Below are 72,089 nucleotides of genomic sequence, written 5' to 3'. Positions count from 1 at the left end.
TACTCGTATTTTTTTAAACTTGATGGTTAACTTTATTTTATTATTATTAATTAATTAATTAAATGACTATTCGTTTTTTAATTATTTCTAATAGGTTTTGTATAAAAATAATGGATAATTTTATTTTCATAGAATTTTAACAAATAAAGAAGAAAATAATGAAATCGGATGTGTAATTCTTTTTAGTTCGATTGACGATCACTTGGAATCTGTTGTTTCATTCTGCATTGATACATTCTATGTTAAATTCCTTAATTCTTTTATTGATTAATTTTGAATTCTTCCATTATTTTTATGAAAACATTTATCATACGTTTATTTAATTATAAATTATAGATCGAGTGATAATTTCTCTGGTGATGATAGCTAATCAATTTAGTTATCCATTATATTTTAGTAATTTTGGACCGGATATCGTTCTAAATCCAATAAATTTGTGATCTTTTTTCGAATTGAAACTCAATTTGACCTTCCATTCATTAATTACGGTCACTAGTTCGTTCAAATAGAAATATTCAACAGTAAGGGACTACATCCAGGTTTTGCAGTTCATAGAGATACTTTCAACATGAGAAATCTCATTTTTATTCGAGTACGATTCAAGGAAAATATGTAAAACTTTTCTTTTATATTCCTCCGTTCATTCTTTCAAAAGTTTTTGTTAATCGGAAACAGTAATACATATATATATATATATATATATATATATATATATATATATATATATATATATATATATATATATAGAGAGAGAGAGAGAGAGAGAGAAAGAGAGAGCCTAATGTTCAAAAAAACCTTGGCTTACCACTGTAAATGATTTAAAAAATTTTTTTTCATTGAATTTACTGGAAACTCCAAACATGTAACTTGTACGGTTTCCATTAAACATAATATACCTTTAAAGGAATGTATCGTTGGGAAAATACTTCTTCAGTTAATTTTTTTCTCTGAAAATTATTATTTTAGTAATTAATTTAATTTTTATTCAAAATAATTTATTATATCGTACCTAAGGAGGTACGATATAATAAATTATTCTGGGTATTAAATAAGGTATTAAATAAGTAAGGTGGATAGCGATGCATAAGTTTAAAGAAAAAACCTACTTACAGTTATAATGATAAATTCTATCGTTTTTACTGTCATTCCTTCTAAATTATTATTTTTTTCTTTAAGTTTTTAAATAGCTGTTTTCTTATCGTTTACTTTATTAAAAATTATTTCCCTTGGTTATATTCTTGTTGTATCTCTACATTTATTTTATGAGTTTATTATTATATTTTATTGTGTAGAAAGAAGAGATAAAACTTGTCCTTATCGAGTTACTGAAGTTTGAACGCTTCTTAATTATTACCGTATGAAAAGGGTATATTTATTTACTTTTTAAGTTAACAATTGAATGTTCAAAGGTATATAATATTCTTTAAATATTTATTACTTATTGAAGAATCTTTATAATTACAATTTGTTTATATTTATTTATCATAATATATGTCATTTATTTTAACGATTTATCATTTATTTTTCCTTAGTTTTGATAAAATATTAATATGCTTCCATTTATGAGAAGAAGATCCTTCCATTATGGAGGTAGAAGAATTTTGTTATTTGGGAAGTAGAATTACTAAAGATGGACGAAGCAGGAGCGATATAAAATGCCGAATAGCACAAGCGAAACGAGCCTTCAGTAAGAAATATAATTTGTTTACATCAAAAATTAATTTAAAGGTATTGCGGCAAATAGATGAAGATGGAAGCATTTGGAAAAATATAGTTAAAAGAAGAGATAGACTTATAGGCCACATACTAAGGCATCCTGGAATAGTCGCTTTAATATTGGAAGGACAGGTAGAAGGAAAAAATTGTGTAGGCAAGCCATGTTTGGAATATGTAAAACAAATTGTTAGGGATGTAGGATGTAGAGGGTATACTGAAATGAAACGACTAGCACTAGATAGGGAATCTTGGAGAGCTGCATCAAACCAGTCAAATGACTGAAGACAAAAAAAAAAATCCATTTATGAAATCAGAAGTTTTGTAAATACTTTTTTCATTAACAATTTATCCAGAAATAGTTTTGTTGAAAAAAAAAATTGGGCTTTATTCTTACGTTGCGTCTTTATATTCGGCTTTATTTTTACGTTAATCGTTAAAAATTTTTATGTTGCGTAATTAAATAAAATAGTTTTACATACCTTAGAAACACACAATAAAGTTTGATGGAAGTTGCATTGTGAAGATTACAAGCAGAATTGCAGTTGGCAAAATGGTTTTCGGCTAGGTTAAAATCTGCTTACAACAAAAAGTATACCTATTGATCTGAGAAACAGATTTTAAAGTTGTTTTGTTTGGATTGTGGTATTGTTTCCTGCAGAATAATGAATAATAAACAAAAGAGAGTTTCGATACCTGGAAAATTTAAAAATTTGGCTCTTGACAAATACAGTGCGTTCGGAAAGTCGTTGTGCAGTATGCTTAAGCAATATGTTGTACATTCTGTTCTTTCGGCGTTAGGTTGGTTGCCGTGGATCGGTTATAAGAGCAAGATATCTGACTTGCTACCGCGAGTAAAGCTGTAAGAAGAAAAGAAATTAAATTTCTCCGCTTCAAAGTAATGTGTTTCAAGAACTGAAACCTATAGATCGTGCCAAAAGACTAGATTACTGCTAATGGTTTAAACGTTTTATCGGCCAAAATACCTTATGTAACCTCGACATTATGTTTTTTACAGATGAAGCTTAGTTTCATCTGGGAGGGTATATTAATTCACAAAATACACGACCGTGATCGACAACTAACCGACCTGTGGTCGTGAATTACACGAACAGTCTTTATACGAAACAAAAATTGGATTTTAGGTCAGTATCAGTAGAACCCGCATTATGGTTCCGTTATTTTTTGAAAATACAGTTAATAATGATCTTATTGTGCTGTTTTAACAAACTTCATTATTCAGTTAATGAGTGGAAAACAATAACGGTTGGTTTCAACAAGATGGCGCCACAGCGCATACAGATAATAGGTCAGTGACTTTTTTACGAAAAATCTTTGGTGAATGAATCATTTCGAGGGGTTTTTTGGCTCCACGATCACCCGATATAACTCCCCAAGATTACGTTCAATGGGGGGAAAATGAAATAAGCAGTGTATCGCAACAGACCACTCGCGATTGACGAAATAAAAACCGCAATAACGACATGCGTACGGTGCAATACATCCGTACAATACATCCGTTCAATACATCAGCTGGCTAAAGTGTTTGAAAACAAATTAAAACGCGAACAGTTTTGTATTGATTTTGAAGGCGTTCATTTTCAACACGTTTTGTTCCAGTTATTGTAATATCCGTTTCTATAAATAATGAAATAAAAATAGAAAGGAATAATTAAGAAAGCTTCGTTATTACACTTTCATAATTACAGTGCACAGCAACTTTTCGAACGCTCTGTATAAATGAGAGTAGAAGTACGATTAAGACAATACAAAGAAGAAAAGCTAATTTGATAGGCTACATCCTAAAAATTACTGTATTGAAAAAGTAATAATTGAAGGAAAAATTGCGGGTATGAGAGGAAGAGGAAGAAGGAGAATAGTAGGAATGTTGGATGATTCGAAAGGGAGACAAGTATACTATAATTTAAAAGGAAAAGCTAAGGACAGATCATCGTGGAGAATGCTGTTTCTTGATGTCTGTCAATAGACAATTCCACTAAAGAAGAAGAATTATATTGTAATTTTTAAATCTTATTGGGATTCTGTTTGGTACGTATTGCAGAGGATTAAACATTAATGTTTTTATTATGGGTTAAAAAATATATTAGAAATTTTTAATTCTGAATTGGATTTCCTAAAAATAAAATTTTTGTTTGTGTATAATGGGAATTACGGATGTTATTTTATTAAATAACGCAGTAATTGTAATTAAATGTGGTAAGATACTACCGTTGTAATATCAACTCTGGAATCTTATTATATACTATATGTATATGTATATACTATATGTACTATATATAGTATTATATATGTACTAATTTTAAAATAAGGAAAACACTTTCTACGAGGTAATACGTACTTGTTAGTTAATATATTAAACCGATATCTTATCTGGGATATTTTTATAATTCCAGTCATTATAATTCCGGAATTGATTATATACGTATGTTGCAGGATTATAAAAAAAAAAATGTAATTTGACATTGGATGACTAATCGATAAAGATTTTTAAAAAAATTATTGTTTAAGTTTCGATTACGATATCAAAACGATATTTCTAATAGTATATCATTAAAAATTAATTTTTTTATCATTTATATAAATATTACGTATGATAGTATACATAAAAGTATCTTGTATGCTTCACCAGTGTTACGTAGGCTTTTTATAGAACAGTTGAAAACATCAGACCTATCTTCTCGCTTAAATTAATTTATTCTTAAGAAAAGAAGAGAACTTAAAAGAAGGTGGGAAGAAATTTTAAAGAAAGGAATTAAAATCCCAATTTCCGTGGCGGAGTGATAGCATCTTGACCTTTCATCCGGGGGGTACCCGGATTCGAATCTCTATACGGTTTGGAATTTTTATTCGCTAAAAAATTCCATTCCTTTATTCCTTCATACAAGTTTCCGTGAATAAAATTTAATTCACCGTCACCAAAAAAAAAATTGTAGTGGCGTAATTATTTGAAATAGAAATATATTCATATAAAGCGATGTAAAAGTATTTTGAGTTGTATTGGTGTCTTTCATTTAAATCTGTATTCGTTTAATTAAAAATTCGTTTAAAAAAAGTACAACAATTTAATACAATAGGATCTTTTTTTCTTGTTTAATACTCTTCTAAGCACTTCATTAAACGTTCAATTTAACTGACACGAATGTATTGGTAGTACCTTAAGGGATGATGATGATTATTGTAATGATGGTAAGCTGTACTAAACCTGTAAAGCAGTTATCAATCGCATTATTTTTTGATTGCATATTCGAGTTTCTATGTGTGTGTGTATTAGTATTGTTCAGAAGTTGAAAGTGCACCACTCTGAAGTCGTTTAGTGATACTTGATTTTTAGGTCAGATTAGTAATTTTTTTCCTTTATCTTCTTTTTTATCGATTTTGCTATTTTCGTTTAGTGTAACATGTTAATATAATTACTTCCTTTAAAAGAGAAAGAATACACACGCACATATATCATTATATATTTTATTGACATACGACCTTATTGGCTGTTAAATAGTTATAATATTTTTTAATTAGAAAAGCAACACAAAAATCCTTCAAATGTGTTTATATAATTTGTAATAAAATTATTTTAAACCTTTTGAATAAATTTATAGAATTTTTTTATGATGTTTGAATTTATTATTTTTAATTCAGAACAAAGTTTAGTATAATGATGTCAGCTATATTTGTAATATATATTTTTTTTAAATCTGAAAGTTTGACAAGGCTGACTTTCAAACCTTGTTGATATTTATTAAAAATTAACCCTTTCCGATCACGGGAAGGTTATAATAAAAAAAAAAAAAAATCTTCTTGAGAAGTTTAAGATTAAAATAAATTATTTTTTTTTTTGGGAAAAAAATGTTCGAGGTTTCTTCAAAAAAATTTTGGATTTTATAAATATTGCATTATAGCCGACTTGTAACACTGCTCGGTTAATAGTATCGTTGTCCAGTTGCTGCACTATCCTATTATGGTTACTCATTAAGCTATTTTTTTTTTTTTTTTACGGCCGTATCAACATGAAATTTTACGTAAAACATTAACAACGTTTACGGTGACTCATCACATGAAACAAATACTGTAAACCGATCCCTTTGTTATGAAAGATTTAAATGATTCGATTACCATTGTTTCTCGACAGTTGTTGATTTCCATTCAGAGAAAAGTTCGGAAATTATTGAATAGATCTCCTGCATTATTATCATCAATGATTCATTGGAAGACTAAGTTAGAAGTGCGGCTGTGAGGTTTACATATAAAGAATGGAATTTGAAGTGAAAAACTTCAACTTCCAACTATCAGTTAGAATAGAAATGATTACTTAAAAGTTGTTCGATAGAAAAATTTGAGTTATAAAATCATTCAGACGTTGCCGATCTCACTGGAGGATCGGTTGCGTCTCAGCCTTTCACTGGTGATTGTGGCTTCAAGTCCCGGTCAGTTATATCACACGCTATAAAAAATTAAGTTATCAAAAATCATCAATCAGTAGTTCTTACTGGGTGCCAGCCAGAATAAACGTAATATATAGAGAAGTTAACTGCTTTTGGGATCTCTCTTCTTTAAGCTAATTTAGTCAGTTAACATATTTATTCATTATTCCCGGAGAACAGATTGTGTAATTATATTAAAAAAATTTGAGACCTTAATATTAAACAAATATTATGCGCTTAATGTTAAATTGTGGTTAAGTGGATTGCCTTTTAGTGTATTTATAAGCCAGTAGCGTGGCGTTCAACCAAGTCCTTCGAGATGCCGCTACGATCTTATTGCCGCTACGATAAAATGTTAAAATCAAAGCAACATGTAATAATGACCAGCAGCATTACAACGGAGAAGATTGAACCGTTTACGATAATTGAAATATTAATTCATAGAAATCGTCTGAAAATGGAAATGAAAATTTGTAAGTGGATGGTGAATAACGAGGTTTTACGTATACAAATAAGTAGACTGTGGTTAACAAAAGCCCGATTATAACTACGTTCTGAAGAAAGGATAACAGGAGGATGAGCGCTGGATACAACGAAAATCTTCATTTGTGTAATAAAGCAGAGGGAATCTTTAAAAAAAAGATGTTATCTAAAATCAATATATGCAAAAACATTACCGTTACATTCTAACATATATCAATAAACAAGTTTGAAATTTACATTGAATTTCAAAAACTTATCGTATTGTGCGATTCATTCTCAGCAATGTAAAAGTCAAGAGTCGCCTTCCAGTTGATTTAGTTCCCAATAATAAAAAAAGATATCCAAAAAAGAGACTGAAAAGGAATTCAAATTCCCTTTCGGTTTCTTTCTATTATGGAAATGAAGGGGAAAAATAACTGATCTTGTAGCAAAAAAGAAAAACTAATATATGCTGTTCAATAAAAGGAAACGTACTATAGAAGTTGTTTTGACTAGTCTATTGTACGTTTCTCGTTTTAGAAAATGAAAGTAATTGTTTTAGAACATTTCTCGTCTTATAATTAGAAAGTAAATGGGATCATATGCCTGAATTATACCTCCTGATCAACTTAGCAGCTTTTCGAATTTTTGTGATTGTATAGAATAAAAAAATCTTATGTAAGAGTTGAACTTTGTTTTAAACGGGACCATCTAGAAATGATAATGGGAAACGTGAAACGTAAAACGTATCAAACTGTTTGGAACTCCAGTAATGCAGTTTTTATAGAATATCATATTTACGTATCCTATTTTGTTTTTTCCTATTTGTTTTTTCATACGAGAATTCTTTCCCTCAATGTATTATTTATTTTCTTATAAATGCCGAACTCTTTATCCTTACTATGTTAACACGGGTAAATTCTTGCAACGAGCACTATATGATTTGTCTCGTTAAATTAAAGAATCTGCATTGTTTATCCATTCTTTACTTTGATTTTCATTTACCAGCATATATTAATTCATGATAAACCATTTTTAACATCTTCATGTTGTAAGAACTGTGCAAAGACATAAAAGTGTAACTGTAAAATCATGTAGAGAGAATTTTAGAAAATAAATGCAGTAAATTAACGTGGAATTTTTTTAATATTTTAAGCTTTAAAAAAATATTATTTTTCGGTAGTAAATTTTTTATGAAAAAAAAACTGGAATTATAATTATCATATATAATTATATACATATTAACTTTATTAAATTAGGAGGTACTGTAATTCAGTAATTCTTGAAGGTTTTGATGTTGACTTCACGAGTTATTAAATTTTTTTATTAACCTTTTGTTCATTTTAATTAATATTCTTCTTTCCTCCCTTTTCTTTCTCAATCTCTCTTTAATGTAAACGTAAAGATTATTAATTTACAACACTTAAAATGCTGTTCGTACGTAAACTGTACTTTAAACAATATGTAAAATCTTTTATTAATATCTGCTCGTTGTACTATGAAGAAAATTATTTTAATTTAAAATTTAATTAAAATTTGTTGTGTGTATTTCTGATTCGCATATTCCCCGCTATTATTGAACGTGATAGAGGATGTGTTGTTCTGGATTTAGGAACTTATCTACCGTACTGATACGACCTCATCTAGACTTACAGCTGTTATTTGATTATTTATATATATATAGAGAGAGAGAGAGAGAGAGAGAGAGAGACAATTAAGAAGAACAGTTACATTCGTATCAAACACTCTATACAAAATTGTAATTTTTTTCCCCTAAAACATCTTTTTTTCTTGTCATGTTAAGCTGTGTAGACTTGTCGTGGTACTTACGTATTAACGGCACCGCAGCTACAGCTTTATTTAAAAACAAAGTAGTCAATCGGATTTCGGTGGAAAATGAACAGCCTCTTTGTTAATTATAATAAATGATTATTTATATTTATTTATTTTATAAATATAATTTAACCAAACTTATCCTACGCTCGCTAACCTTGACTAATTAACACCGTAATTTTTTGAGTATTTATTTAATAAATTCAGTAATTATTGCAATTATTTATTATTTAAATAATCAAAACACTCCTATTAATTAGTCAAGGTTAGCGAGCGTAGGTTAAGTTTGGTTAAATTATATTTATAAAATAAATAAATATAAATAACCATTTATTAAAATTAATAAAGCGACTGTTTTGAATTATGTTAAACTCTATATCGGCCCATTTTCCACCGAAATCCGAGTGACTACTTTGTTTTTAAATAAAGCTGTAGCTGCGGCGGCGTTAATACGTAAGTATCCTTGTCATAGACAGATCTCTCATGGCCCTAGACCATGTACACATCTAAAGTTCATTATTATAAACTAGAGCAGGAGTAATATTTACAGTAAATGTATGATATCTAAAAAAAATGGAAAGAAAATATAAATACAGGAATACAAGTAGATAACTATCCTTTAAATCCCCTTACTTTATGCTGATGACAAGTTATTAATTGCAGACAGTAAGACTGAGCTAAAGAAGAGCTTGTATAAGTTGCGAAATCTATGTAAGGACTTTCGGGCGATAATATCACCATGTAATTTGGTTAACTGGCATTTCTCCCACCACCACCCCATTCGGTCGCCCTAGAGCATAGACCAAATGTTCCGTGCCAAGAACGGCTACTGTGCCTCATAACGGTTTAGCGACCCAAATCCTAAAAGCTCCTAATGAGCTACCTAACGTGCGTGAGCGAATCAAGCAGGGCGCCATACAGCACCCGCTGAAGTGTCCCAATCGCTCACTTGTCAACATAAAACTAGATCGGGGAGGCGCACCCCTTGTAACAATTTAAAACTATAAGAGTCTATAAAATAAAAGACAGCAATTTTGGCTGCCACGCTTCGGTCGCTGTATGCCAGCTAGTACCTGTCCACCATTTAACAGCGCTTGGAGCTGATTTGGCTGATGGCCAGCCCTATTGTCAAGGTTGGTTTCAAGCAACAAAGCTATTAGGAGTCCGAATGCGATTACATTAAGAATCCCTTAAATTTACCGATGACGGTTGAACATAGCAACCTCATCGAGGAACTCCCACACGGTCCGACAGTGCGGCTCTCGCCACACTGCCTCGCCGCTTGTGAGCGGCCAGGTTTCCCCCTGACCTCTAAGTTCCAGGGTGGCACGGTCTCTGGCCCCCCCAAGGGCCGGGCAGTCGTACATCATATGTACATTAGACTGGACCTCCCCGCAGACACACAACTCATCAGCCACCAGGCGAAACCGAAACAGATATTGGTTTAGATTCACATGGTTGGTGAGCACCTGGGCACCCGACGCCCTTAAGAAAGAACTCGAGGCATACCATCCCCCCAAATCCTGTATAAAATTATACAAGGATCTACCCTTAGTCGTGGTGTGCCATTCAAGCTGCCATGCCTCCATCGCGAGGCTTTGTAGCCTTTTCCGCAGACGGGAGATGGGCAACTGGACGAAATTTAGCTCCGGTGCATTGTGATCACCTTTCCGATCCGGTTCTGGCCCGGCTCGAAACCGCATCCCAAATGCCTTGGCCTCCCGACCTCTACGCAACTTCCACATGACTGCCCGAATTTTCACCACTAAATCGATTGGGAGAGCCTTTCCCAATACAGTAGTAGCCTCATAGGAGGTTGTTTTAAATACACCAGTGCATACAATCATGGCTCTGCGCTGGGCACTCCTTAAATTTTGAAGTAGTGCTCTATTCCTTTCCAACCTATGCGCCCAAACCGGCGCCGCGTATGCGATCATACTCTCGAAGACGCCTCGGTACACCAAGTACATTTGGCGGCCCGACAGCCCGTAGTCTTTCCGAGCAATCCTTCTAAGCTTGTGCATCACAGAGACAGCGTCCGCCGCAACTTGCTTAATATGGTTACTAAACAGCAACTTATCATCAAACAAAACACCTAGGTACTTATGAACCCTTACTCGGCTGATTACACAGCCTTTATATTTAATGTGGGGGTTTCGACTGCATGATAATTTGTCTGCGCCCTTTAGAAGCATAAACTTCGTTTTGGGCACAGAAATTTTTAAATTTTGAATGTCCATCCAGCCCTCGGCGGTTGACAAAGCCGCCTGCGCTCTGCTTTCTAGCTGTGGTCGTGAATCTCCACGAACTAAAAGGAGACAGTCATCGGCGAAAGCCTGGGCCGTGACTCCTTCTGGGAAAGTCAATCCCAGAAATCCGTCAAACACCAGGTTCCACAGCAGGGGACCGAGTACGGAACCCTGCGGGCTTCCCCTGGTGACGGATTTTTCCACAACTAGGTGCGCATCTTTAAACAGAGCCGTTCGGTTAGACAAATAGTCTCTTACCACGGCCTGTGTGGCTTCGGGAACATTGCGGCGTTCCAAAGCATAGAGGACAGAACTCCAACACAAGGAAGGAAATGCTGCCTCTATATCAATAAAAATAGCCAAAACATATTTGCAGTCGGCGCTTTCCACCTCGGCAAGAGCATTTAGGATGCAATCCTCGGTGCCAACCCCTTTCATGAAGCCGTATTGGCCTCGATTTAGAATACGGCTCATATCGATGCTTTCCTCGAGCCGTTCCACAACCAGCCTTTCCAGCAACTTGCCGAAAACCGGCAAGAGGCTGATGGGTCGATAACTGCCGACCTCACCAGGATCCTTTCCAGGTTTCAGGATCACCCTTACCAAAGCCACCTTTCAGCAACCCGGAAAGCAGCCCCAGCTTAGGCATCCCGTGAACAGCCTGCCGAGAGGCTCCCTTATGACAGGCAATAAGTGATGGAAAATATCCGGGTCAAGTTGGTCAATCCCCGGTGCCTTCTTTAATGCCATTCGAGAAACCACTCGGTCTATATCATCGGGTTCCGCGGTCCGAACGCCAGGGAATGGTGTTTCACCCGCCCTGACGCCGATTTCCGCTTCACCCTCCGGAGCATCTGGAAACAAAGTATCCAGGAACGCCCGGTAGGTCGCCACGGATGTTAAAGTGTGGTCACGACCACCTAACCCGCATCGAACACTGGACAACACGTGCAATGGCTTTGGCTTGTAACAAGACTTTGCGAGCTGCCAGGGATCGCGTTGCAATTCCCGCATGGAGTCCTTCCAAAACTTGAGTTTGGCTTCCTTGATGGCGTGAACATATTTATTACGGGCACGCCGGAAGGTCCGCAGACGCTCAGCGCGCACGTCGTTGACAGTGATCCCCGTTAGGGGGCAACGCTGGTATCTTGCCCGAGCGGACCTCACTCTTGCGCGCAGCACGCTAAGGTCAGAGGACCACCATTTCTTGCCGGGCCTCCGTCTGCCTTCCACAGACGACCCCCCGGAAAATGAGGTCATGACGGCTCCAGGCACGCTCAGATCAGCGGACTGGCTGCTTGTGACGGGTCCGTCCATTGGCCAAGGCCGCCGTAGGACCTCGTCGCAGCCAGTCTTGATGGCCCGGCCGATTAGCTCCGCCATCAATTCCACCTCCTCCCTGGACTCCATGCTCCACTGCAATCCCTGCAATGCAGCATCGCGTACCCGCCTCAGCCTGCGCTGATCCAGGCCCCTTAGGTTGTAGCGACCTGGATTTGGTGCCCTTAGACCGCCTCCGTAAGCAATATCATAGGTTATAAGCCTATGATCGCTCACACTGGCCTCGGGCCAGACAGTCCAACTACCTACCCTCCGAAGCAAGTCACCCGTCACCAAAGTGACGTCTATATAACTCTCTCCCAGTTCGCTGGAGAAAGTTGGTGGCTGCTCCGCATCATTAATGAGGTAGAGGTTCCTGGCTTCTGCGAACTGTTCGAGACCAGCGCCTCTGGGGTCTGTGAGTGGAGAACCCCAGGCGGTAGACTTGGCGTTAGCATCCAGGGCAACCAACACTCTGGTGCCCGGGAGACTGTCCAGAATCCCGCCCAACTTCGCCAGCAAGTCATCGATACTCCATCCAAGCTGGAAGTATCCCGACACGAGTACGACATCGAGCGTATCCCTCGTGATTCGCACCACGGTGAATCGCTCATCAGACCACTGGGGCATCCAGAACACACCCAGAGCGTCTGAGCCCACCACGATCGCAGAGAGCGGCCGTCCCCCACGAGAATGAATTACTTTCACCCCGTGGAAGCCGACCACCCTATCCGCGACCGCGTACGGCTCCTGGACCAAGAGGACCTCGAGGTCGTACTCCTCAAGGAGCCTCATGGCCTCACTCGTGGCCGCCCGGGAATGGTGCAGATTAATCTGCCCCAGGCGCAGGCGTTCGAGTGGGTGGAGGCCGTCCCCTAGGGTTTCCTGCCGTTCAGGCGTCGCCATAGGCTGTGTTCTTTACAGCTCTAGCCCGTGCCATCTCGTACGCCCTGCACTGCCTACTCCCGACCCGGTGTCCAGCATCAGTGCCTTTCACCTGGGCACAGGCGGCGCACTAAGCCGGCGACGATCTGTGTGGGCAGCTGGCTGCCCTGTGCCCCGAAGCGGCACAGTGGCCACACATCTCCTTCTGCGATCTGCATCGGAGAGAGGTGTGTCCATAGCCCTGACACTTGAAGCAACGGGCTACCTCGACATGGTCGACCACCCTACAGGCAGTCCACCCAAAAAACAGCCTACCACCGGCCACTAAGACCTGCCGGATCTTAGGCGAGGTCTCGAGGACCCAGTGACTACTCCGGGAGTCCTTTCTCCTCAACTGCCGGACAACCTTGGTTTCCCTAAGGAAGTCCTCGACAGCCATATCCAATGATGGATTTTGGCTGTGGATCGCCTTAAGGATTTCGGGCTCCTCCACCCTTGTTGCCCTCGGCATATCGTAGACCAATATCTGCGGTCTACGCTCGGCCAGTAGCTGAGCCTTCAGCCCGTTCTTTGCCAGAACTGTGGCCTCCAGCAGTTGATTAGCCTGCTGCCCATTTACTACCTCCAGGATCACTCCATGATCCCTTGTTTTAGTGACCCGGGAAATTTGGAACCTTTCTTTCCGCGGGTCCAGGATCTTTTTGAGGGTTAGCTCCGTCATTGCTGACGAAGCCCCCTGATGAGGCTTTATCGGGACCACCTTAACAGTGGCCCGCTTAATTTTGCTAGCCGGCGCCTGAGCTGCCGGCGGCGGACCTACCCGCCTAGGCGCAGGCGCGGCCGTTACTGCGGCGAAGGAGATAGGTTTCTTAACCTTCTCCTCCACCCTATTAATGGACTTCTGGAGTTCACCCAGAGCTTGGCCGTTAACCGGCTTAAAGCTCCGGACTCCCTCCACAACCTGATCCACTTTGCCCGACAGTCGAGTGACGACCGAGTCTAGGGCAAGGTTAGCACCCTGGAGGCCCTCGCACTTAATCGCCAGACCCGTCACCAACAAACCACATTCCGCTAGATACGCATCAACGAGCTGCCTCAACTCGAGAGCAACTCGTGACTCCTTTTTCGAGGAAATTTTGGCCCGCTGGCATTAGTAGATGGTGTGCTCAACGGTATCTTCAAGATCGCAATACCTGCATAGTGGAGACGCTCTCCTGCCAAATCGATGCAGGTAGGTTTCAAACTCGCCATGTTCAGAAAGGAGCAGCGCGATATAGAAACCTACCTCATCCAGTCCTCTCTGCACCCATACATCCATTCTCAGAATTAATTTACGTATCCATCCACTAGCAGGTAAGGTATTCCAGGCCTCCTTTCACTCGTCCATAAGTAAGTCCTTAGCCTCGGTCTTAGTCATACCAAGATAAACCCGCCGGAGCATTAATGTACGCAGCCGCACTGGTGGAATCCCGGAGATGACCTCAATAGCATTTCACGAAACCGTGCGGTATGCGGCCGCAATGTTCAACGCAGCACGTCTTTGAAGCGAGTATATTTTATGTACGTTTCTTTTCTTTTCAAGAGCCTGTACCCACGCAAGGACGGCATAAAATACGATTGAAGAAGCCACCGTCAACATTTTACGTCGTCTAGAAGCACGTGGACCTCTATGGTTACGTAAAAGCTTATCGCGATTATCAACTCTCTCAGCACGTGCCAAGGTCTGCTGAAGCTGGACTTTGTAGTTTCGGCTCCTCTCCAACCACACGCCGACATACTTAACGCATCCCGACGTGGGAATACTGGTCCCAGCAACATCAATTTGCATTTCTCGCAGTCTTCTGCTCCCGACCAACGCTACTACGGAGGTTTTATTAGGCGCTAACTGTAGAGCTCAAGCCAACAGCTTATTCGCCGAACCGCATTATTGGCAACCTTCTCAACTTCTGCCTCGGTATGTCCGGCCATTAGGAGGGCCAAATCATCTGCATATGCAACGAGTTCAACGTCCCTATCAAACTCAAGTCTCAAAAGCTCATCAAAAGCGAGATCCCACATGAGCAGGCCGAGAACCGACCCCTGCAAAATGTGTGTTTTTCCGTAATATTTATAGCTTAATAATATTTTTATTAAATTTTATTTCTTTAATTTAATACTTAAAAAACGATCGAGCAAATTAGTTTAATTTCATGAAATAATACTAGATTCATTCATTATAATCGGAAATTAATGAAAAATTATACATATCATGTTAAATGTTTAAAATAAAACAAATAAAAAACTACCTTAAAAAATATCATTACAGACGATTAATACGTCATTATGTTAACACATCTATTGAAAAAGTATATAAATTATTTTAATTACGAAAAAAAGGATGAAAATACTGTATAATTACTAATGGCTGAATTCTCTACGTAAGAACGCCTATAGGGGTTTCACAAAAAGTACTACGTTACATTGTAAAAGGTTTTTTAATGGCATGTATCCACTGTTGTTACTCATAAGACATAAGTTGACGATGAGTTAGTTATTCATGTAACTTGAAAATTTTATAATGTAAGCTTTTTTCAGGCTGTATATTAATTTAATTTATAACGGCGGTATTATTTCGTTTGTTTTTTTTATTGATGATTTCGACTATTTAAAAAAATGTCTCTGTGATTGTATTTGTAGTATTACGTAATCGTAATGATATTTAATATTTTAGATTATTTAATGAACTTCAAATTAATATAATTATGTTTTTAAATATTTCCTCCTAATTATTTTGATAATAACTTTTATTTATCTGTTTTATCAGCTTGTACAGCTATTTTAAACCTAAATTAATGAATTTCAACGCTTTTTATTAGGCTTATAGAAAATGATGTCACCATCCAAAATGTATACTTCGAATCACACTATACTTCATTTATCATTTTCGCTAGCGAGACGAATTGTTTAATATCTACAGTTATTACATGAAAATCTGCGCAGTTGTTCTTGATTTATTAAAATTAAACCGACAAAAGGAATTTAATAAAAAAAAAACCTGAATAATTTTTTTTAGAAGAAATTATATTATTAATTAGCATTTTAAAATTTTATATAATTTAGGAAAAACCGACGATGTATTTTTTTTTTCACGATGTATCAAATAATTATCTTTTTATTTTTGGAAAAAATACTGTCTTGTGATTATGCGATCACCAAAAATATTTTTTAAGAATGTTTTATTAAAAAGATTTAACAAATTTCGACTGACAATGAACCAGCGTTTGGTACTTTACAGAAAGTATCTCTTTTACGTAGAATTTGTGATATAACTTAACTAATATTTTTGTTTATTATGTAAGTTGTAAGATTTTTTTATTATTTCCAGTAACCAAAACATTATTAAAATATATTGTTGTTTTGTACAAGTAATGTTTCAACGTTAACATTGCAGTAATTTTTTTTTTTTTTTTTAAATAAACAAATTTAATTTGAAATAATTAGTAATTATTTGCGAATTCATTGTTGCTTTTTCAATGTAGATCAGAAAGAAATATCTTCATTGAAGAAATCATTCGTATACATTCTTTATTTGATATATACATTTACTCTTTGCTGCTTGCAATTGGACTGGAAAGCATTCGGGAATAGTATGTTATAACAAAATTTAATTTATGAGAATAATTCTTGTACCTAATTGATATGACTTATCGTTCATCGTTCTTTCATCCTTTCACTTCATACCGTCATATATTCGACCGGGTTAAACCTCTGGAGAGCTCTTCCAGTCCCGTTTAAATTAATAATTGAAAGCTTAATTGCTTTATGCTAATTCCAAGAGTCGGGTTTCATGACTCATGACATACTCCGGGCTTGAGGGTTAACATCATGAATACTATTTGTCTCTCTCTCTCTCCCTCTCCTTTTTGTCCTTCTCTATCTCTCGCAGTATATGTGCCTCGCTTGGGAGCCTCTCCCCTTTCGTGCCATTTGTCCCGCTTTAATGCTGGATGCGTGTGTTTCTAGCCCATTACTCAGCAGCTTAATCCATCCTAATTTATTGTCCATAATAGTTCGGACGATGCTTTTTGATCCTTATTCGGTACCCTAACTTGATAAAGTGGATTGAATAATAATTCTTTCGTGCTGGCTGTCGGGCGGCGACGGTGAAGGAGTGGTATGAGAGTGTTGATAGTAACTGCATTTGATATAATATTGGATGGGCGGAGTACTCGCCTTTATAGTTATATCAATAATAGTATTTGATGGATTAAGATAAATTCTACATTTAATGCACTATCCCTATACTATCCTTTAGTTACTACTATATCCTAATAGATAAATGATGCATCCTTCATTTAAATTAGCAGATTTGTATGCTGCATTTTATATATATTTGCAAAATGATATATCGTCAAACAACCAATGACATTTTCCTACGAAGTTTTAGACCACCCGGGATCCTGTTTTTTTTTTTTAAATTCGTTTTTTTTAAATTTTTTGTTATTTCATATAAAACAATAATATGCATATGCATATATGTTATGTTATGCAAATAAAACAATAAAATAAGAAAAAAGAATATTTTTAGTGGAAAAATTGATTTTTTTTTTGTCAAGTACTACCACCGAAAAATCCGAAATTTTAAGTTTTTCCTAAAGATTATTTGTTTTTTGTTGGCACTGTCTAGTTATTATGAAAGGGCAATTTAGCATTTATATAGCGAAATTTTGTAATCTATCGCTGAGTGAAACGTTTTAGTTATTTAAATTCGAGGTTGAAAAATGAAAATTTCAATTCTACCTGAAGAACGTTGTGTTAGAAGATCGTAAAAATCTTTCAGGAAAGGGTCGACTGACAGATAAACTTATCAGTGAGGTTCAGGGTTACTATGGTGTTGCTAGAAAAAAAATACGCATAGTGTAGAAGACATCGAGCGTGCAATATGGACTATTTATTTTCATAAAATCTCGACAAATGAAATCCCTTCACGTAGGCTTTGTCCAAATAATGAAAATACGTGGTGTAAATATAACCTAGCTAAAATAATTAAACAGAAGTATTAACATAAATCTACTATTTAATTTAGTTTTTATTTATTTTCTTGCTTATTAGTTTTCTTATTTGTATTTTTATGTAACTTTGAACCCATAAAAAATAATAAAACAAATTAACTGTTGTTAACCGATTGATACAGTATTAAAACCAAATTTTTCTTACTGATATTATTCTTCTAAGAAAATGTTTGCATGGTCTCAACCAGAACCCCAATGAATCTTGTAACGTAAAACCTTTTGAGTCACAGTTGACCCCCTTAGCGAATGACGTTTAATAATCAAAATTGTGCTGTATTAATTGTTGCTGAAAAGAAAAAAAAAAATTTTTTTTTATAAAACTCTGGATCTCATTTGATCCCCTTGCTGGAAAGCTACTTCAAATAACATTTTTAATAACAGCCAAAACTTAAGAAGTAAGTAAAGTATCACAAATTATAAAAACAATTTTTTAAATCCTTTGTCCGGTACCATTGGCTCTTTTAAAAAAATTTCTCCTTATGTAGTCCAAATTAATTCTAGAAAACCGTTGGATTATCAAAATTTTCGAATTTAAAACCGTTTGAACTAAAATTAATTTAAAACTGTTTGAAGTATCAAAAAGTTGTAATCTTGAAAATGAATCATTACAAAATTGATATTTTAAGTAAGAGTTCCATCCAGCAGCCTTATTTTTGGGGGCTTAGAAGTTAATTTATCCAAAAAAATGTATGGGTACCGTGATGCCTGCTTGTCCGATCGGGTTGAAAATCAGGCTAAAACTGGGAATATATAAATTCTAAATCTACATAATGGGGATATATATATATATATAAGTGCGGATATATCAGTATCAGATTTTATCTTTTTTTAGCCAGCGGATTTTCCTGGTATGGGATAGAAATTGTTACAAATTATGTTGAATATTCTCTAATTTCTACATCTAATTGCCTTTACTTTGGAATTTTAAATAATTTAATAACTAAGTTATTTTAATTAATAACATTTACTATGACCACTACCCAAAAAGTCAGAAATGAAAAGTGTCAAAAATTTGCACTCTCTTTTTTTAATTACGTCCAAAATTTATTTTCGGCAACGGTCATATATAGAAATTATTGAGTCACTTCCGATGAATTTTTTTTGAGCCGGTCCGAAAATATTAATCAATATACAGGCAAAAACACTTACGTACATACAATCTTCCGGAAATTTCTATAACTATTTTGTGTTTTTTGGACTAAAGTGGTTTTGAAACACTATCGTTTGAAAAAACCCTGATATCCAAAACTTTGGCTGCTATTACAGCAAGAAGTAAAATTAAACTTTTTCAAATAATAACTATATTTTACTACCATTTCTATTTTATATTATTGTATTATCGAATATGAATCGTTTCTTTAAAGTAATTTATTACTTTTCTGGCATAGCATAGCTCTACAGCTATGCTGCAAGAAGGAAAATATGGTAATCGATCAAAAAACGGGGTATGGGTTTTTATAGTTACTAAAAATTATTAATAAAATAATGTTAAAATAAAAATAATTATTATATTAATATTAATTGAATTGAATTATTATATTAATTGAATAATGATATACAAGTTTATCAGATAAAAATAATATGTGCAAAATGTAACGTAATGTGCAAAATTAGTAAAATCATGAGATGATAGGCTGGGTCATGACGTTTCATGAAAAAACAAAAAAATGTGGAGGATAATGTTCGTACGTACACGACGACGTACGTCGTTGTATTTGAAGCGTAATAACGTTTGACTTTATAAACCTATTTTGATGAAATTTTGTTCGAGTCTTGTGTATATAGGTCAATTTGTTGGTAAAATTTTAGGATCAATATCTCCACGGGGTGGGATTGATAGTTCTTTGGGGTCAATTTTCTCAAAATTTTGCAAACATAATCCCACTTTATATTAAACTGAGACTTTAAATCAGTTCAGACATGCGTGCATGCTTATCTTAACATTTAAAAAAAAATTACTTCTAAAATTTCCACCTTCACCAAAAATCTAAATAACTATCTTTTTATTTATTGCACACTTTTTTAATCGAATTTCTTTTATGCCTTCCTTGGCATAGTAGTAATGCAAATGAGTCAAAAAAACGTTGGAACAATATTGTGGATGGGGGAGCCGATTCGAGTTTAAAAATATAGAATTTAAAAAAAAATTTATTAAAGCATTTTTTTTGGTTTATTGTCATATATCATTATTTTTTTACTATATAAGAATATCGAACGCCAGAAAACTATTACAAATTTTTTTGTTGGTTACCTTATTGTACGAAGTAAAAGAAGTATTGTGATCGCGAAAAATTTCGGTTTTCAGATTTCAACGGAAATATCCATTTTGACCATCCCTGAATCAATTTTGACTAGTTTCGGCGTGGCGTCTGTACGTATGTATCTCGCGTAACTCAAAAACCCGGGAGGATTAGCCATAGAATGTTGAAATTTTGGATTTAGGACTGTTGTAACATCTAGTTGTGCACCTCCCCTTTTGATTGTAATCGAGTGGACCAAAAGTGTCTAAAAAATCCCCAAATCCAAAAAACAAATTTGGATTTTTGATTTTTTCGTAACTGCGTAATCAGTCCTCATTGAGCGCTTATCAATGGTATATCATAAGTGGTACTTATTTTCATTGATTCCAGAGTTATAACCATATAAAATTTAATTATTGAAATATTTAAATCGTACAAGGGGAAGTTACATCGCTTCGAAGTAGATTCTATTGCCTTTTTTTTAATCTGAATATACTGATGTATTAATAATTATTAACCTCTGATTATTAAAAAAAAATGTGTATATATAATGTAACAAGCGTACAAAGAAGTCATCTGGTGTCCACATCAGATTTTTTTCTTTTAAAATAATTTTTATGTGAAATCCTATAAATCGATCATTAAAAAAGAAAAAGATTAACAGTCTGTACTACGGTGAGAACAACGTTTGCAGAATGTTAGTACAGCGTCTTCTTTAACCACGCTTCTTTTTCTGCTTAGCCTCCGGAACCACCATAAGGTATTAATTACTTTAGAGGATTATTAAGGATGGTATGTATGAATGTAAAAGAAGTGGAATATTGTACAGGCTCAGGTTGACCATTCCCGAGATGTGTGGTTATTTGAAACCTTACCATCAAAGAGCACAAGTATCTATGAGCTAGTATTCAAATCCGTGTAAAGGTAAGTGCCTTTACTAAGATTTGAACTTTAGTACTCTCGACTTCGAAATCAACTGATTTGCGATGACGAGTTCACCACTAGACCAACCCGGTGGGTTTTCTTTAATCACTGCAAAATCGTTTGACTTATGACTGTATTGATTATTATAAGGAATTTTTTTTCAAATGTCTACAATACCAGACTACTGTAATAGGATCAAAACTTTGCATAATTATTATTTTACTAGAATTAGAATGAAATCATTTAAAATAGAAGTATTTGTATATTTGATTGAAACACTTTGTAAAGACCCCTCTTTAAATGATTTTTTTTTAATTGTAAAAAATAAAAATAATATCCTTTCACTATTTTTAAGCAATTTAGCAATTTAATTTTGTACCAGTTTTGAAGAATATTTGTTTAAGATGAAAAAACAGTGATTATATTAATAAAGGAAACATTTGAAAGCTAATAAGGAAAAAATACAGTAAACAATAATGAATTCGTGTAATTTTATTTTCATAATATTACTCCACGAGCACACATACAAAGTAGATTTATATTTCTTATGTTAGAAGATTGTTATTTTTTTATTCGTTACTTAAATTACCCTTCTGTAAATTATCGGTAGCTGTTAAAATGATCTTACCACGCATGCAATGTACGCACTACTCAGACCGTCGTCGTATAAGTTATTTTCTTTTACCAGCTCTCCGTTTTATTCTTTATAGTCAGTAAAATTACAACATGCAAAGTTTCGTGCCTTATAATTACGACTTTAACTAATATAAATGACATAGTCCCTCTGCTTAACGACTTGGTCATAGAATTGCGTCGCTTACGAATACATATATATACGGTATACAGTCTATAGTTAGTATTTATGTATAAAACTAACTGAATGTTTCGTGTAACCAAAAATTCATTGCCTCGCATCTTGTTTTACAACTTATTACACATATTTTTATTACAGTATTATTATTTTATTTACAAAGATAAATTAATATATCAAGATAAGTTATTACAAAAGTACAGCGTATTCCATTACTTATGAATATTATTTATTTAACCTCTACTGACTAGTACTGTTTTGTAAGGAAAAATGAATTATTTTCTTTTCAAACCCCAGCCGTTAATTAAATTGTTAGTTGTTTTATGTACCGTTAACGCAAACATTTTAATTTTTTTTTTCAATATTAGTTTGTAGGAATGTATATATGTTTGTGTATTTTTTTTGTATTTATTGGGAACGGTTTAATTTAATGAAATTTGGGATGTTATTTATACATTAAGGGAATTAATTCTTTGATATTTTTGAGAAAAAAAGGACGAGGGCTACTATATCTCAAAGGAGTTGGAGTTGATTGTAAAATGTATTAGGATAATTTTTTATCTTCTCAAATTATTGTTGTATAGAAAAAAATTTCATTGTAAATAACATTGGTACTATAGAATGTTTTAAAAGATTACAAAAAAAATCTGATGTGGACACCACATTACTTCCTTATACGCTTATTAAATTATATATATACATTTTTAAAAGTACATAAAATTTTATTTCACTAATAACTTCTGATATTTCTTTATTGTTATTATTGAATTATTATTTAATATAAAAATTATTTTACAATCAGAGGTTAAAACAATATAAACAATATAATAATATGATAAAACAATATATTAAAATAAAAAAAAGGAGATGAAGTCGGATTTGAACCGTTATGCCTTCCCCTTGTAAGAACGAAATATCCATTAATTAAAATATTATTTGGCTATAACTCTGGAATCAATGAAAATAAATACCACTTATGATATATTGTTAAAAAGTTCTCAATGAGAGCTTATTACTGCAGTTAAGAAAAATTCCAAATTTTTTTTTTTTGATTTGGGCATTTTTTGGACACTTTTGGTCCAGTCGATTACAATCAAAAGGGGAGGTACACAACTAGGTGTTACAACAGCGTTAAATAAAACATTTCAACATACTACGGCAAATCATTTATAAGTTATCGGAGATATATACGTACGTACGTACAGACGTCACGCCGAAACTAGTTAAAATGGATTCAAAAATGGATAGGAAAATGGTCAAAATGGATATTTCCGTTGAAATCAGAAAACCGAAATTTTTCGCGATCGCAATACTTCCTTTACTTCGTACAAGGAAGTAAAAAACACTTTCAACCTTAAAAATTTTTATCCTTTAATTTTTGTTTAACTTTTTACTATTTCTTCAATTAATTTTTTTTTCTGAATGAAGAGTTACTTGAGTGGGGATTGTCTTTATAAAAGTTGGTGATAAATGTTTTTCCAGTGAATGGAATTGGGTGTAAAGCCATTTGATTCACTCAAAAGGGTTACACTAATTTGTAACTATAAAAAGCCTGTAGGAACTTCAAACTTCTGTTTGTGATTACAGGGTATGTCAATTATTATCCGCAATTTAGCTATAAATTTTATTGCAATACAAATAGGAAACTTACATGTACATCATTTTTTAACATAGTTCCCTTTCATTTCAACGCACTTGGTCCATCGTTGCACAAGCTTCCTGATGCCCTCATAAAAGAAGATTTTCGATTGATCTGCGAGCCAGGAATGCACCGCTTTCTTTCATCGTTTTGTCCGAGGTAAATCGACGGCCCCTTAATGCCTCTTTGAGTGGACCAAACAAGCGGTAGTCAGAAGGGGCTAAATCAGGACTATACGGAGGATGAGCCAGTACTTCAAAGTCGAGTTTTTTTGGAGCATTTCAGCAGTATGTGGACGGGCATTGTCGTCAACAACAGAACTTTTTTCGACAGCAGTCCTCGGCGTTTGCTTCGAATTGCAGGCTTCAGCTTGACAGTAAGCATCTCACTGTAACGCGCATTGTTTATTGTTTTACCTCTTTCCTCATAATGTTCCAGTACTGACCTTGTGAGTCCCAAAAAACCGTAAGTGTCAGTTTTCCTGCGGACGGTTGGGTCTTGAACCTTTTTTTGCAGGGCGAATTTGGATGTTTCCATTTCATACTCTGCCGTTTACTCTCCGGCTCGTATTGATGGATGCGTGTTTCGTCACCGGTGATGATTCTGTCTAAGAAGACCATAGCGATCCAAATGTTTTTGGCAGATGTCCAAGCGCGTTTATTTATGCGACTGTGTGAGTTGTTTTGGGACCCATCTTGTACAGTCTTTATGAAACCCAAGTCTGTTGTGGATGATTTAGTAGGCAGAACCGTGACTAATTTGCAGACGATGTGCCACTTCATCGATTGTTACTCGTCTGTCTAAGAAAACCATGTCACGTGAACCCTCAATGTTTTCCTCATTTGTGGCGGTAAACGGTCGTCCAGCTCCTTCGTCATGCGTAATACTTGTCCGACCGTTTTTGAAATTTTCAATCCATTCGTAGACACTCCGTTGCGGCAACACACTGTTTCCGTACTGTACCGAAAGTCTTCGATGAATTTCGGCCCCTGGTACACCTTCCGACCACAAAAAACGGATCACTGAACGTTGCTCTTCTTTGGTGCAAACAGAAAGCGGAGCAGCCACGGTTAAGGGCAGGGCAGCGATAATGGAACTAACCTAGCAGCATCAAACCAGCACATACATAACAACAATTAAGCCACGCATGCGTCATCTACGCAACACGACAGTACTACCAACAGAAACAAAAATATAACTAAATTGCGGATAATAATTGACTTACCCTCATACATCAAGCGCTTTCCACATGAACGATTTGTGAATCTTCTTGAACGAGAAGAAACGCGTGCAAATATGTCTGGATGTTTATGGAAACCGTTTCCAATTTCTGCTTATTGTTGTAGTAGCACATAACAGATGTATAGAATTAACCTTTGGAACGCACTGTATTATTTAAAAAGTTTGAAATTGTAGTTTCTTTTTGACACTACAGGTAAAACGATACATTTTATTTTGTATTCTAAAAGAAAAAGGACGTAAGGAAATATTGTTTAGATATTAGTTAATGTTCTTAAAGTTAGGTGTGGTTTTGGTTAGGTATTTATGTTTTTTACAGGTTATGATTGATTTTTCAGGTTTTTGTCAATTTTTAGGTATGTGTAGGTAAATTTTTTGGTTCTGGTTACAATTAAATAACTTTATAATATTTTTTATTATAGTCGGTTTTTATTTTTATTTTTTACAAATTATTTTATTTTAAAAACTCTACAAAATAGAAAAATTTGTGATTGTATTCTAAGTAGTGGAAATAGTTTTGTATGTGTGTGCCAAATTTCGGATGTCTAATTTGATTGCGATTACTTTCAGAGAAACAGACAAACAAAACATTTATTAAGCGCATAAATATTATTTGTCACCGTGGCAGGGTAAGAACGTACAAGATAATTCAGAAACCTTACCGTGATGTTTATTAAATTTTTAATACTGATAAAATGAGATTGTTAGTGCTATGTAAATGTCAGATTTCTTCATTTAGATTTGTAGATGATGAATTATTATTAACTAACAATTACAAAGGAATGAATTTAAACATTTTTTATTCTATTAAAAAATAAAAATAAAAATTATCCGATAATTTTAAATTATAATTCTAACTATATTTTTAGTATAATTAAATACTTTCCCCCTTTGCTAGTTAAAGCTTATACAGGAGAGTCTTTTTAACATTAACAATGATAATCAGTTACAGCTGTTAAAACACTGGCATATTAATAATAGTAATAATTCATAATATATTATACGTTGACAGGATTGACAGAATGGTATACATATTGAATATTATAATCCTGGTCGGAGGTAATGTCATTTAAAATTATGACAATAGGTTAGAAAAAATTACATCGGGGAGTTCAGATGTGTAAAATAGAATTATTATCGTTCAGAAGGCTTTAAGACCTATGATAAAGAATTAAATTTCCTTTATCCCTTGAGGTATTAAATTTGCAAAACGTTTTGAGTAAATATTTCCGGTATAATGATTAATACTGGTAACGGGTCGATATGTAATACGACCGGTTAATACTATGTATAATAAGTTCTCGTCTTAAGTTAGGTATAATATATTCACATAAGTACTTATTAAACTTTAAAATTACGCAAAATCTGACATATAATTATTTCCTTTTTTTGTGATTTAAACTTTAAATTATTTTTTGTTTTTTATTTATTTATTTTTTATTAACAAAATGTAGTTTTTCAGTATTTTTTTAGCATGGTCCCTGATATCTTAAAGTTTGTTTTAGTATTCTTTTTTTAAATTGAATAAATTTTTTTCCAATATTACATTTATTAATTTTGTAATTGATTACCGTAAACAGAATTGTATATTAGATTTTAATTGGATATCTTGCAGAAATTAAATTATTATGTAATAAAAGGTACGTATTACTGTATATAATAAAAGTAAGTGTGCTTATGTATTCTTAACTGAATATTTTGATAAGTTAAGCTTTTCGCTTATTAGCAAAAGAATAATCTTCCGTGGTGATTTAAAATTAAGTTACTGTTTTATACGTAATATTTAGTATTCAATTTTAACCCGTTGAAACATCCACCTGCTTAACTGCTTAAATTTAGTTATAGGTTTTAGTGGAATAAATATTTTAATCGATCTAAAAATTGAAGTAAATTTAATAAGAATTTATTCAGTTGATATCTGTATTGAAAAGATTGTTTACTGTAATCTTTGTTAAATAAACATTTTGGATTTTAATAATTATAAAATATGCTTATATATGTTTACTTTTTTAAATGTAATATTTATAGTATCTGCAAAACTATGGACCGGAGTGATAATATCTCAATTTGTTATTCGGAAGGACCTTGGTTTTCTTTTGTAACATTTTTCGTACGTTACAAAATTTGAATTCCAAATTTTCTACGCACAATACTCGAATTTATGCGGTCAATTGATCATCAAGATTAAACACGTCCGTAACTTATTGATTTCTTTGCAAGTGCAAAGAGTTTTCCGTCACCATTTGCGAGATAACTCGATGAGACTGGCATTCATTCACAGTAACAATTACGTGCTTTTATTTCAGTACTTTACTTGAATATAAGGTATTATATTCAATAATTTTTTAAATAATTCTGCGTCAATCCTTAGAAAATTCTTTTTTGTCGTTTGGCTTGATATTCAACAGATGTTGAATATCAAGCTTTAATCGCCATCTGTCAATGGACAGATGGCGCTGTCCATATTTAATGTATTATTTGAATTTCATGTTTTTATCAACCTTGACTTCTTCAAATGATTTTCAAATCGACTGATTGTCTGATGGCTACGTAAAGTATTTGTATTTAAGAAAAGATTAGGAATTCCGGCTTTATCAGATTTGCACCTAGTCGTTAGGCATCTTGCTCAGTCATCATACAAGAAACAGATGTCTTCAGATCATTCCATTATTAAGACATTTATATCACTAGATAACACCATAGATAAACTGGTCCTACAAAAAAAAAAGAATTAATTTTATCGTAGAAGAACTAAAAATAAGGATTAAGTGATCACTAATAAAGCATTGCGGGGAAAAGTAAAAAAGAACAATATACCCAAGCAGAAATAAAACCCAAGATAAATATCTCTGCCCAAAAGTTAGGAGAAGGCTTCCTGTATGGAACATGCAACCTTTAAAAATCTATCTCGAAATAGATTCAGGAATCTTAAATTTTGCCTAACCGCAGAGTTGTAGTAAGTGGAAATATCGTGTTGAACTTTGAATGTTCGCCTAAACTTTTGCTGGTAAATTACATTGTTAATTCGTACCTAATTACTCCTGGCATACTTTAGAGACATGTTTAATGTCTCTAAATGTATATGCAATGTCTCTAAATGATATGTTTAATAACTGCAATTATTATTGCAGTTAGTGGATACTAAAAAATAAACATTTTTAAGCACATCTCAGTACAATAACATCGATCATGGAACATCTCAAAGAAGAGAGAGCGAGGAATTAATGTTCAGATCAAGATTACCTATATTTATTTTCCGTAGTAAATTTTTTTACTCTATATTACTCTTATATTACTCTTATATATATATATATATATATATATATATATAAGCGAAAAAAATATTGAAAAAAATTTCCAACTCTGTTTAGAAAAATAAAAAGAAAAGAAATTGCAGACAGAGATGGTGTGAAAGGTACTGGACGGAATATAATATACATATATTTTCAGCCGGTCGACCTTAGTACGTATTCTGATTACGATTGGCGGTAGGGCGATGAGAAAGGAAGGGATTGACAAGAGAGATGAAGAAACTCGGCTGCCTCAGCTATGCGCACGCGGTGGGCTCGCTAATGACCGATGCATGGGTGAATAATGGCTTGCCAGCCGCCCATCCATTACTCCGACTTGTGCTGTCACTTCAATCCTTGTTTTCCTTTTCATTAAACACTGCCTATCACAAGAACCAATTAAAATACCTGTACAATACCGCAACCCCTGAATAAACTTAACCCTCATCTTATAATAATGCACGTGCCAAACGGATAATTATCATCACCTCCTTTATCATCATAATTATCATCATTTTTAATCCCGTGATCCTTCTTTTTAATAATTTTCTTCTTCCCCTTTTTTCCGCATTATTGCAGTTAAATTATTAATTGCGTCATTTCGCTTTTATATTTGTATACTGACTCGTGTTATTTTAATTCTTAAACATTGCGTAGCCATGCAACTTTTGTTACCCTCGTTTAATATTACACACATAATATATCTTTTCAAAGAATGTTATTTTTACTCTTTGTTTACATATATACAGTTGTTATATTACATTTCATTTTTAATTATTCATCACGTCAATAAATTAATTAAACTGTACCATTAAAATTAATAATTTTTCATTCTATTTTTATTTTGATAAAAGGCTGTGTATTATAAAAATGTAAAAAAAAAATAATTTTCTACACAATGATAAGTGTTTGAACAAAGAAAAAAATTGTTTAAAAAAATATTCGAGTATAGTTAAAAGGGCTAAAACAGTGGCCAATTTCTATCGACTTTAATATGTAAATCGAAAAATTCGTATAAAATAAGTTGAAAATTTCGTATAAATTATAATAACGATAGTTCGGAAGATTATCTATTAGGTACAAATTTCTAGCTAAACTCGAACCAATAATAATGCTGAGATTAAGAAACTAATGTTGTATCATTAATTTCTCGCGTTCTGACGGTCTAACTTATTAATAATATTTTTTTTCTCTTTAAAAATTAAATGCGTTTAAATTTAATTGTCTTCATTAAAATTTGTGTAATTTATTTTTTTTTTATTATTAGAAAAATAGACTACTCCAAACTTAATAAATACACAGTTTTTCATTTTTACCTCCATTAGCTTTCTCACTATCAATGTATGTATGCCTGTGTATGTATGCATGGTTTTATTTTATTTGTATGGAGTTTGTTGCTTTATAGACAGGTAGAAAAATTTGAAGAACAAAAAATAGAAGCTTTTGTTTTTCGTCAAAAAAGGATATTTAAAGATACACTAAATGAATATCTAAGAATTATTCTTTAAAAATTATTATTACTTCATAATCTGTGTTGCAAATCTTTACATCACAAACGGAAAAGAATTGGATTTGAAAATGTATTTTCTTAGTCTTAATTATTTGTTATCGTTTTATATTTTTAGAGACAGTTGGTGATGAATATATATTCAAAAATTGTCGAGTAAATTATTTTGAGTTCTATATATGATTTACTGGCTTTGGAATCTGGAAGTCTGAGATATGCAACTTGATGCTTGTTTGCCTTATTAGTGCATTTTAACCTATGCCAACCAGATTCGGTTGATTGTCCATGATATGTAGTAAATTATAATCCCAAAATTTTTGCCAAGAGAAGAAATGACGAAGATAACTAAAAATTTAATTATTAATAAGTCGATGGACAGGACGTATCGCTTTTTAACTTAGGCTCTATGCCGACGTTAAACATTTTACTAATGTGCAGTGCAACTCCTGCACGTTTTTTTTATGTTGTTTTTATATGTTGCAACTTCACTGTACTTATAAAGTTCCTAGTTTTAAAGCACGAATAATCAATGGAAGATATATCCTCCTTGTAATTTATGACTATTAATAGCAGATTTGAATCTAAGAATGTGATTACATCCCACCCCGTAGGGGAAGACACCAGCCTTGTGACGCTTCCGGTTGCCACACCAACCCCCCCCCCCCAAAGATGTGTATTTTGTGTTGTTTCCAAGAAACCAAACGATCAATTCAGATGTTTAATGTCAACAGCTAATGAAATGGAGGAAGCAGTCAAGAAAAACGGCCAGACTTGGCAAATCACAAAGGAACCGTGTTCCACCCAGGCAATCCAAGGCCCTCACATATCTCTGGTAACTCGTGGAAAATTATTAGAGCTTTGTTGGGAACTGATATTTTGCACATCAGATTACTATTTATTTTGAAGTTTGAAAATTCTTTGAATGGTAGAACTTTCATTAATTATGATGACCTGAAATCGTACTAGGTTCAATTTTTTGTTGATAATAACCTTAAGATTTATGAGCGCCGAATAACCAAGTTGCCAGAAAGATGGCATAAAGTTAAAGGAGATAATAAAATTTATGTACCCGTAATTGATTAAAGTTCATTTTTTGTATAAAAAAATTGAGTTTTACACTACATACCCCCTTATAAATTTAAATAAAACGCCATATAAACGTATATTTAATATTAAATCGGTAAGTAGATTTCCACAAAATTAGCTATTTGAAATAGCTATTTCAAATAGCTACTTTTGTGGAAATCTACTTACTGATTAATTATTTATAAAATATAAATAACGCTGTTTACCTCCAGATCGAGCAGATATAAAATATTTACTAGTGTTTTAGTTAATTCTTAAAATGGAGTTTATATTTAGTCAGAAATGTCTGTCTTAATATTTGTTAACGATGTGAATTTATTTATTATGTTCTTTTTTTATGTACCTCTACATTTTTTGGAAGAAAATGGGCAATATAACAGCCAAATTACTAATGACAAAAAAATGATGTTGCTAACAAGTGGGATACGGAACCATTACTTATTCTTATCAGGAATGTAGCCCAGGTCACATATGTTAAAGGGAAATATATGCAAATATATTACACTTAATATCAGAGATCTTAATGGCTGTGCCATAAATAAAGCATTAGGTACAATAGGCGTAGTCTGGATAATGAGAAATGATGTTCTCTGTACACTCATCTCTGAACTAACTAAATGTCACTAGTAGATCTGAATATTACCAGCATTTCGTTAGGCTTGGAATGCTCCTACCCAATAATACATTCGACTATGTAAAGAAAGCAGTAGGAGAAACCATTTTATTTCTCGCAAGGCACTCGACGTAGTTCATACTCAATAAATAACAAATATTACTATTTGATTATCAAATGCATTATTAAAATCGCAAAAAAATTGAAAATAGATTTTTTCCTACAGTATTAACAATATTTTCTAAAAAGTGGGAAATGTACTACAGACCAGTAGGCAATTTTGTTCTAAATAAAAATTTGACAGTATGTTATGCTTTAGAAGAACTGTTAAGTTTGTTATTCATAATCTTCTTTCAAATTGCGTTTCAAAAGACGGAGTTGTGGTCAACACATTGAGTGCCTATATGCCATCGCTTAATGGCTACGGGTTGCTTAAATAAATTGGCTTGTAAAATTACGGGCATTGTTTTTAAAACCACGTATAATAAAAGCTCGTTTAAATCGTGTTGTTTTTCACACGTAGATTGAGGTCATAAAACGTTTCAGTGATTACATCTTGGGGTGTCAGGAATCCGTTCTCTGAGGAAATGTTGTCAAAGTGAAAAAAAGGTTGTAATTTTTGCTGGAGAGATTTTTCCTAGGTGGAAAAAGGTAGAACTTTGGTTCTAGCCAAACACTGATATAAAACATAGCAGTAGACGTGCAGAGAAGAAATTATTTAAAAAAACTTTATCATAGACAAATGTATGACAAGGACTATTGCAAAGTTGCCTTTCTACTAATAAAAAAATAATAATAGCAAGCCATTTAGCAATTTTAAAATTAAAAGTCTAAGATGAAATATTTATATTTTGAAAACTTATGGTTGCTTAGAATTTTGATATAAATGAGCTAAGCGTGGACATTAATAGCTTGATATCTGACTGAGGAAAGGTTGTTAATGTGAATGAATTGTCAATCAAATTAAATATTTTGTTAATGAAACAAAGAACTGACGGCTTGATATCATTAATTATATCCGTTAAAAATATTTACTCCTTAAATTTTTAAACTATGCTATTTTTGAAACCTGATGAACCTGTGATTATCGCCCAATATCGTTACTCTGTCATATCTTTTAGCTCTTTGAGTGGTTAATTCTGAATGGAATACCTTTCATAGAGTTTGCATTAATTCCCCAGCATGTTGACTTTCGCAAAGAGTACGTGTTTAGCTCATGTGTTTAAGTTTGTACAGTACAATGATAATGGGTTGAGTGCAGTTTGGGGACCGGAACTGATTTGTGGACCTTTCAGCAATGTATGATACTGTTAAGCTGATATTGAACAAGCTTTACAATTCGATAAGAAGTTTCAGTCTAACAAAGGTGATACCAAAGCACCCTGAAAACTATAGTTTTACTTATTTTATCTAGTAAACGGAGATTACAAAAAAAAGGTTTACCTCAAGGTAGTGTTCTGGTGCCAGTATTCTTTAATATACATACGAATGACCATCTCATAATATCTGGCTTAAACCTATGCCGATCAGGAAATAAATTTCTGTAATACTGAAAAGGCATTGAAAAATGGTTTCGAAATTCTGTCATTGTTTTTTTTTGTATTCAGTCACTTGACTGGTTTGATGCAGCTCTCCAAGATTCCCTATCTAGTGCTAGTCCTTTCATTTTGATATACCCCCTACATCCTACATCCCTAACAATTTGTTTTACATATTTCAAACGCTGCCTTCCTGCACAATTTTTCCCATCTACTTGCTCCTCCAAAATCAAAGCAACTATTTCAGGATTCCTTAAGATGTGGCCTATATGTCTGTCTCTTCGTGTAGCTATATTTTTCCAAATACTTCTTTCTTCATCGATTTGCCGCAACACCTCTTCATTTGTAAATTTATCCACCTATCTGATTTTTAACATTCTTCTATAGCACCCCATTTCAAAAGCTTCTAATCTTTTCTTCTCAAGTACTCTGATCGTTCAAGTTTCACTTCCATATAAAGCTACGCTCCGAAAATATACTTTCAAAAATGCTTTCCTGATGTTTATATTAATTTTTGATGTAAGCAGATTATATTTCTGACTGAAAGTTCGTTTCGCTTGTTCTATTCGGCATTTTTTATTGTGCCTGCTTCGTCCATCTTTGGTAATTCTACTAACAAAATAGCAAAATTCTCCTACCTCCATAATCTTTTCTCGTCCTACTTTTAAATTTAGTAGTCCATCTATTTTATTTTTACTACATTTCATTACTTTCGTTTTGTTCTTGTTTATTTTCATTCGGTAGTTCTTGCGTAGGACTTCATCTACTCTCCTCTCAATTCTTCTGTACAGAATAGTTGTTAAAATTTTTGATACACGAGTAGTTAAGCTAATTGTTCTGTATTCTTCACATTTATCTGTTCCTGCTTTCTTTGGTATCATGACTATAACAATCTTTTTGAAGTCTGACGGAACTTCCCCTTTTTCGTAAATATTAGGCACCAGTTTGTATAATCTGTCTGCATGTGAGGAAGCGTCCTTACCTGCACTGTACAGTAATTCTGCAGTTATCCCGTCTATCCCAGGAGCTTTTCTACCATTCAAATCCTTTATTGCTGTCATTGTACCACGATCAAAATCAGTTGAAATTTAATTATTAAAGGAAATAGGCTGCCTTTTCACTTACAGAACAAGCTGGTTCGAAGATGGCTTGATGTCACACAGAATGTTGAGGATTTGGAAATTATTGACCACCCGCAGCATCTGGGGGTGCTTTAGAAACCAAGCAGCTTGTTAAGGAGCGTTGTGCTTACACCAGATTAAAATTATCAGCCAGTAATAACCTTTGAAACAGGTTTAAAGGTGATATGCTCAACTTCATATACTCAGGGCAATGACCTTAGCACAGTGCTATTCGGTTACTGAGTGTACTTGTCCTGTTAGTCTAATTCTGCTTATCTATGGGAAACAGATTGATACACGATTTTGAATGAAACTTGGTAGAATGTTAACCTGATATTTACTGACATCTATTAGTATTGTTGGTTAACACGAACAACTCCATTCTCTGATGTATGCGCTTGCAATTACAGCTCTATCGTATGTAAAATGATATATTCCTGTTACGAAAGAGAAATTGGTGCACGAATCCACTTATGGGATTCTTGATCTTTGAATTTATTACATACTAAATAGTTATATATTAAACATTTTGCGAAATATTTATTAAAAATGATTAACGACTGTGTGGTTATTAATTTATACCTTTAATGATAGGAAGGATAACCGAAAATTTTATCGACAGTTTTGAATTTTCCGCTAATATACATATCCAATATGTATAGAAGTACGTATATTTATATTATTTCAATCCATCTATAAAGAAAAACATAATAATAAAATATTCTTGAATCAAGTAAATGTTTATAGACAGCCGTATAATTTATTATAATATATATATATATATATATATATATATATATATATATAAAGTAGATGCTTATTTGCACGTAAAACGAAGGATATGTAGTGAGTTAAAATCTTTAATGAGTACAATGTACACAAGTTTTACGAATAAAATTTTCATTGGGATTACATTTTTAAAAAAAAAGGAACGGTCTTTTTACGAAATAAAATGTTGTTTTTGTTTCTTTATTTGTATTTTGGAACGTAAACCGTTTGTAGAATTTACGTTTTTATTCTTTTACATATTGCACATATTATTAATGCTAGTTTGTAAATCTGTATAAAAAAATAAAATTTCATCATTTCTTTACTATAAAATTTTTATTTTATTTCATCGAAATAAAAGACTATCTTTGTAATAAAAAACCTTTCTAGTGATTTATAACCTTCATAAATTTTTAGATAATACAATATTATTTGTTAAATCAGCCATATCTCTTTATCGTTTACTTATTTATTTATATTACGATCTACAAAGTCTCCCACTTACAATATTGTTTCTTTTTCTTTTCAAATTATATGTCGTAACAGTTATAATTATTATTATTATTATAACGGTAATTATTATAGCTGTTTAGTGCTGGAGACTGTTTTTGAATATAATCAACCGTTTGCATAATGTTATTAGTAATAATATTGTAACTGCATTATTATTATTATAACGTTGTTTTCGTATTTTCTTAGCAATAATAAACATAAAATAATATATATATATATATTTTAGTTATAAGTAAAATATATTTATTAAATTTATTATCTTAATAGCTCGCGTAAAAGCAGTAAAATATTTCATTTTTATAAAACGCATCCAGGCAATTCCATTATCATCGAATTATGAGCTTATGGTTCGTTTAATGTAGACATTTGTTTACCGGCCCACAGGGCTAGTCCAGTGGTTAACTCGTCAACGTATATCAGCTGATTTCGAAGTCAAGGGTTCTAAGGTTCAAATCCTAGTAAAGGCAGTTACTTTTATGCGAATTTGAATACTAGGTCGTAGATACTGTTGTTCTTTTGTCCTTGGGTTTCAATTAACCACATTTCTCAGGAACAGTCTACCTGAGACTGTACAAGACTACACTTCATTTACATTTATATATATCATTCTCATTAATCCTCTGAAATAATAACGGTGGTTCCGGAGGCTAAGACATTTATTTAAAATTTCTTTCTTGGTCTTCAAAACTAATTTATCTCTGGCCTTCTCATAACCGGTTTTAAAAAATCTTACCCGTATGTTCTTTTCATTCACTGTTATTGTTCTGGACGTCCTGTCATAAACGCTTTAGGTTTTGATTTGCTCTCCATTCGTCGTTTTACAGTTCCTATTTACATTTCCTATCATACATTTTTAGTGTTTCAGCTGTTTGTTTTTTTTTTTAATATCTTTCGTCTTTTTTCTGTTAATATTAATTACTCCTGAACCCGGGAAGTTTTTATGTTAAATATATTTAAAAATTAATTGATTATCCTTTAATAAAAATTATTGTTGACTAATACTTAGTACTGTACTTCTTATTTCAATATATATTCTACGTTTTATTTTAGTATATTTTCTTCACGGGTACCTTTCAGCCTTCTTTACCGGATAATACGAAGTATAAACTGAACCGGCATCCTCAGCTTGAACAGTCTATTAGAGGTCAGACTTATATTTACAAACTGATAGTGGGAAAGAAGGAAATAGAAAATGGAAGGTTGCGGGGTAGGGTTATCTAATCAGTCGAGTTAGTTTCGGCTTTTCTGTTTCACCCAGAATGGTTATTTTAGGAACTAAAATCCTGTTATCGAGTAGCCCTTTGTAAAAATATAATTAGAGAGCAAGAAAATAAAACCACTCTCGTTTTGTACTTTCCCGGCTATATAGCGATAAATTCTTCTGCAGCTGCTATAGTTTTAACGGGAAAGTACACAGATCGGTCTAATAAAAATTCTTAAAAATTTGTCTTTTTTATGTTTTGTGCTCTAAGGAGCATTAAAGAAACGATAAAAATAAATTTTAATAAGTTGATAATAATCAGGAACAAATACTTTTATTCCAATCCTCCCGGTTCAAAAAATATATTTTATCAGACGGAAGTTTGTGCGTATGTATGTTGGCCTGTTTTTTGTCTCATAACTTTGGATCCCGTGTACCGGTTTTTTTCAAACAGGATATACCTTTGCAGGAAAAAATGTATTACATTTTTGCAAAAATTGGAAAAAGGGATAAGGGTGTTTTGGCCGAAATAAATTTTCAAATTTTTACTTTAGCAAAAACATTTTCTTACAAATCCTGAAAGTAAGACTTTCTTGTATGAAATAAAGGACGTATTGTGATCGCGAAAAATTTCAGATTTCAACGGAAATATCCATTTTTACCAGTCCTGGATCCTGTTGACTAGCTTCGCGCCGTGACGTCTGTACGTACCTCGGCGTATGTATCTCGCATAACTCAAAACCCATTAGCCGTAAGATGTTAAAATCTTGGATTTAGGACTTTTGTAACATCTAGTTGGGCACCTCCCTTTTTGATTGCAACTAAAGAACCAAGTGTCCAAAAAATTGCAAAATCCAAAAAATTTGAATTTTGGACTTTTTTTAACTGCAGTAATAAGTCCTCATTGAGAGTTATTCAACGATATATCAAAAGTGGTACTTATTTTCATTGGTTCCAGAGTTGTAGCCAAATAAAATTTTAATTAATGAATTATTTGATCTTACAAGGAGAAGGCACGTAGATTCGAATCCGACTTCATTTCCTTTTTTGAAACTATTTTTTTTTATTAAATATATTGATTTATTAATAATTATTAACGTCTGATTGTGAAAAAATTACGTTTAATAATAATCCAATAATAACAATAAAAATAAAAAAAAATTCATAGAAAAAAATCAGAAGTTATTAATGAATAAACTTTTATGTACTTTTGTGCAATTTTATACGCGTACAAGGAAGTCACATGTTGTGTTTACATCAATTTTTTTTTTATTGATATCACAAATTATGAAAATAATTTATTTAATATTCACCCCACCCTGAAAAATGACTTTATATATTTTCATTTTTTTATCTATATTTTACTTCAGAAAAGCATTTATGGGAATTTTTGCATCTCTGTTTTCGAATTCAATAGGCCTTCAAACCATTATAAAAATTTGTTGGTCGTCCTACTTCAAGAGCCTGCGGTAATTTTTTTTTTTATGTTTAAAAATTTATTTTAAATTAAATCCTTTTCAAAGTTAACGATGGCATTAAAATGTAAAAATCGTAATTTTTTGATAGCCCTGACTGTTTAGCATTGTTCGAAAAAAAATTCTCCAAAAACTTCAGCCCCCCCCCATAAAGAAAATTACAACTCTGTTTATTTAGTTATGCTGCATCTTTTTATGTTTTTAAAGAAATTTAAAAAGTTCGTTTTTAGATTTATTACCACCAACGGACTATTTGTTTTTAAAAATGAATTTACGCGAGTGCATTTTTATTCTTGAGTACGGAAGGTTTCTAATAAAAAAATACATTTTCGTAATTTCAAATTTTTAATGCTCAAAATGTATTTTGTTAAGCAATAAAGACACTAAAATATCTTAATACCTCTCCTAAAATTTTAAAAAAGTTGCAATATTTTTTTTTTTTTAAATTCCGATTCTAATTTATTTAAAATCAATTTCAATGTATATTCTAATTATTAAAAACAGCCCCGATGCATGACCTCCCAAACTTTCAAAAATTCGAAAACATGTTTTTCGATATTGTGATGCTAATATACTATTATTAAACATGTTGGTATTCGTTTATTTTGTTGATCATCTTAGCTTCAAAAATTAAAACATTTAAATATAATAAATAAGTAATTTTATATTTCATAAAAAAATTTAAAAAAATTAAAATGAATAATATTACAATTTATTACGGTACATGGTTTTTTTTTTGTATTTTTTTTTAATACATTGATGAATAAACAGCTGAAGCTGGCTGATAAACTTCTTTGGTCGATAACACTTCCTAACAAAAATGTTTTTTTGAATATTCCCTTTGCTTCAAAAGACAAATCTTACTAATTTTTGGTTTAGAAAAGCGAATATGACAAAGAAAAACTTTTATTAGCTCTAGTTTCTGTGATATACAATACGTGGAAGTTATTTTATTTTAATGGATTAAGAGAAAACTATACATTTTAATTATTTATACAAACAACATAGAAAGATCATTTGACTTTTTTTAATGACAGTTACATTCTAAGAATTTTTAAATGGTGGAAGAATACCTGGTAGTTGGTTGGATCTGAAGAGAATCTTGTGCTGGCTTCATGAGATCGTTGTCTTTTGGCTTTCCTCTTGTAAGCGAGTTCCGGAGCATCCCTAGACACAGACCGGCACTAATCCGCAAGTATTGCTTCATTCCAAGGACCCTGATATCTTTTTTCTCTTATAGAAGTATCCTGATGAAATCTTTCTCCGTGTTAATCACTAAAAACTCCATAACTAAGAGTAAGAAAATCCAGGTGTGAATGGAGAAAGTAGACTTTAAGGGACTTGTTGTATCCGAGTTGATTGTATTTTTGCAGAAGTACTGTCATTAACTGACTGTATTTTTCATCTCTTCTGTTGTCTAAGAATCTACGAATGACTCTCGTTAAGGCTTCCCAAGCGTCCTTTTCTTTCCCATCCAAAATTCAGTCAAACGCAGAATCCTTTATGAGCTGTCGAATTTCTTACCCAATAAAAATACCTTCCTTAACTTTCGCATCACTTAATGTAGGAAATTTGTCTCTTAAGTACTTAAAGGCCTGTTCTTCTCGGTTAATACTTTTGACAAAATTTTTCATTAAACCCAGCTTTATATGAAGAGGTAGAAGAAGAACATCTTTTGGGTCCAGGAGAGGCTCGACAACGACATTTTTCTCGCTAGAATTAAGATTTACTGCATGCCAGTCTGCTTGAATATAATGTGATTTCCTATCCCTACTGTCCCACATACATAAAAGAAGCAGTATTAAGTGTACCCTAGTTGCATTCCTGAGACTAGAGCGATGACTTTTACATCGCCACAGATTTTTCACTTGCGTTCAGCATATTTGATTGAGTCTAGAACGATCGCCATGTTTTCATAAGTCTCCTTCATATGAACTACATGACCAACAGAAATAGAAGGAAGACAGTTGCTGTTGTGAAGTAATACAGCTTTAACACTAAGCTTGGAGGAGTCTATGAATAGCCTCCAATCAGTCGGATCATGATTCAAATTCAAACATTTCACCAAGTCATCAACGTCGCAGCAAATAACAACATTGTGTTTTCTTCTCAAAAAATGAAAGCAGATCCCTATGATAATGTCTGTACTGTGAAACCCTGACATCATGTTGGAGAAGATTCCATTACTGTAGTCTTGACCCTAGAAGTTCTGCCTTCTCCTTCGACAAATCAAGGTCTCGAATGAGATCACTCAATTCCGCTTGACTTAGTCTGTGCGGTTTATCATGGTTTTCGTCAAAATCAGAGTTATGGGATGTGGAACGCTTGTTGGGTTCTTCTTCCACACTATCTTCATTTTCTACTTCAAGCTCATGATTTTGGAGTGGAGTAGAAGAAACTGGTAAACTATATGAATGTTGAATAGGTCGAATAGTTGGAAGATTAGGGTATTGAACTGTTCCTTTTTTCTTAATTGACAATCCTGCATTTTTAGGTTTATTCAAGCGGAAATAGCAGTTATTTGTATGGTGTATTATCTCCCGCCAAACCATAGTCACAGCAAAAGACATACATTGTTTTTTATTTTATTTTTCAGCCATTCTTGTAGTATAACTGAACAAGAGTTGCAACATACTAAACCTGATCCCCTACCTTCACAAGAAAATAATGCTGATAGGCAGTCTTCACAAGAGGCATCGGATTGCGTTTCTGTGACGAAAATGTTATTTCACCGCAAATTTACAAAAATTATTTACTGAATTTACACATTTTTCGTGGCATTTTGATTTAATAATTTTTTCACTTCAAAAGCACTAGAAAACCAGAAATTCTGCACTAATTACAACACAAACAATATGAAACTCGCAGTCACAGCAACAGTAATAATGTTTGTAACCTAAAAGCAGCTGGAGAACGTTGTGTTTTTTAACAGGTGTGACAACTCCAAAATTACCCCCAAACTAAGAATGTAGATCATGTAAAAAATGATGTGTCATTGTATTTCCAAAGCAAGAACTAATCAGTCATTTTTATGGTAATCTTTTAATTCAGTAGATGGAAATACATAAGAATAAGCTATTTTTGAGCCCGAAACATTTTCATTGTTGGGCAGTGTAATTTGTAACACATTCGTAATTTGTAAAACGAATTCATAATTTTGGTTATTGTTTTTTAATAAATAGGCATTCTTTTATCATGCGATCTTAAAGTGGTTGAAAAAATGTTCTGGCTTTAGGCAGAAAATGTTTTCAAAAATCAATTGCCAGCTTTTTTTTAATTGTTATTATAAAAGGTGAAACGACATTAGCTTCAAATTCATCGGGAAAGAAGCAATGCTTCAATCGAAAGTACAGTTAACCATTGACAAGGTAGCTCCTGGCTTTTCTTGATTTCTATGATGTATAAAAAATGTAATTTGAATCTTTCAACTTTTTTTTTTAATTTCTGATAAAAACATTTTTATACTCTCGTGGATTTGATTGAGTTAACGTGAGATTAACGGTAAGAAAAATAATAAAATCTATTTTATTCATACAGTGTAAAAAATTTTACATTAATAAACTGCTACTTAAAAAATCAGGAGCAATTATAATTAAATATAATAATTCAACTCGGAGGAATCTTATCGTTTCTTGCGCCATAGATCTGCATTTATATGGGTTAGTGGATAATTTTTGGTCGATTAGTAATGTAATGCTTTCATCGTTGGTAGTTATGTCCCGTTCCTTCAAAAGAATGACAGTAGGATAGCATCCGTTGCGTGGAAAAGATTTTGAAATTATCCTCTTTGATGAACAGTTTGTTTTTCTCCATGGGTAGATCCTTCTTTTACAACATTCCTATATTTCCCATTATATTTAAATCTTCTTATTTTCTTATAGTTAAGAGTTATAGAATTATGTTCTTGCCTATGATTTGGTGTAAGTTATCTACCTTTGGATTTCCTACCATCCATTGGCTGTTCAATAAATTTGTTTGCTGTAGTGTAAAGTTGGGTCTTTTTATAGTTGAATACCGTACAGTGGAATAAAATTCATTTTAATACCTCGGCTTTGATTATATATTTTAATCTTTGTCTTCCGTAATAATTTCTACCATCTAAATTTCCGTATCAAACCAAATAAAATAACTGGCTGATTGCCGTAATCTATGACCCGTGAGTTTCCGTTTAAATTGTTCTAACATTCGTCTAATTTTTAAACCTCCATCGTTTATCTTTCTGATTATCCTACTCTCCTTGTTTAACTGCCATAAAGTCCTGCAGTCATGCTTTTTATTGTAATAAAATAGCAAATACTACACAATAGGAAAATATTTAAATAAAAAAGTTCCACTTACTTTTTTTTTAATATCAGGTTTTTCACTAAGCTTTTGACGTAATAAAAAAGAACAAAATTGGAAATTTCTTTTAACGTCTTATATAATTTGATAATTATATCTTTGTCTATAATTGTAATTTTATTTTTATAAGTTAGTTATAATTGAAAAATTCATTTTAGAATTTATTTCTAGAAAGAACCAAAATTTATGAAATAATTGTATGTTTTGTTAAAATTACACAGAATGTTAATTTTTTATGTATTTTTTTTTCCAGGTGAGAATAACGTTAATTATTTACATCATTTATTACCCTTATTTCTTCTTATTAAACGATAATAAATGTGGTGAGTAAATAATTAATGCTATTTTATTTTTTATTAATGGTTGGTTTTATATTATTAAATAATCTTGGTTTAATGCTTTCCTTCTTAATGCGTTATAACATTTACTTAGTAAGCTTTTTAGTAAATTAGTCAGTATATCCCTTTTATTTTACGCCTCATTTGCACTTTTATTTGTTCTTAATGACGGGATTATTTTAAATATATATATATATATAAAGATATGTATTTGTTTTTTTTTTTTTATTTATTACGTTCTATCTTTAATTAAATTTTTTTAGAGATATTTTATTATTTATCATAATTATTATTAATTTTTTTTTACTTTTTTCTAACAAAATATTGTCAAACTAAATGAAAAAAAAAAGAATAATTAATTAACCCATAACGCGCTTAATTGTTTATTTTTTAATTTATTAAAATATATTTTTGAACATTATTTAAAATGCGGCTCATGTTATTTATTAAATCGGCCTGCCATCTTTGAATGCCTTTGAATGAATGATTTATTTTATAAAAAGACTATTTGTTCTTTTGTTTCATCATATAGTCAGAGCCTTAATTAGGTTAAGAATACTTAACGTACGATGTCTTCTTTAACTAGATGAAGACATCATTAAATTCATTTGCCTCATTAGATGATGAAAACTAGTTTAATTGAGTTTAAACATTAGGTAGCTCAATTTAATTGGTTTTAACTGGTTGGAATGGATAAAATATGACGGTTTAATACGAGCTCATCTTAGTTATAAAGTAAGTTGTTTTTAATGAAGTATAGGAAATTGAAAGAAGAAATTTTTCGGTTGTCCGGCCAAAGAAAAGAACGTACGAATATTTATTTTTACGCGACCGCCCAAAAAGGAGTATTGTATTTACGGTGTATGTATGTGTATGTTTGTTCCACTGTAACAGGTCAACAGTTGAACCGATTTGGAATCCTTACGTTATCGGGAGTGTCATAGGCCATATAAATATGTATATATATATATATATTTTTTATAGATTTAAAAATTAGAAAAAAAATTGTCACCCGCACGCTCTTTAATTATCCTATATTAAAGTGCAATCTTTGTTTTTTGAAGTCGTGTTTTTTTAAATATTTATCTGCTGTTAAATAGTTTGTTGATAATTTGAATTTTCTTATTTTTATTAATTAGTTCTGTCATTCTTAAGTCGAATGTTTGCTTTAATTACTTCCAATATTGTTGAAATTGAATAACGGTCAGAGTAGGATAAAAAACTGCGTTTAACAGTTTAAAATGTGTACTCAGTACAATTCCCTGATTATCCCGGATTATTAAGACCAGAATTAGCTTCCTTCCATGTTGTCTATTATTAACTGCTTATTCGATGGTGAACCAACCGTATCTGTAAACACCATGAAGAACTCAGAAGATTCGAGTTTTGGAGTTATCGGCGCTTATTCAGGATTTTATGGACACAACATTTGACAAACGAAAAAGAGGTTAGGTTATTCAACGCTACAAAATTGTCATTTCATCTCATTCTCTGAAGCAATATCGAACGGTGGTGTTGGAGGCTAAAAAAAAGCTCTCTTATTAACTTAAGTTAATTATAGCTTTCACGTGGAGTTTTTTCGTCAGTCTTTTGTTTAAATGATACAGATCACTGTTGAGATCAACATTACACTCTGAAGTGAAAGTGCTGAATTCATTTATTATTGATAGACAACGTCCACCCACATCGAATGTTTGTTTATCCCACTGATAAAGAAATGCGGACAAAATTTCGTTCAGATGGACAGCGTTTAAAACTAATACATTCCATAATATTCACGAGTTTCTAAAAATTGTCAGTATCTTTACGGAAGGATGGCGATTCATCAGTGTATTGAAATAACTAACGGTCAAATCATCTGAAATGTTGAAACGTTTTCATAGACAGCCTAAATCGAGATATGACTTTACTTCAGTAGTAACAGATTAATGTTGCCTTTGATCTTTGTGGTTTATCGTTTATTTCTTGAGTAGAGTATTTTATACCTTTCAAAGGTTATCCAACTAATTTTCAAAATCCAAACTAATGACGATTGTGATAAGGAATTCTGAATTAGATTCGAATGTTGAAATCTGCTTTTGAATTGTAACTTTTTTTTACTAATAAGCAAACTGATTGGTTATATATTCTGTTTGCAATAACAATATTATTTTAACCCATGTGTAATTTTTTTATAAATCATAATTTTATATGAATACCAGTGATTTTTTCATTTTTTATCAGTTTGACTCATACGTTTGGAATTTTAGAATTTTTTTTTCATATTACATGATAAATGAAATACTTAATTCACCAAATATCGAAAAATGTGAGAACAGTTGTAATACTTTGATAACATGTAGTATAAGAAGTAAAATACTCAGTTCTATTAAGCACGAAATGAACACTATTTTTTACATAATTTTATTCATCTACCTAAATTTTCTCCTCTAATTCATGAATTATTAATAATAATTATGTTGATAATAATTGTATTTTATTTGCCTATCCAATAATATTCTCGTGAGTAGTAACTATTACTTATATAAATAGTATATTTATGTCACCAACTAATGGTAAATTAATAAGAAGAAAAAAAAAAGATTAAACATTTTGTACATAGGGTTGGGGGATCGCTGAGAACTCATTGCATGCTTCAGGGTTGTATGCATGCAGTAAATAGCTGAATTTGTAAACTATTCTCCGTTCTTAATTTTACTCTATTCCTGTTTATTTATGTTTCACATCGAGTTATTGCTATAATTTCATGTTAAAACTCGGTTCACGAAATTGAAATTGGAATTGTCTTGCTGTAAATGACGGAGAGAAAACAGTTGTAGTTATGTTATTTGTTTGTTTATTCGTTGCAGTTTTATGTTAATGTTTATTTTTTATTGTTAACTTATTAATGATAATAAAATACCCGTAAAACAGTTGTTGGAAATGTAATGTTTAAATAATATATGTATAGTTTCGAAATAAAAAATATATTTTCTATTTTTTAATGTTTATTTTAGACGTTCATATATGTTCATATATTTTACATTTTAGTAAATGATGATTAACATTTAAACATCGGAGAAATTGGTAAATTGCCAATTACCTCCTTTTTCTATATGTTTTAAATGTTCATATTTTATTTTTGTTCTTTGTGATTGCGAAAAATTTCGTTTTTCAGATTTCAACGGAAATATCCATTTTGACCATCCCTGAATCCATTTTGATTAGTTTCGAGTTGACGTCTGTAAGTACGTACGTACTTACGTATCTCGCATAACTTAAAGATGACTAGCTGTAGGATGTTGCAATTTTGGATTTAAGAATATTGTAATGTATAGTTGTGCACCTACCTTTTTGATTGCAAGCGACTTGGCCAAAAGTGTCCAAAAAAGCCTAAAATCTTCTTCATTTTCTTAATTGCAGTAATAAGTCCTCATTGAGGGATTTTCAACGGTATATCGTAAGTGGTACTTATTTTCTCTTGGTTCCAGAGTTATAGACAAATAATCAAATTATATGATTTTTATTCTTTCAACCATTACAATGTACAGTACATAACATTTTTTTACAAACAATAAACTTTATTAGGCACTTAATATATAAAAAAATTAAAAACAGTAAAAAAGCAAAAATTAAAATTAACTTTAAACGGTTTAAAAGAAGTAGGTACCTTATTTAGGCATTGCCTGTGTCAAGGTTACACAACACCGTAAAATTAGTAATTGAGTTAATGGAGAATTAAAACTAGAGTTAAAAAAAATTAAAACTAGTAATTAATAATTTACAGGAGAGCAGACAAAAAATATTTTTAAAATAATATAATAATAATGGGTTTACCAGCATGAATTCTATAATTTGAGAAAACCTATTGTACAGCTAGTAATAATAAAGATAGAAGCTACTTAAAAAAATACAAAATTAAATACATAACATTGGAATACAAATATTACTAATTCTTTACACTGTAGTGTTGATAACCGTTTTTCAAATTTATTTTAATGTTTAGAGAATTTAATATAAATAAAGGTAATTTATTAATGATTCTTGGGTAAAAATATGTCGAAAATATATTAAATGTAGTAAAACTTGATTTTGGCAGGTGAAAGTCATGTCTAGACCTCAACTGTTGTCGGTATATATATATTAATTTCCTTTGGTTTGCTACCACTTCTTTTGTAAAACAAATTTAAAACTTTATATATATATATATAATATATATATATATATAATTAAAGTTTTATTGTATAATGAAGATTTAATTAATGAAATACACACACATCGATTCGAATCATACTTCATCTTCTTTTTTTACTTTTTTTTAAATTTAAATATATTGATTTATTAATAATTATTAATCTGATTATAAAAAAGTTTTACCATAAATAATAATTCAATAATAACAATAAAAAAACAAAATGAAAAAATATCAAGTTATTAATGAAATAAAATTTCATGTCCTTTTCAGGTTAAAAAAAAACGAGTATATATAATTTAATAGGAAATGTGGTGTCCCATCAGATTTTTTTTCATGATTTTACATTATATTTCCATTTTGTAATATTTATTATAACAACTTGCTTAATAGTTAAATAATTTTCTTGTACAGCAAAATTCCAAAATTTGTATAAGGGAAAACCTTACCACCAAATCAATCACGATTAGCTCTATTGGTTAACATTCTTCGGATAATAATCAATCCTTTTCTCACAAAATACAAAATAGGAAGAACAAATCAGGAGCAAAAGAAGACATAATAAGAAAGAAAGAACTACTTAGAGAGGTAGCGCAACACGAGACAAAACACTAAATCCAGAACTCAATGGTTCCTCCAGGTAGTAGGCGTCTATCCCGGAAAATCACGGAAATTTTACCTAGAACGAGAGCAGAACATTATTGATTAATAATATTGTATTAACCGGAAATTTTTAATGGAAAAATTTGTTATCTTATGCATTGACTGATATCGCAATTAATTTGCATGATTTCTGTAATAAAAGTACTTTTAATTTAAGCAGAATTTTATTGTTTAGGTTTTGGGTGATCCGAAAATCAATTACGATATTTTAAAAATAGTTTATCCCTGTATTCGATTATTATATAGCTGTTTAAATTATTTATCCGATAATTTTTTTAAATATATATTTTACATGAACTATTTACTATTTAATTTTATGTTTATTAGTTGCTAAAAAAAAAGCCGCTGAAAAAAAAAGTAATTTGCTTTTATAATGTAATGTTATTAGAAAGTTACAATTCATAGCATATGAGTTATTAGTCCTTGAGACTTGAACAATCGTTACTTTTAAGTTGAGGCTTAGTAACTTCCAGAAAGGCTTGTAAACTTAATCAGAGTACTGAAACTGGCTTTTACTGATTGAAAGTAATTAAATAACTTAGGCTGTAATAGTAAAAAAAAAAGTTCATACAAAATATTTTATTCGTAACGGAAATAAGTTTTTCGCTATTGTTAATGATTTTTTTAATCTGAGTTACTCAGATTTATGTAATGCTGAAAATTATTTTTATTTTGTACGTTATTAAATTTTACTTAATATTTAAAAATTCTATTCATTCAAATAACGAAAAGTTTTTGTTTTATATTGAATATTTTGTTAGTTATATTTTATCTTTACAAATCGTGAATAGATTTCTAAAAAAATTAAATTTATTAATACGTGTAAAAGTTTCATACTGCGATGAAGCTGCTTATCATGTTTCTCCACACCATTGCCTTCTAGTTTTTTTATTTAGGAGTTTCACAACAGAAGAGTTAGTGTCAGTAAAAAAAAATATATATATATATTGATTATAATCGCATTACTGTAAAAAATTCTTGTTGCTTGTTATAAACACATCCAGAAATTTTTATCTAAGAACTAAATGGTTTAAAAAAAAATGAACCCTTCAGCTATAAAAACGGAAATTACAGGAAACACCTAATAATTGTGATTTTTCTTACACTCCAGTGAATTTTGTTTCATAATCCGATGAATTCTAAAAATTTTTTTCCTAATTAAATTTTATTAAGTCTTCTTTATATTTCCCATTTTTTCATTTTCTGAAATACGTTTTTTTAAGGTTCTTTATTCTACATATTTGATTAAACATTGCAACGCTTTTATTATTCCATTCAGTATTTTGACGTAATATCCAGTCAAGTTTTTTTATTTTTTCAAACATAAATGTTTTTATTTTTATTTTTTGCTTGGGTACGAAAATTTATCTAATTACACCTATGATATTATGTCGCTTTTCATTTTAACTTCCTCTTCAAAAGGTTATTTCATGTTTCAAAATATATTAAACAATGACTTAATTATTTTGTTAGAAATCTTATGTGTACGCCAAATGACTTCCTCGTACGCTTATTAAATTACATTTACATATTTGTTTAAAATCAAAAGTTCATAAAAAATCTGATATTTTTCATTTTTATTGTTATTATTGAATTATTATTTATAATAATTTTTTTTTTACAATCAGAGGTTAATGATTATTAATAAAAATCAATATATTTAAATTAAAAAAGAAAACTTTAAAAAAAGCAGATGAAGTCTGATTCGAACCGATGTTCCTTTACCTTGTAAGATCCAAATGTTTCATTAATTAAAATTTTATTGGGCTCTAACGCTGGAACCAATGAAAATAAGTACCACTTATGATATATCGTTCAAAAGCTCTCAATGAGGGCTTATTAAGGCAGTTAAATTGTCCAAAATCCAAAAAAAAAAAATGGTTTTTGGACTTTTTTGGACACTTTTGGCCCATTCAATTGCGATCAAAAGGGTATATTCACAACTAGGTGTTATAACAGTCCTAAATCACTTTTTAGTTATGCGAGATAAATACGGACGTACAGACGTCACGCTGAAACTAGTCAAAATTGATTCAGGGGTGGCCAAAATGGATATTTCCGTTGAGATGAAAACCGAAATTTTTTGTGAACAATACTTCCTTACTTCATACAAGGAAGTAAAAATATTGAAATATAAAAACAAGTAATCGTTTTATTGCAATATTTTTAGATTTTGCTAAATTCTGTATGTATTTATTTTATTTCATTTTTTTTCACAATATATACAATTTTATCATAAGTGAACAAGAATAATAATGTTTTCTATAGGGTAAATGAAAATATTTTTTTTTTAAAGTGCAGTATAATCCTAAAAGATATTGCAATATGTTTTATACTACTAAAGTCGTATACTTTGAGTGTTAGTAAGAAATATGGTACCGAAAACCCATAAAAATGTGCTGTCGTTCAAGGAATTTTTAATCGCTTCTGGGGTTAAATATTTATAAGAAGATACACGCCGTCCGACCAATATTAGTATTATATACTTAAAATAAAACAAAATATTAATAACTTTTTTTTCAAGGTTCGGCTTCTTTAAAATTGATTTTACATTCCACAGTCAAAGAAAAGTTGTTAATGTGGTGTTTAAATAGAATAATGCCGTCGTAATTGATATTGTTCAGTATGCGTATCTTAAATTTGTTCTTGCTTATAATGTATACGTTCGTGTGTTGCCTAAATACATGATCATGTATATAAATTTTCATATTATACCAAATTAGATGTAAATCGATAATAGACCCTATATGCACAGTATGGAGCACTAATACCAGTTTGATCCGTTTCAGCGACACTATTGGCTATGCATGGTAAGTTAATAACCCTTGTTTGTCAGCAAAGGTGTATTAAGCGATGAGTTATAGGGGTTAAAGGTCAGTCCTTTAATCGTACAAATATTAGCAATAAACGATTAGCTCTTATTTATTAATATCTGTAACATTACCGTTTTTGTGTTTTGTTTATTTTTAACGAAACTAAAATCCAAGATATAATTTCCTTTAAACGAAAATTATTAGAAATTACTAATTTCTTCCGGATTTTAATAGAGCTTATAGTTTAATCTTTTTCTCCATTTAGAAAAAAAAAAAATATTTATATTCATATTAAAAGAAAATAAAGAAAAACGTCCTAAATTGATTTAAAAATTAAAGTACTTTTTTTAAATACACCATTTTAACTTTGTGGAAGGTATTATTCGCCAAAATTTATAAAATTCAGTTGTCACACAGGATAAGGATCGATTCCTGGACGGCGGTTGGCTTCTTGCTACTTACGACGTCATCTCGCGCTACGCTGTTCTTTCCACTGCAGTATATACCCAGATAAAACTATTACGCATCTATGTATTTTAAGCTTTCTAAATTTAAAAAAGTAATGCTTAAAAGGTATTATAAAATAAAATCATCGACACTGAAAGAAATGATGCAAAATAAATTAACTGTTATTGCGTTAATACAAAACACACAAAAAACTAAAAAGAATTATAAGATAATTTACTAAAACATCATAGAATGTCGTTTTAGACTGTTGTAGTCGAAAGCGGAAAATCTCGCTCAAAAATAGTGTAAATCACTGAAATTAAGCACTGGCCATTTCGTTTTAATACAACCCTTTATATCTGTTTGGATAAGACGAAATTTATCTCTAAAAGAAAAATATGAACCTCAACCTGCACAAAAGTAAATCTTCATTAAGATTTACTCAAGATAAATTTTGTAATGTTTTTATTGCGGAAAATTTTCATAGATAGATTTAAAATTGTATGACTATTGATTAGTCTTCTATCGTTACTAAAGAATAAGTTTACTCTATAATACCTAATAAAGTAATTTTCTTAATTTCTGTTTAATACCGGCATTTATTAAAACTTTTATTTTTTAAAACTTGCATTAGATTTTTTTTTTCTAGGGCTATCGATTCTGAATTGTCATTTTTGACAGAAGTCTTTAAATTAGGTTGATCAAATCGTATATCTCTGAAATCTCCAAATATCTAGTGCAGCTTTATTGATTCGGGGCACGAAGGCATTCTTTATTCTTTTCACGGTAAGGCTATATTTGAGACTTGTTACATCCACGAATCATCAAGCCAGAATGTGTTCATTAAATCTCAACAATAGAACGGTAGCCAGGGATAATTATGCCGTTAAAGTTAAAATATAATTGGTTCCACAAGGTTTCTAATCTCACGTAGAAGTCTTGCGCTAAAGCTACTGCTCCATCTAATTTTACACTATATTCCCGTTAATCAAATGTAAACGAATTTTTTCCAGAATAAACATTTATACAGTAAAACGAATATTAAAAGAATTTAATTAATTACATCGTTTTTTTTTCATTTGATATAATTATAAATAATATTTTTGAAAAATTCACTTTTATAATTTGTTAAAATTTCACTCAATATCATATCGTTCTTCATCGGTCTAATCTATTAATTTCTTTTGGAATTTGCTTAAATCCTGAAATTCAGGTCGTAAGTATTTTGGAAAATAGTTGGATATGAAAATAGATTTGTAGTAAGTATATTGATTACATTTATTAGACTAATTGATGGTTCGAAACCAGTTTTTTGTAAAGCTAACTAAATTATATTCTGTGAATTCCATCATACAAAAACTGTTCATAGAACTGAAATTCTTCGTTGTAAACATTTTATTTTTCGATGTAAATTTTTATCCTTCATTCTCTTCCATTTACCACACAATTATTTTGAATGGGCGAATATTTTCTGTAAAGAATCCAAATGTGTTCTGTTAGGGTAGGAAGAAAAACATTAATTGAACAAATACGCGCAAAATTATTGGCTGTCATTGATGGAGTCCTGAATAATAATACTTTCCTGATCATTCACGACCGTATGAGCCCCCAGAGAAGTAAATATTTTTATTGAGCCAGTTAGTTGATGCTATTTTTTTCATTTCTTTGTGTTTAGTCGTAATCATTTAAGTGTACTCGTATTTGCTGCAGCCTACACCTCTCTATCCGTTCTATAGTTTCATATATGTTGGTTTTCTTTTACTGTCTTCTTTTACCCTCTTCACTTCTCTTTAACACAAATTGCCTAGATGTCTTAACTCGGTCTACAAACAACTTGGTTCGCCTGTACAGGATGGTTACAAATTTCAATTCCTACACGTCTTTAGAATTCTCTTTCAAAAGATTCTCTCCTTTTCGTTTGTGTTTTCTTAATATCTATATAGTTACACAACCTTTAAGCCGTAAAGATATTTTCAAAAATGTCTTTCTAATTCTTATATCTACATTTGATACTAGCAAATTCCTTTTTTTTTCGTGAAAATTTATTAGTTTGTTTCAATCTGCTTTTGATAAGTAATATTTAATTCTAAATTACGCTTCTCTCTGCCTCATTTATTTATTCGATTACGATTATAATTATTTAAAAGTAATCTTTATTATTATTATTATTATTATTATTAAGTATTAATGTAGAATTTGCTTGCGATAAAAATATCTTCAGACCTTGCTTCTGCTTTATTACTAGTTTTTTCAGTTACTGAATAATAAAGTATATTCGTTTTGTTCTGCATATTAATTTAGCTTATGTTTCAACAAATATTTCTGTCGACGTATGCCTCTGAAAAAAACTGGATTTGGTGTTCTGACTTATGATTTGAAATCTAATCTACTTCATTTAATATAGGATGTTGGTTACACTGTATGAGAATTAATCTTTTAACTATTAAGTTTCTCAAAAATAATTTTACGAAACAAAATAAAATTTACATTTACTTTACTCTTGTATGTTATTTTGATTAGCTGTTCAAAATTTTAACACTACCTAATTTAATTTACTTTATTCTTAGTTTTATTGGAAGAAAATTTATCATAACCTATGTTACCTGTCTGAATGAAAGTTTGCTTCTCATCAAACCTTTTATCATTTGGTAAACGATCATAAGCGTAAAAAAATCTTGGAACGTAATGAATCAAGAACTTTTAATCGGCAAGCTACGAGTATTTACTTCTCTTAAGGATTCAAAAACGAATAATCATTGTAAGTTAGCCGGGAAAAATTATTTTATAATTTTAATACTGTTACTGTCATTCAGTTAGTGTCTATTCTAATCTGGAAAGTTAAACATTTTTAGAATCGGGTTAAATAATGACAGTGTGTCGGTACGAAATTAAGGGCTAATTAATTACGTACTCAATGACATCTTGGTAATTCTTCAGCGATTACTCGGATAGTTTATTTTCTATAACTGGATATTACTTTTGCCCTTTAACACCTGTTTAGTTCTGTCTAGGGTACCGTTTCATACGAACGACCGGGATGAATTAAGATTAACCGTAAGTCTAGACTATTGTAATATGGATTAACAACTTTTGAATACAAAAAAAAAAGTAAATGCATCCGTGAATTATTCTATTTTTTTATAACGTTACGAAATTTCTGCGTTTAATTTGACTGAGGGTATAACAAAGAACGATAAGTTCACGTAGTATAGAATTTGGACTTCTAGCGGAAAATCCTTGCCAATTTTTCCGCTTCCCGTTATTTATCAACTTTTATTTTTTCTTAGGAAGGTTTTGTATTTTTAATAAATTCTTAATAACATAAGGTAGTTATTTTTTTATTTTATTAGGGTAGCTATTTCATTGTATGTAAATATATAGTATATAAATCTTATTAAGGCCAAGTGGATTTTTGTATACTTTCAAAGTTTTTTTTTTTTCTTTTTTTAGTCCATTACTGTGTAAGCAAGGATACGTGGCCGCCAAAGAACATGGTGGCGCACTTAGGCCTGCATTAAAGTTTCAAACCTCACTGTCAGTTCCAATGCACCAATGATACTACTGTCTCTTCTTTCTTTTTTGTACGATGAACAGCAACATTCACTGCATCACCATCACCACCGCTCTGTACTGAAATCACAAAAACGCATTAGCGAACAAATCTCTTGGCGCTTGTTTGAAACAGATAACTATTGATTTTTCAGTCGTATTATTTCATTCACTTACGGTTTTTCTATTCTGCTTACAGTGTTTTATTGTAACGGTGAAAATATCATTTGTATTATTTTATTCTCTGTGTATCTTCTAAAATCATTTATCTTTCATTACCTACTATAAAAAAAAAAAACAAATGTTTTCCTCGACTAAAATCATATTGAATATCGACTGTGTATTTTTAGTTTGTTTTAAAATTTGGTATTTACGATTTAATAATTTATTAAACGTATTTTTCCGTTTTCGTTCAAAAAATTCTATAAAATTGTTATCGATAAATCTACATTTCATGTTCAACTCTGATATTTTTATCGCGTATACTTTCCATTAATCTGTATGTGTAATATTTCTATTGATTCTACTATGAAAACGTTGAATGCGAGAGATTTTAAACCGATGTGTTAACATCTTTTTAATATGGTTTCAAAACGGAATTTAAAAAAATAAAGAATTTAGTTTTGTACACCGTATAAATTATTTCACAATAATTTTGTAAATTATAATTTTTTAATTAGGTTTAAGACCAAGTTTATGATCGGTTTTAATTTCTTGACATTATAGCTCTAGAGCTGTGCTGTAAAAAGAAAAGTATGGTAATCAGTCAAAAAATGGGACATGGGTTTTTTGTCAAGTTCTCGATGTTTAATGACCCAGGTATCTCAAAAAATAAAAACTGGCGGGGCTAAGGTATGTAGGTATGTATGTATATACGTGTTTTGACGTGTCGAAGCTTAATAACTTAATATTGACTGGATAAACCGATTTTGATGATTTAGGCCCAGAGGCTCGTGTAAATTGGGCAATTTTTTGGTAAAATTTTGCGATCAATATCTCTAACGGGTGGGATAAATTGTGTTTTTGGGGTCAACTTTCTCAGTATTTTGCAGAAGTAGCCCCCAATTTATATTAGTCTCGGTAGTTGCGTGGAGAAGGAACTATTTACCGCGTTTAGAATCCGAGTATGTAACAGAGAGTGTAGTAAGTGGAATGACTTTGGTAATTAGGGATAGGGCAAGGGAGTTTATTGATGCTGCTCGAGGACAGCTGACTGCGGTAACAGGCGGGGCAGATAAGGGGACGCAGACGTTGGCTATGAGTCACATCACTGTTGAGCGTGCTTTGAGCTCCGGTGACATGGGCGACCTCGAGGATATCATCCGTACACTTTGGCCTCGGGATGTTTTCCGCAAGGTGTTATGGTAAGGCGATGACTGCGAGCCTTCCTTGTCGCGCGGAAGCATTGGATTCGAAGTCCGTATGTTGATAACATAAGGGGCCTCGCTCCTTAGACGTGTGGATTCCGATGTTTCTATTCCCAGTGGAACGGCTTTTAGGATTCTCTCAACACGGATGTGTTTTATCCGGATGACGAAGATGGCGATCGACTTACGGGCTTCAGGATTGTGGTAGACGAAGATGACGCGGACTTACTGAAGCATGTTGTTCAGGCCCTAACAAGGATTCGACGGGCGGCTGGTGACAGACTATTGCTTTCGGCGCCGAATGATAGTACCGGGGTCCTTGAGTTTTGGAGGGAGGGTTCTTCGGACCTGCTAGGGCCATTTCATCTGGTTGATGTGGTGGTAAACGAAGATGGTACCTCGAGGGTCTGCCTCTAAGGTTTTTACAGTCAGAAAGGTGGGTATGAGCTATGCTGAGCTATTCAAACGAGTAAAGGACGGTCGTATTTTGTTTAGCTTTAAACTTTTAATCGTCATCTTTTATGTTCGCTTTGATTGTGAGAAATTAGAGACTTTTTAAGAATACTTTTTTTTAGTTTAGAAAAATATAATCATAATATTAATAAATAATTAAGTTCGTTTCTTATCCTAAAAAAATATTAATATTTATTATCAGTATTAATTATATTTATGTTATGATAATAACATAATTAACATAATTTTTTTCTTCTCCTTAGCGTTGTTGGTTCTATCTACACTATTTTTTAGTTATGTGCATCAGCAGGATTAGTCACTCCGTAAAGTCCATTCTGAAAATGGGAGACGTTGAAGTGCAGGTGTATTCTTTTTGTAAGGCGATCCGGCGAGAAGGCTGCTTTTAAAAACTATCCGACAACTCTAGCTTTCTGTCTGATGACTGCAAAATAAGAAGTATGAGGTTGAATCGCCTTAGAAGTAAAGCCTCGTAAAACGGAATCATGCTGAGGTTTCTAATAACAGTGGATCTCACTTATTTTGTATTGAATTTAACTAATTGATTTCATGAAAGCTGAATTAATAAAGTGAAAATTAAAATAATGTAGAAAACGAAATTATTGATAGTAATTGATCGACGAAAGTTTATTCGATTTCAAAAATAATCTTAATCTATTACCGTATAGAGAGAGAAAGATTACGCCATACGTAGGTCTTTTCATCAGGAAGGTTCTGAGTTTGAATCCCGATCCCTTTTTTCCTTTTTTATATGCTGTAAAATTCATTCATTTTCCATAAAATTGCTTTAACAGTTATCCAGTAGTTGCTAAATGAAAATAAATATAAATTAGAACTGTAACAGTTATCTCGGACATCAGCTGCGATCAAGGAAGTAGTTCCAATAAAAATCTTAATTTTCTTTTTGTATTTTAAAAACCTTTTTTATATTTAAAACTATTTTTTGTAAGTAATTTTTCGTATAAAAAAATGTTTAAGTAGAATCAATAATAAATATACCGAGAAAGATACGATGATGCACAACAATAGAACAGCCTGAGATAATTATTACTCTTAAAGATCGAGTAAATTATGAAGTATCTAATGCGTAACCGATAAGAAAGAGACTGGAATTTTTGGCTGATATCTGGCATGGATATATATCACATGTTTAGATTGTAACAGCGGCGGCTGTGTAACTTTTTTTTTACTATACCAGTCTTTATTTCCTAACTAAAAAAAAAGAACTAGCTGCCATTTTTGAAACGAAAAAATTTATGAAAAATCGTATCTCTTATTAGCAGGGAATTTTAATGTTTTATTAATGTATTAAAAATGTATATAATAATGATAAAAAGGGTTACTACTCATACATTTGAGAGTAACTGTGACACAAAATCACAAATTGCAGAAGGTTGAATTAAAACAAAAATTTCGGTTACACGATAATTACTTGTACACCTTAGGATGTCGATTTTCTCTGAATTTAAAAACTAATGCTCGCCTACGAATTTCATTTTTTAAATTAAAATTGGTGATTTATTTATATATTAAGATTTACATCTTGATTTTTCTACTAATTTCATAAGTTTTATGTCCTCTTTGAGAGATTATGAAACTTTTTAAGAGCAATTTTTAATTGAGATGGATTCATTAATAAATTATTATTTATTTTGAAAAACTTTGATTATGAATAATTTGAAAATATTTGTGGTAGTAAATCTATAAATCTTAGGGTTTTGAGACATCTGATTCACACCCTTTTTAATGCAATAAATTTGGAAAGTATACTCTTTGTAGTACTGTTTGTTCATGCAACTGACGTTATTTATAGTACTATTAAAATTGATATATTTCTGTTTTAAGTGCATACTTTCTTTAGTTTCTTTTCATAATAGCTAGTTATAATTCAATTTAAAGTGCTTTATGCTCTTATTTTTTTATTCTAATAGCTTTTGACCGTTTTATCAGTAGAAAATAGAAAATTATAATAATACATTAATGAGTATCCATAGAATAAGGACGGAGTTCAACCTAAAAGGTCGATAGATGTTTAGAAATGATAGTTGTGGTGGTACGACAGCGGCGGCTGATCGTAGGAGTAGCTAGGAAACGGGATACTGTGTAACCCTGATTATTTATTAGGGGTCTCTTTGTTCAATTTGCAGCATGCTCCTCGGCACCAAACTCTCCGACTGCATTTTTCATACTTTATTCCTCATAACCGTCCCCACTCTTCATTCTTCCGCTTACAATTCTTATTTTTCCCCGTTTATTTTTTTCTTTTTCTCTTAAAATTAACGGGTATTCTATTCTGCATGCTACGAGTTCTTTCCCGTACACTACCCGCCTCTCTGTCTTCTTTTATCTACACAAGACTTGCTTGCTGATTATTAGTCTTCACTCTACTTTATTTCAATTCATTTTCTGCTCGTCATAGAGTTAACAAAGTGTATATTTTCTTATTACTGTTGTTATTAAAATTGTAATTAACATTATTTTAAGGTTAATAAATTAACCGTATGATATCCTTTCTTTTTAATTAATTTTTTAATATTATTCAGTATCTTTTTAAAATTTATTCTCATAGATTTAATAAATTTAACATTTTGGTTGTCGCTTTTTTTAATCAAATTTGCGCTACCAAAGCATCCTTTTTTTTTGATACTAATTACTATTTATACTAGCATAAAGAAATATATAAATATAAAGAGATAGAAAGTATGTATTTTTAATGAGGTTTGTTTTTTTTTCTTAACATGCAGTTTATTGTTATGTAAATAAAGAATATCCCTTTAATTTATATAAAATTAAATATTATTTACTTAACTAAGCATTTTAATGTCATGTTATTACATTTATTTTTATTTTTTTATCAAATTTTAAAGTTATTTTTTTATTTTAAGAAGAAATTAAAAAAAAAAAGACTGATATATTTATTCCGTGTTCTTATTTAAATATTTTACATTATGTTATGTAATTTTACTGTAAAAGGAAATTGATAAAGGGAATTTATGATAGTTTTTCTTTTGTAATTGGATTTGTTCGTATTTCTTTTGATTCTGTACTTTCTTGTATCCTGTTTACTTGTGATTTTTTTTCTATACGGGAACGAAACGTCTCCGGTATGTTGAATTTCCTTTAAAAAAGAAGACGTCGACCTAAAGTAAAGTAATTTATTTCTTATTTGTATTTTGAGATAATAAATTCAATCGGTCTAGAACGAGTGTTGCTGTTAGCCATTTGAGCGTTCCCGTTTTGAAAGTGGATTATTTTTTCGTTTTATTTACTAGGGGTATGTGCATACATCTGCAGGAACAAACGCAATTTTCCAGCAAAACAGTTTTCATGTATATTAACGGTAGGGAAAGGGACGACTCAGGGGAGACATTCGTCTCCAAGCTACACTTCATGGGTAACGTTTGCTCTTCCTGACACCCATCCATAAGTTAGTCGTACTGCTTTTGGTTGCCGCATAACGGAAGTACATGGTAATAATGTTATCGAGTTTTCAATCTTAATTTTAAATGTTAATATTTTTTTATTTAGATTGTGATGCGCATATTTTTATTTATTTAATTTATCGATGGAAATCGGCGTAATAAAAATGAATATACAGAAATATTTTGTTCCGTTAAATCGGTGATTAAAACGAAACGAAATGTTTTATTTATCGATAAATTTATTCATGAAGAAAATAGTTATTTCTAAAATACGTTTCACTTTAGTCAAATAGTTACTGAAATAATACGTTCGACAGCTTGTGGGGAAAAATATACAATTTTTGAATAAAATTTCATTTAAGTTATTTTATCCAATTTCTTTTACTTAGAATAATATTAGTTTTTATTATGAGGAAAATCATCAAGGCATTCAGTTACGCATTCCAATTACATTGATCTTTTGAGAGATGTTATAAATAGATAATACAATTTAGAGAATGTTAACTCCCAAACATTCATAAACATAAAATTTATATTGTACAGCGTGTATAAAAAATAATGAAACGATTTCAAACAATACACCTATGCGACCACTCATGGTCAATGAATGAAATTTGCACAGTTTGAAAATGCGGATCAGAGTTTCAAACACCGGCCACCTGATTGCAATACTAGCGCTCAAAAGTACTCCGATCTCAGTCATAAACAATAAGGATAAATGCAACAGAAAGCGTTTTCGTTCTACGGTTTAGAATCAGAGTCCGTAATAACGGTTCAACATTTGACAGTTACAGGATTGACCCACCATTGGCTGAAAATATTCGTCTCTAGTATAAACAATTTGAAGAAACGTAGTGTTTGTACAAAGAGAAAGATCTTTGGTGAGAAGGCGCTTTAGAGGAAAATGTAGAACGAATTTAATAGTCTATTCAGCGAAACCCGAAGAAGTCCACTCGTCGCAATAGCCAACAACTTGCGATCCCTCCTAACATCACTGTTTGGCGTGGTAAGATCAATGGATCCATGATCCATTGATCATGACCAGATGTTAACCCGTTCCAGACTATACAAATTACAACCGATATAAACATTTTGTGTAAGTGACAGAAGACAACGTAAAGATTTCTATGTTATGCTCTTAGTCGATATGGAAGACGAAAGGTTCTTTCCGTGCTTAATTTTTAATCAAAGCAACATTTAATTTAAACGGTACAATTTTAAGCCACAGTGTGACTTGAGAATCCACACGAAATCCTACGCAGGATTCACCAAAAGTTATAGTTTTTTGTACGATTTTGTTTATAATAAATTATGTCCCTACCTTTTTTTAAGGAATCAAGTCTTGGCATTACACTCTTGGACCCCTTTCATTTTTCTGTTTAGCCTCCGGGAATTACCGTTCAGGTATTACCTCAGAGGATGAATGAGGATGTTATGTATGATTGTAACTGAAGTGTAGTCTTGTACAGTCCCAGTTCGACCGTTCCTGAGATGTGTGGTTAATTGAAACCCAACCACCAAAAAACACCGGTATCCACGATCTAGTATTCAAATCCGTATAAAAGTAACTAACTACCTTTACTAGGACTTGAACGCTGGAACTCTCGACTTCCAAATCAGTTGATTTGGGAAGACGCGTTCTCCACCAGACCAACCCGGTGAGTTACACTCTTGGACACCAAGACCCCGAGACATTAAATCTTGTGGCTTTTTCTTTCGGGATGTGTGAAACAAAGAAATGTTCCACCACTTGGGTGAGCTGAAAACGAGGATCACAGCTGCAGTAACTTCTGTAAAAGAAGACTGTCTGCAACGCTGTGCGGAAGAATTCAGGATTTTAGTTGAATTCTTCCTCACCGCGTTGCAGTCTTGATGTTATTCGTGCAGTAAGTTGAGGTAACTTGGTACTGAAATTTGAAATATTTTTGAATAACGTGTAATTTGGTTTTTTTTTTTTTAATTACGTATTTTTATTACGAACTACATCTGTTTGAAATTGGGTCACTGTATGCCATTTAATGCAGGATTTCGTTTATTCGACTTTTTTTCATTCAATAGAATGTAAATAACAAATTAGTACATCATCGTAGGTTTAGTTCCCAGACACGATAACATATTCTTCCTCATCCTTATTACGATAATACTTGTTTGTTTTTAATAAAATATTAATGTCTATTGCGTGTTGTTGCTATAATTATAGTCTGTCTAGTAATTATATATATTTATAATTCTATAAATAAAATCTGCTGGATTTAAATCATAATTTCGACCTTTAATTTGGCGTTGTACTTAGCACATTAAAAATGTGAATTTTCATTTGAAATTTGTTCCAAAAAAAAAGAAAATAACATTTAGAAGTAATAGTAAAGTTCTTTCAATAACCATGGTTTTATATTCTTACTGAATTTCAAATTTGTAGTTTAAACGGTTTAATTACAATTTTTGTCGAACAGTTGAACGAATTGGCGGCATTCATGATAATAGAAAAGATTTGAAATTTATCTTTTATCTTCCTATTATTTTTATTTAGGCCATCTATGGACGGCGTGAACATCTTTACGTATGGTTTTTAAAATTTTACTCCAGTAATTTTTCATTTTTTCGTAATGGAACTGTTTTTTCTCCACACTCACGTCAAGTTGGTGACTGATTTTGTTAGTTCTTGAAAGCCACTGAAATGCTTGGTTTTATCCCAAAATACGTTACGTTCTTGTGTTTCTTCATCGGTGATGTTTATTTCTTGCATTTCTTTACGGACATCGTCAATCCATCTATTGAGTTTTGATGTACTTGAGGATACGTTAAATGAGTCTTATGTCTTTCATAAGAGAAATGAGGCCATATAATTGAATCTGGAGTTTTCTGATGTTAGCGATGAGTTTTTCATAATGTGTAGCGTTCTTTGTTGGTTCGACGTTTTTAGTTATCATCGGTTTTTCTTGGGTCTAAGATTTTTGTGAAGATATTTCATTTTTGCGTTGAAGTACTTAGGTGTCGCGTTTTATTAGTGGTCCCAGGCGTTCTGCTGCATAGAAGTATTCGGGTTGGATGACGTTATTGTTGTGACGGATCTTGGCGTTGATGGAGATTCGCTTTTTTGTTGTAGATATTTCGAGTGAGTTTGGTATTCCAGTTTCAGTTTGTGAATTAATTCGTTCGTTCATTGCTTCTTTTTCAGAGATGGTTTTACCGAGGCACTTAAATTTTCTGACATAATAGATTTAATCGTAGCTAATTCGAATACGTTTGGGAGTCTTTAGTGTTTCTAATGAACTGTGTTTTTCAAAGAAAATTTGGAACCCATATTCAGGTGCGATTATTTGACGGAAAAACTCTTCGACTTATCGGGCTGCGGTTCTACGTTTAGTTAGTTGAATGATGTCGACAACAGCAAGATAGTTGACGGTGAGATTTTGTATCCGAGATGAATTTGGTTGAGGAATTCTGTTATTGATAGTCTATTTTCCCATTCCCTGATGAGCCTGTCGCAATTGAAAAGGAGAGGTGGTAATTCATCACCCTGTCTAACCCCAGTTTGTTTTTTTATGTTTGAAACAAGCATTTTTATAATGAAAAATAAAAAAAATTTAATGGGAATGGAAGTGAAGTTGACGCCTCCGTGACATGTTTCCATCAAAATATTTTAATGAAATTTTTCAGTAGTTAAAACCACTCTGCCATAATCACCTTCTTTAGCAAGAGTTATCAATAAAATATTAATAAGTGAATTTTAATACTAGCATTGTAGAGATACGGATTTACTATTAGATGAGTTGGTAGACATAAAAATTAATTTTAGATAAACGGTTAGGGCTTCTGAATCTGTGGAATATTCCCGGCTGTGTTAATGTCAAGTAAATAAATTAATCCAGTACACAACCAAAAAATAATGAAAATAATTAACAGAGGAATGTAGCCTAGTTTTTTCTGAGAATTTTCAAAAATGTTTAAAAAAATAATTTTGTTTGCAAAATCAGTCTAACAAACCACTGAAGAAACCGAGCTGCTGTCAAAAGAATGCCTATGTAGAAGGTGAAACCTCATGACAAGTGCAGATTGTCATGATTCCCGGTCTACGTTTGATTTACCTTTATACACAGTAATTCATAAAGAACGTGATTTTAATTTCAGTAAAAATCTGCCACATTTTGTTTTAATTAATTTCAAATTTCTTGCATTTGTATTTATTTTCTGTAGACTTTATTCATACTATTTTACTCAGAATCAAATCCTCTACAAGGTTTTTTAAAAATATTTATGTATTTATTACCTATTTAACAAAGGTACTTCAGATCAAACATAAAATAGTGTGGTTTTGACCCCAATGTTTTATATTTTTACCCCCAGATTTTTCGAAAACTACTAAATACAGTTCTGGGACTTATTTTTTTCAATCTTTCAGGACAGATTTCATATAAAACCACTAAATTTTACCCCTAATTTGGTCCAAAGAATTACATTCTGGTTTAATTTTACTGAAACCGCAGAAAGCAGGGCAAAATCTTTCGTCAGTGACACTGGCTAATGAAGCGTTTCCGAACGCATGTGTGTATGAATTTTCTTCTTATTTTCACCAATCGAGCATGTCCTGAAATTTTATTACATTCTTTGTGTATATATTTCTTTTCCTTTATATATTAAAAAGATTGAATGATTTCGGTTTTACTGAACCTGCCTATCAACGGATTACAACTGAGCGTCTTGTATTTTCTCTGTCCTGAATTCTTCTTTATTTTTTTCCGTTCTTATATCTAAACATCCCAATCTGTCCTATTCTTCTTCTTGTCGTTCTTTCTGTTTTTTTCCTGTATGACCTTTCGCCAAGGACTATTTATATTTAGGATCCAACAAAGATATTTTTCTCTTCCTTATCTTCATCAAACTCTCCTCCTCTCATATTACTATAACGCATTCTATATAAAACATTTGGCAAAGCTTTTGCACGGCTCCTTTTATTTGCAGATTTTGTTTCAGCTTTTCAAAACTGTTTTTGCGAATAAATATTCTTACTTCTTCTGCACTGGTTGTGTCGTTATAAGTCTTCAAACTTTCCAGATACATAACTGTTGTTTTATAATCTTTCCTTTTAAAGATTATATTAATGGATTCTTCTTTGTTATTATTTTTTTTTCTTTTTTGATGATTTTCATTTCCCATTTTTTCTTTCTTTAATTAACTCATTCAATTCAAACTTTTTTTTCATCTTCCTTCCTCTCTTCCTTACGAATTTTGTTGTGGATCTACATACGTGATTATCTAATATTTTCATTAATTTATTGATGTAAAAGGTCAACACAAACCATTTTTCTACTTTTCATTTATTTATTTTTATTACATATATATATTTTTTTTATTAATAGTATTCTAATCTTAAATGAACTGTGTTTTTCTTTAATGTATGAAGTATGTGTAATACAGAAAAGAAAATGAATTATGTAGAAAATTTTGTTAATAAATATTACTAGTCAAAAACAGATAAAAGAAAAACTGGTAGAAAGTAAAAACTTGAATAATAAATTTAGAAAAAGCGTTGCTGCTACGTACGTGAATGAAACCCATCATTAATTTTTCTTTTTACTTTATATTTTCAATAAATATTGCTCTTTGTGATATCGCCGAATATATCATTACGTAGTGTTTATATTTTACAACTTAAAAGTATTTTCGATTAAAAATCTTTTAAAACTTTTTTACAGTTTTTTTTTTTATATAAAAAAATTGTTTATGTTGTAAGATAACTCCAGTATTTATGAAGGAATGAACTTTTGGAAACTTTTATTATACAGTGAACTTTGTAGATGTTATTAGAAGCAATAACTTCAGATTATATATAGGTAAATATAGCTTATATTATGCGCAACTTTTATATTTATCCTTTCTTTACAAAAAAGAAAAAAATATTAATAAAAAACGAGAAAGAATTAATTATAAAAAAAAATTATTTTCTTCATTCAAAATGTTAAATCTTTGCGTTATATGTAACAGGTATACGTAGCCGTTTCCATGTGGTTATAGTAAAATTTGACAGATTGTTGTTAATTGTTTATGATCCAATATTATTGTTCTTTGATCATATCCGCAGTAAAATTACCTCTATTAATATAATACACCGTTTGTTGTTACTTCAATACATATTTCAGAACTACTAATCGGATTTCCACTGTTCTTTTTTAGTCGTATTTGGTTCATGATTGGACTTATTTTGTCTTCAATGGGTAATCTGTATTCGGTAACAATTTAAATATTTATTTTTTATAATGCTTATAACAGGATTGTAGCCCAGCTCGAATTCGATACCTTAAATTATCCATATTTATGGTATAATAGTTGCCTGTTAAATATTATAGTTAACTACGAGGGTTATTTTTTTTTAAGGTGAGGAAGCGATTGATAGATTATATAAACTGGTGTGTGATATTTATGAACCAAAGAAAGCAGGGGCAGATAAATGTGAAGAATACAGAACAATTAGTTTAACTAGTCATGCATCAAAAATCTTAACTAGAATTCTATACAGAAGAATTGAGAGGAGAGTGGAAGAACTGTTAGGAGAAGACCAATTTGGTTTCAGGAAAAGTATAGGGACAAGGGAAGCAATTTTAGGCCTAAGATTAACAGTAGAACGAAGATTAAAGAAAAACAAACCAACATACTTGGCGTTTATAGACCTAGAAAAGGCATTCGATAACGTAGACTGGAATAAAATGTTCAGCATTTTAAAAAAAATTAGAGTTCAAATACAGAGATAGAAGAACAATTGCTAACATGTACAGGAACCAAACAGCAACAGTAATAATTGAAGAACATAAGAAAGAAGCCGTAATAAGAAAGGGAGTCCGACAAGGATGTTCCCTATCTCCGTTACTTTTTAATCTTTACATGGATCTAGCAGTTAATGATTTAAAGAACAATTTAGATTCGGAGTAACAGTACAAGGTGAAAAGATAAAGAAGCTACGATTTGCTGATATAGTAACTCTAGCCGAGAATAAAAAGGATTTAGAAGAAACAATGAACGGCATAGATGAAGTCCTACGCAAGAACTATCGCATGTAAATAAACAAGAACAAAACAAAAGTAATGAAATGTAGTAGAAATAACAAAGATGGACCGCTGAATGTGAAAATAGGAGGAGAAAAGATTATGGAGGTAGAAGAATTTTGGTATTTGGGAAGTAGAATTACTAAAGATGGATGAAGCAGGAGCGATATAAAATGCCGAATAGCACAATCTAAACGAGCCTTCAGTAAGAAATATAATTTGTTTACATCAGAAATTAATTTAAATGTCAGGAAAAGATTTTTGAAAGTATATGTTTGGAGTGTTGCTTTATATGGAAGTGAAACTTGGACGATCGGAGTATCTGAGAAGAAAAGATTAGAAGCTTTTGAAATGTGGTGCTATAGGAGAATGTTAAAAATCAGATGGGTGGATAAAGTGACAAATGAAGAGGTATTGCGGCAAATAGACGAAGAAAGTAGCATTTGGAAAAATATAGTTAAAAGAAGAGACAGACTTATAGGCCACATACTAAGGCATCCTGGAATAGTCGCTTTAATATTGGAAGGACAGGTAGAAGGGAAAAATTGTGTAGGCAGGCCACGTTTGGAGTATGTAAAACAAATTGTTGGGGATGTAGGATGTAGAGGGTATACTGAAATGAAACGACTAGCACTAGATAAGGAATCTTGGAGAGCTGCATCAAACCAGTCAAATGACTGAAGACAAAAAAAAAACGGTCACGAAATTAAAATCACAGTGATAATAAAAAAATGTTTACTTGTAAGAAGTACTTACATAGTTACGCTCTTTCACTACATAGTCGCCACTCTGATTTAGACATTTGTCGTAGCGTGGTACCAACTTTTCAATACCGTCGTCAAAGAACTGAGCCGCCTGTGTTTTCAACCATGTTTCTACGCTGGTCTGCTGCTCGATGTCTGTGCCAAAATGTTGTCCTCAGCCAGCGTTTCATGTGAGAAAAGAGGTGAAAATCGGAAGGAGCCAATTCCGGGCTTTGTGGTGGGTGAGTAAGAATAAGCGAAAAAGAATGTTGTCATCAGGCATTGTCTTTCTCCATGACAACCCTCGGCCGCACACTGTAGCTGTAACAAAGAACCTCCTGCAGCTTTTTCGTTGGGAAGTGTTTGATCACCCACCATACATCCCGGAATTGGCTCCATCCGATTTTCATCTCTTTGATCACATGAAATGCTGGCTAGGAGGACAACATTTTGGCACAGACATCGAGTTGCAGACAAGCGTAGAAACATGGCTGAAAACATAGGCGGCTCCGTCCCAAGACGAGGGTACTGAAAAGTTGGTACCACGCTACGACAAATGTCTAAATCGGAGTGGCGACTATATAGATAAATAGCGTAACTATGTAAGTACTTGTTACAAATATTTTTTTTTTTTATTTTCACTGTGGTTTTAATTTCGTAACCGATCGGACCTTGAAAAAAAACCCTCGTATATTGTAAAACTTAACACTACAGTATCGGCTTTGAAAAATCAAGTTTTAGAGAATATTAGATGAAAAAAATAATAAAAATATAGCGTTTTGTTTGGTAAAATTAACTGCAATTGAAAATTGAAAAAGTTTCAAAATGTTAGTTAAAGAATAACATTTATCGATGACAAATAAAATTGATAAGACTTGTTTTGTGTACGTAAAATAAGAGGTAGACTATTCACTTCATCCAAGGGAGCTGTTATGAAAGACGCAAGTAATGAGGAAGGCCGATAAAAAGATGGAATTGCATTATAGCAGAAAGAAAAGAAGTACACATAACAGAAGAAAATACGCTACAGTTCCAAACTACATACCCGAAACCAAAAAAGAATGAAAGGAACTTTGAAAAAATTACACCAAAGGACGGAATTGTCGATGCCAATATATCTGAGGTATTTTAGGTAAAGCAGCGGAGGTAAATGTTTTCAGTCAAGGTCAGAAATACAGTTGTAGTTGCTAGCAAACGATTGGCTTGCTCTGACTGAATCTGTCTGGTGTGAGTTGAAGGAAAAATCCTTAAAAGAAATAGCAAGTCCAACAAGATGAAGGTACATTACATCAACAACTCTAGTCATTTATTTTATTTATAATTGTTGAATTTATGCTAATTTATTTTTATAATTGTTTATTTTCAGAGGTAAAACAGAAATATCCATGTTTCTTTCAGTACTTTTGAACGCAATAATAAAAAATGTTTTATCGTCATTTCTAAACATAAACATTTCTAAATGTTCATTTGTGATGTAAAATTCATAGGTTTAACTTTAAATGAGCTGTTATTGTAAATTTAAAAAAATAATAGAGAATTTGACCTCTCGTGGTCAGAGAAACAATTTTTTACAGTCACATTTGAATTGAGTGCAATTTTTTTTGGATGATATTTGATAGGAACCGTAGTTACACAGAAAATAAGCGAGTGTATTTTTTAAAAAAGAAAAAAATATATATATATTTAAATTGGTTAATTATTGGGGGAGTGGTAGTATCTTGGTCTTTCATCCTGACATCTCGGGTTTGAATCCCTTTTAGGCATGGCATTTCATACGTCACAAAATTTTAATTTCATATCCTCACGACATATGTTTCAAGTTTATATAGTAGATTAAATATTAAAAAAAAAACTATGGTCAAAAATAATTTTTTTATGTTTTACTTAAGATCTAAACCGAGGTGGCTATTTCTGCGGTTAAAAATTGTGAACAGCGTACGCTTCGGAAAAAGTATATATAAAAATATAAATTAAATAAAATCAACGAAAAAAGATAATTAATTAATATTTATAAAAATAAATATGTTTATATTATAAGGTTATATTTTCTATTGTAATAAAAAACTATTTTATTTCTGTCAATCCCAATACAAGGCGTAAATTTAGTTTAAAAACATCTAAAGAATTTAAATATCTAGTTCAGATTGGCCCCCAACTACTTAGTGCTGACTCTTATAAAAACTGATAGAAAAAACTTATCTCAAGAAAAATAAGACGGCATGAACCTTAAAAAAGTCAAGAGATATCCTCGTCCATGAAGAAAACTATTTAATTTTGTTATGATTGAAAATTTTCACAAAAGGACTTTTAATAAAATTTAAAATTCAAATATAGTGATCCAATATCGTTCAATAATAAAGTTTCTGCTTCGCTATCGATAGTAAGTAAGTTTTCCAACTATCTAATCCCTTTTTATTACCTACGTGTTTTAAAAGTATCGGTTCTAATAAACTAATTTCGTTACCGGTTTCTATAAAGTACTAAGTTGTTCCCGATTTCTCTGGTCTTATTCGTATATAATGAGCTATGTGCTCTTTAATTAGAGTTTTAATCTTTCTTTAAGTTTGACCTACATATCTTAAATTACCACTGTTGTCTTTATAATTATTGAACTGTAGTTCGGATAAGAGTTTATTTACTTACTATTAATGAAAACTTTAAGAAATTGCAACTTTCGTCTCTAAAAAAAGGCCTTTATATATATAATAATTTTATTATTATTATTATAATTTTTCGAAGAAGATAAAACAAAATGACCAGTCATACTAATAATAAATAATAGTATTTTAATTATTCTAAATGTTAATATGACCTTAATTTTACTGTATTTTTGACGTTGAATGGAAGCTTAAAAGATGCATTAAGATATTACTGCTGAAATTACCTAATGGTGAAATCGTAAATTGTAACGTTTGATATTCTTTTAGTAAAGCATAAATAAAAGATTTCGTTTTTGTATTTACAGTTAAAGAAAATTTTTGGTTTTTCTTTAGTGGTGAAACCGAGAAAAATTATTGGTAGAAAATGGTCGGTCGTAAAAAACAAAGTGTTCAATTTATTTTTCTCTGTTACTTTAATAGTTATAAAATCAAGACTTTTTGATGTTATAAAAATAATAGTTAAGACATGTGCAATTCGAATATGTCTGTACTAGCCTAGTACCAGTACTACTACAGTATAGTATTCTTTTAGTTTTTTTTTCTCCGACACGCCGTTACATATATTATTATTGGAGCCACGTCTGGGACATGCTGTCGTCTTTAAGAAAATACTCTGCAATAAAGTTGATATACGATCAGCTTTTTTACCCTTCGTTCCTTACAACCATCCGCTCCTCTTTTAGTCTAAAGATCGCTTAAGTCAAAACTAAGAAATAATATATTATTTTTACCCCCGTTAAAAAAAAACGTATAGACCCTATGTATAATATCTTCTTCTATTAGATTTGGGTTTTGTACACGCCCGTTTATTTTAGAGTAATCTTTTCTGTAACGTTTATTTATGATTGTAATTGTATTATTATTTGTTTTAAGCGTTTTGTTTACTGAATATATGTGTAATTGACAAATATAAACGCGTAAACTTGCAGCGATCATGACTGATGTTGCATTGTTAAGTTGACAATTGTAGCAACAACTATCAACTTGTTAGCAAACTTAAAACTATTGGTAGTTCTGTTTAAAAATGTTAATTAAAGCATAAGGGTACATTACGTATAGAATAGCTGTCGCATGAATTGCGTTACTTTTTTTATTAAATCGTTTTGTGGAAGTAATATTTACGTAGAATTTGATCGACATGAATTTGGATGTCGTCTTCTTTTTCAACAATTTATTTTTCTCTTACGATTTATACGCATTATGATGCGGGTTGATAATTTTGTTGTAATCATTTAAAACATTAATTAAAATTGTTTGGGTTCGAGATAAACTGCGAATATTAGGGATCTTCGAAGCGATTGGAGAAGTTTGCAATTTATTAATTCAGCATTCTTGCCCTTGGATAAAGTAATAGTTAAGGATTAAATCTTAATCATTAAGCCATTGATTTGAAAAATAGAATTATATTTTTCAGAAATGCAAGATTTATTTTCTTTGAGAGACTCATTGTAAAGGATGACATTGAACTAATATAACATCGCAATTTTTACAATATTATTAACGATATTATGTCTATTGCACCGTCTTATCGCAAACACAGGTCACAGTGGATCAGCCGTTTAATGCTTCGGTGGTAAGATCATGGATGTCTTGTAGCGAGCCTCTGAAAGATGTAATTGGACAAACCAAGGCCAGGTTGGCGATCGTTTGCTCTTCAGCTTCACATCGGTCTCATCCTGGTGGGATTTCCGCAGCTCCCCATTCGGTTAGGATTGCAGATATTATGGTTTGTGCGAATCCTGTTGATATTACACCACTGTCTTCCTGGAAAAGTAAATCCTGGTACCCTCAGAGTTGGATCTATCACAAGGTTGGAGTTAGTGATATTCTGACCTTGTCATAGTGATGTCCAGTGATCCTTTGCGTTGAGGTCGTTGACCCGATTGGCGGCTGCTGCAGGTTTGGACTTTTCAGTCTCCGGTGCTGTTTGAAAAAATCTATATCGCCATGAATATGTAGAGATGGATTAGCATTATATTTTTCCAACTGTGATTTTAGGGCTGCTAGTTGTCTTGTTTGAGGATGGGGATATTACTCAGTAATAGCAGCCACTGGAATGGAGTTGTTCTAATGGTTCCAGTTATGGTTTGCATAGCCTAGTTCAGATGTGTGTCGACGAGCTTGATGAGGCAGCTATTAATCCAAAG

Source organism: Lycorma delicatula, chromosome 3 (genome assembly GCF_047948215.1).
Source record: "Lycorma delicatula isolate Av1 chromosome 3, ASM4794821v1, whole genome shotgun sequence".
Classification (NCBI taxonomy): Eukaryota; Metazoa; Arthropoda; class Insecta; order Hemiptera; family Fulgoridae; genus Lycorma; species Lycorma delicatula.
The sequence above is the reverse complement of the archived record's forward strand: the minus strand, read 5'-3'. Positions refer to the sequence as shown.